At 38.6% G+C, this 72,089-nt stretch overlaps 1 long non-coding RNA gene and 1 pseudogene across 1 annotated transcript; both read right to left on the reverse strand.

The window, feature by feature from the left end:
• Positions 1 to 9,081: 9,081 nt before the first annotated feature.
• On the reverse strand, positions 9,082 to 37,327 carry Gm31114. Its single transcript, XR_379698.2, has 3 exons — positions 37,296 to 37,327; positions 12,142 to 12,263; positions 9,082 to 10,420 (listed from the first exon to the last, which is right to left on the reverse strand). It is a non-coding gene; the product is annotated as a predicted gene, 31114 (long non-coding RNA).
• Gm20561 lies at positions 11,284 to 11,581 on the reverse strand (annotated as a pseudogene).
• Positions 37,328 to 72,089: the final 34,762 nt, after the last annotated feature.

Genomic DNA, 72,089 nt, shown 5'->3' on the forward strand with positions numbered 1-72,089 from the left:
CTTGTTTCTGTTCACAGATGAAGATTATTTATGTACATAAATAAATGTACATTTAACTTTTTAGGAAATTGTAAAGTTGTATTCCAATGTACTGTGTAATTTCATAGTCTATGATTCCACGAGTATTTGCTTTGTGTGATGGGAGATATTGAATGTTGCTTTGTTGTGATTTTAATTTACATTTCTCTGAAGAACAATGGCATTGAACTCCTTTCCCTGACCATCACTATCTAGGTTTTCTTAGTGTGGCTCCGGTTGGTATATCATTATTACTTTTATACAGTTTTTTATTTATAATTAAATGTCCTTTCTTTCCCAAATACTTTCTTTTAGGCAGTGTAGGACTTATATTTTATCCCTCTTAGTATATTTTTAAAACAAATGTTCCTAGTACTCACAAATGCAACTTATTAAGGCTTGCTTTATGTCTACAAGCTCCTTAGTGCTTCATCTCAAAATTTTTACTTGATGCTATATTTTGTTCCATTTTTCTTTTCCTGGCTTTATAATTTTAGATCACATATGAAAGTCACTTGGGTTGAATTTTCCATCTAGTATGAAATACTGGTTTGAGTTAATTTTTTTTGTTTCTGAAAATTTGGTGAATCCAGTTTAATGATGAAAAATATAAATCTTTTTTTTTTTTTTTTTTACTAAGTTGTTTTTGTGCCTGGGTTGAAATTAAAATGGTGATATCTGTGTAGAGCTATCTTTCATTTGTTTCCTTCTGTTTTTATGTGTATTTGTCTAAGGATGTTGACAGGGAAACAGATTTACCATAGCCCTGAAGTTTTGAAATGCTGCTCAAATTTTGTCAGTTTTTAAAAATCTCTTATCTGTTATTATTTCCTCTTTTATATAAGAACTTTAAAATCTTGTTAAGTTCCTCTAAAACGATTGTTGGATTTTTCTCTTTCTGGAGTTGCATTAAACCTACAGTCAACACCTTTTAAAAGCTATTTCTTTGCATGTTATGTTTATGGGTGTTTTCAACTATGTGTATGTCTGTACACATACGTGCAGTGTCCATGAGACCAGAAGATAATTTTGGATCCTCTAGAACTGGAGTTTTATAAACCTGTACATAGATGGTGGAAACAAGCCATAAGTGTATGATGTGTAAATTGATCCCTTTCCCCTTTCTGAATCCAGACAATTTTTATTGATTTATTCATTTAATTTTCATGATCCTTTGCTTTAAATCCAGTTTAATAGTTTTAAAAGAAGATAAAAATTATTGTCAATAACTTTTGACTTCAGATGAAAAGCATATATCTTAGACACTGTGCCATTTCTCTCTTTTTTTAAAGTAGGTATTTTCTTCATTTACATTTCCAATGCTATCCCAAAAGTCCCCCATACTCCCCCAACTCCCCTACCCACCCACTCCCACTTCTTGGCTCTGTCGTTCCCCTGTACTGAGGCATATAAAGTTTGCAAGACCAATGGGCCTCTCTTTCCACTGATGGCCGACTAGGCCATCTTCTGCTACATATGCAGCTGGAGACACGAGCTCCGGGGTGGGGGGGGGGGGGCGGGCGGGTGGTACTGGTTAGTTCATATTGTTGTTCCACATATAAGGTTGCAGATCTCCCCCAGCTCCTTGGGTACTTTCTCTAGCTCTTCCATTGGGGGCCCTGTGATCCATCCAATAGCTGACTGTGATCATCCACTTCTGTGTTTGCTAGGCCCGGCATAGCCTCACAAGAGACAGCTATATCAGGGTCCTTTCAGCAAAATCTTGCTAGTGTATGCAATGGTATCAGTGTTTGGAGGCTGGTTATGGGATGGATCCCTGGATATGGCAGTCTCTAGATGGTCCATCCTTTTGTCTCAGCTCGAAACTTTGTCTCTGTAACTCCTTCCATGGGTGCTTTGTTCCCAATTCTAAGAAGGGGCACAGTGTCCACACTTTGGTCTTCGTTCTTCTTGAGTTTCATGTGTTTAGCAAATTGTATCTTATATCTTGGGTAGTCTAAGTTTCTGGGCTAATATCCACTTATCAGTGAGTACATATCATGTAAGTTCTTTTGTGACTGGGTTACTTCACTCAGGATGATGCCCTCCAGGTCCAACCATTTGCCTAGGAATTTCATAAATTCATTCTTTTTAATAGCTGAATAGTACTCCATTGTGTAAATCAACAACAAAAAAAAAACCCTTATTTATATTCATTTTACTTATATGGGTATTTACCTGCATGTACCTATGTGTGCAATGTGAGTACCTATTGTCCACAGGGGCTAAAAAATGGTGTAGGATTCCTTTACAACTGGAATTATAGATGTTTTATGAGCTATCATGTGGATGCTGGCAACCAAACCTGGATCCTCTATAAGAGCAGAGAATACTCCTCACTGTTGAACCAGCTCCCAGGTCCTTAGAGTCAATACTTTATTAAAAGTTAAATTTTTTGATATATGAGTAGCATATGTCTTTCTCTTCAATTGAATTTTTTCACTTCTCACAACTATTTTTAGTATTTTTTCTTAGCCTTTATGATATTAATTCCTGAGAATTATACATTCTATATTATTAAAATAGTATTATTTTAATGGTGATTTTAATATGTAGGAAAAATTATTGTCTTTTGCTTTGTAGTGCTGATCATTCAATCCAAGGACTTGAGGATGCTAAGTAAATGCCTCTGAGACTACCCTCAGCCTGACACTCAATATTTTATACTTACCACATTTTCATCTTTTAGAAAAAAAATTTACTGATCACTTTAAGTAGTTTTTATACTGTATGTTATATTGAAGTGCCTACAGAGATAACCATTGTATGATGTGTAAATGGAGCCCTTTTCCCTTTCTGAATCCAGATAATTTTTATTGATTTATTGATCCTTTGCTTTAAATCCAGCTTAATAGTTTAAAAAAAGATAAAAATTAATGTCAATAACTTTTGACTTCAGATGAAAAACATATCGCTTCACCATTAAATGTTAGGTTAACTGTACTTTTTATTTATTTTTCTTCTGGGTTGAGTTTCTTGCCATTCCTCTTTCATGTGTCTTTAATTTAAACCTATGAGGGATGCTATATGAAATTCATCTGAGCACTCATTAAAATGGGTAATATGGCTTCTTTTTTTTCTCTGTTAATACAATTGAAATGTATTGATTGGATTAGATGTTAGACCATTCCCCATTAAACTCCAATTGGTCATATAACATGCATTTTTTTGGACTTCATTTTTAAAATTCCTAATTCAAGAAGGATACTGGTAGGGTTTTTTGTTTTTTTTTTTTTTTTTTTTTTTTGCTGGTGTTTTTGTTCTTGTTGCTCTCATTGTCTGTTATTGTTTTATTTGCTTGTTTATTTTTTTAAAATTCAAAGTACCATTGACCTCAAAAAATTAGTAGAGAAACGTTTCCCCGCCCTCAGTCACGCAGAGCCACTGTGCACTGATACCGCACGTCCATTTTACCTGTCAGTCTTATTGCCAAAAATTTATTCACAGTATTCTGCTATCATTTTGACATTTTAGACTTTTAAATGGTGTTTTCACCCATTAGCTTCTATAATTTACGTCTTCTTTCATTTGTTATGATTGTTCTAGCCTGAAGCACCTTCTGGTCATATTGATTTTCTCTTTTGATTTTCTGTTACTTACTTCATTGATTTCTTTTTTGATCTATTTTATTTTAATTCATGTGCTATCTTTGGGAGCATGTTTCTTTTCTGTTTTGTATTATAAGAACTGAAGTTACTGGTTTAAGAACATTTTTTAAATTTTCAAATGAAGTATTTAGTAATATAAACTTATCTTCATTTTCATCTCATAAATTTTGATATGTTCTATTTCCATTGTTTCTCATTTCAAATATTTTCAAACTTCTTTTTGGTACAGGATTTGTTTTAAATATTTTTAATATTCATTCATTCATTCATTTTGTGTCAATATGTGCATATCTATGTTTTACATATGTATATTGTGTGTGTATACCATAGCACATGTGTGGATGTCAAAGGACAACTTGGAGAAGTCATGTCAGATGGGTTAATTCCAACTAAAAGCCTCAAGTGGATGGAAAAGCTCTTGTCAGGAAAGCTGATAACAACCATGGGAGCTTCTGATAAGGGGATCTACCCACAAATCAACTAGTATCTACCACTTCCAGACTGCAGGAGACTGACCTGCAGGTAGACTCTTCCGTCTCCAAAGCCCCCCCCCCCCCACCTTCCATCCTGTAAAATCACTGGTATAAGCTAGAAATTTAGTACAATGGAAACTCCCAAGAATCTAGGAGGGTGGCCCTAGCTAAGACTCCATCTCTTCTAACCTGGCAAGACTTCCAGTGGAGAGATTAGGGTAACAATCCAGCCACAAAACCTTCAACCCATAATTTGTCTTGCCTATAAGATGTGTTGGGGTAAGGGTGGCACAGAAATTGTGGGAATATCTAACCAATGTCTAGTCCAGATTGAGACCCATGTAATGAGTGGAAGCCCAAACCTGATACTGCCTGGAGGGCCAGGAACCAGAGGCTGGATAACCCAGAGACCTGGAATAGAACCAAATATGGCAGTAGATAGATAGATAGATAGATAGATAGATAGATAGATAGATAGATCTATCGATTGATAGGTAGATAGGTAGATAGATAGATAGATAGATAGATAGATAGATAGATAGATAGATAGATCTATCGATTGATAGGTAGGTAGGTAGGTAGATAGATAGATAGATAGATAGATAGATAGATAGATAGATAGATAGAGAGATAGAGAGATAGATAGATAAAATGAAAAATCAATGAAATGATTCCTAATGATATTCTACTACACATTAGAGCCTCGCCCAGTTGTCATCAGAGGCTTAATTCAGCAACTGATGAAAACAGATGCAGAATCCCTTAGCTGAACATTCGGTGGAGCTCAGAAAATCCTGTGGAAGAAGGGAAAGAAGGATCTAAAATTCTTGAGTCAGAGGAGTCAAGGACACCACAAGAAAACCCACAGGATCAACTAGTCAGACTGCCTGCATGGGACTGGCTAGGCCCTCTGCATACATTGTGTAGTTTTGTTAAGTGTCCTTGTGGGATTCTTAACAGTGGGAGTGGAGGGTGTCTCTGACACTTTTGCCTGTGTTTGGGACCCTTGTGCCCCTACTCACTCACCTCATCCAGACTTAATATGAGGGGAGGAGCCTAGTTTTATTACAACTTGATATGCCATGGATAGTTGATATCCCTGGGAAGCCTGTTTTTTTTCTTAAGGGAAGAGGAGTGGGCACCCACACAGGGCGGGGAAGGTTGGCAGGGGAGAACAGAGGAGAAATTGTGGTTGGGATGTAATAAATGAGAGAAGAATAAAATGAAAAACAAAACCGACCATCCACCAAATGAACAAAAAAGCATCCCACAGCACTTGGCAGTGCACGCACGGTCTCACTTCCACAGAGAGATGTCTGCCGTTCAGCTGTCTGATTAAAGAAAGAATCCGTTTCTGAAGGGGACTGCCTTCTCTCCTGTACTTCCATGTCACCTCTCTCGATCCCAACTTGACATTCCTCTCCTTCTACTATGTGGGATCTGGGACTCAAGCTCAGGTTTGACTTTCTATAACTTTGCATAGCACATTTAGGAATCTTCTAGCAGATACACAAACGTTAGATCACCACACGCCTTTGAGAAATGTATTAATTCTTTACCTAATGAATATTATTGTAATATGTAAAAATTTGAAGGAAGTATTTACCATTCTCTAATATTTTAATTTGTAAGTCTTAAGTTTATTATTGAAATGTTAAGGCATTTAAGGTAAATCATAAAATGAACATAATAAAATATTATCTTGGTAAAAATTATAATTTTTGGTCATCAGGAGAGCTGTTTTTCAGTATTCATATATTTCATTAGATTTTGAGTCACATTTTGTTCTACATGTAGTACAGTGATTTCTCTTCCAATGTATGAACATATAATAATGTTTGGAAGGCAAATATTTAATTTTTACAAGTGATAAATTATAACAAAATAAAATTTGGAAGCACCTGCATTTATTAGACTCTTATTCAGACTTTAGTTGTAATAAGAGATTCCCCATCAAAGGCTATAGCTCAGTGGTAGACTGGTTGCCGAACATGCATAAGGCCATAGGTTCAATCACTAGTACTATAAAATTTTTCTTCAGAAGTAGTTTGTATACACAGATCTCAATCACTGCCTATATTTTTGGGAATATCTGCTTTACTATCTCTTTCAACTACAATATTATTAAAAATAGTTAAAAGGACATATATGACAATATTCTCTGTTATCTAATACTGATATCTAATACTTGGGAATTTGTTAGATAAGGAAATGCATAGCAGGGCAACAACCTTATTTTAATAAGATAAAGGTGACTGAGTGGGAAAGACTTTAATTTCTTGATAAATAGATATTCTCCCAGATATTCTCCAAAGAGGCTGTTTTACAAACTAGGATCAACAGAATAAAAAGTCTATTTTACTCTCTCCACTGAGAAGACTGATATATTAGAGATATTAGACCCAAGCATGTCAAATACAAGCATTTAATGTCATTTCAGTATGATACCTGGCAGGTCCTGGATGAAAGACTGTTCCTTAAAATAATGGAAAAACTGTAGCTCAGAAAGGTGCATAGTATTATGATCTGTAAATTCTAATGGAAAACATTGCTATAATGGTTAAATCATCTCTTGCCTATGTAACTATTAATCCTTTCTCATTATCTCTATTAATACGTATATGTATATAGGTTTATACATAAACTTGTAACTTTGAGAAGGTGCAATAGTTCATTAATTATCACACAAGTATGGCATTAAGTTCAAGATGTACCTTAATAGAAAAAGACATTTATAGGTGTCTTATGTTTTATATCTTAAGAGTAAGTAGCAGTATGTAAGTAATTAAGTAAATGTTATAGTAAGTATAGCTTATACTGAAGCTTATCACTCCCCAGGGAACAGATACTTAATTTGTGGTCATGATAATAACAACCAAATGAACTTCAGGTCTTGCAGGAGAGCTTAATAAACTTCAAAGGAGACAGAATAAGAACATATGCGTGAAAGTACATCCTTAGCCTTTCATTAGGCAAAATGAGCGTGAGTCCCAGCCCAGCATGGCTTCCGAAGTTAGCATGCCTAACTACAAAGCAAATGTATGCAGAGAAACGCACAACAAAGGCAGAGCTTCTAAAGCTCCAGTTGAGTTTCCACAAATGTTGCTTACAAAAGCTGCCATTCTCTGTGTTAACAAAAAGTTGTGGATCCATTCTTCCCTAAATCCTCTTTTCTTGCCTAATCCACCTTACGCACTTTAGCTTGAGTGTGTTTTATCTGATCTAATCCTGGGGTCATTCACTCTCAGATAGAAGCAACAGGATTATTTCACACTTAAACGAGGCTCAATTTTTATGTGAACCTTGGGAGGACACCTGGCTGATGCAGAATTTAAGCTACAGATTAACCAAGTGCTCAAGGCACATAATGGTTTCAGATATAATAAGAGTGTATGATAGAGAGAATTATTCTTGACCACATCGAAACTGCATCTTAAAATGTACATATGGAGGTCTATACAACTCTATTATACAGACATTTTATGCATGTGAATTTCACTACACCTACACATAGGAATACTTGCCTCAAGAAAAGAATCTGCATCCTATTAGGCATTTTATAGTCCTAGGAAAGTGCTCAAAATTTTATTCATGTCTCTCCTATTCAGCATTTCCACAACCTGAAATAGGTTGACTAGGGCCAGGCTTTGTGGCTGAGAAAATTAGTCTGATTTTTTTTTTCTCTTAATGCACTGGGCAAGAAACATGAATAGAAAATAATCTAAGCCACCACAAAGGTAAAATCTTGGATTAGTATGAAGTAAATCTATTTGCTATTGTGGGCTCTGAAAAGACATTACAGCTTTACATCAAGTTTTAAAGACGTGTGTGTGTGTGTGTGTGTGTGTGTTTGATAATGCAATTATGTCATGTATACACTTACACTTTTTATATTGTGAATGTAAACATAAAGGTATTTTCCTGTTAGACTTAGACGACAGCTTATTTTTATTAAAGTGTCAATATTAGAGAAAAAGTTTAAATCAATTAAAAGCAATATCCATATATTTCTTACTATGAGATCTATAAAGTTATGCAATTGCTGTTTATTTTATATTTTATAAATTTTTCCCAAATATTTTAAGAAAGAGTGTCACAGACATTTAAGAAAAAAAGGACCATAATGCAACTGATACCTTCCTCACAGAGGACCTCCTGCTTTCTATATCTGCAAGAGAAATGAAATGTAAATAACACACGGGAGAGGCTAGGAATCAGGACTGTAGGGATGTCTTGCTGGATAATCTAACAATGAATTTTTAAGGAAAATTAGCTAGCCAAGACATCAAAAGGTCAATTCATATAGAAGTGATGTAGGTCAAAGTATTCGCATCACTCACCAATTCTCATTTTAAACTATGAAACCCCCTTATTTATATTCCATGTAACAATATGGAAACGTTAACTAATTGCCTTTGTATTCCAAAATTATTCTTAAGTAGAAATATTAATATATGTTGTTGAAGCCAGAATGCATTCTACATGTAACCTAAAGACACAGTTTTAGTCATTTAGAGTGAGTGTTACATAAATTCACAAGTTTCCTAGGAACAACTGAATTTTATTGAAAAGGTAAATGTTAAAATAACTCTAGGGGCTGAAGGGTAACTTAGAGGTTAAGAGCCCTTGCTGCTCTTGCAGGGGACCTGAGTTTCATTTCTAGCACCTATATGGAAGCACACAATTGTTTATCTTTAGTTCCAGAGGCTCTGACACCCTCTTCTGGCCTCTGTGGCACCAGACACACAAATGGTGCATATACATTCATGCAGACAAAATACTCATGAACAAAATAAAATAAAATAAAATAAAATAAAATAAAATAAAATAAAATAAAATAACTAAAAATACATTAACTCTAATAAATCATTGGGAGCTGGCTTTTTTGGCCATTTATCTCACAGAGACTTATTTCCACAAATCTGTAAGAGTAGATATGCTGAAATAAAGACAATGGCATCTTCAATAAAACGTTCAAATGCTACCAAACATTGAAAGCTCTATTAATGTTATATATACTTATTATTTCACTTAATTTATAATTAAATTATACTTATTTACATTTTTTCTCTAAAACAAACGGTTAAAAGCTGCTCCTCCTTATGGCATATGCAGTGGGAGCCACTATGACGAACAAGTGTGTGATGATGAGGTAAGAAAGATATAAACAGAGCAGTACCTGTGCTGTGGAGAGAGGCAGAACTGGAGATGCGAAGGCAATGACAGGTATGAGAGAAGGCTAAGGTCGACATGTTGCTATTGCCTAGTAGGGTCTATGCGGTGGTGTGCAGCTGCCTGGCGCTTAGCCAGACAGATTCAGCCACCTGACTACTGGATCACCCTGGCTCTGGGCAGCTATGGAGGCCGGTGATGAGGAACTGTTCACTTACTGGATTGGACCTCCTTGAAGGACCACCGTGGTCCTTGATGCTACTGGAGGCCTTGATGGTGCTTGTGGTCCATGCTGCTGCCCGAGGCCATTATTATGTGATTCATGTGGACTTAAGTGGTCTGTGTTGCTGACTGAATACTTGGTGATGTCCTTGGGCTGTGCTGCCTGGGCCCCATGTGCATGTGAGCATCCCGTGTAGTCACCTGAGGCCCATGGTCTATGGGCCATGAAGTCAGTGGTCCTAATAAAGCTAGGGGCTGTGTTGATACATGTGACTCATGTTACCACCAAGGATCCTTTGGTTTGTATTGTGCTGCAGCCTGAATCCATGCTGATGTTTGTGGACCACGCCGATGCTAGGCCATATGGAATGGCTTGCCTTGCCACCTGATCCCCTGTTGATGTCCATTGTCCAGGCAGCCTCCAAGGGCCATGTCTGGGTCCATGGTCCTACTACAGTTTAGGCTGTGTCCGTGCTCTGTCTGCACTGTGATCAGATACCATGTGGAAACCTATGATCTTCCTTACTATAAAGAGCAAGGCTACTTTTGTAGTGATATGGATAACTACAGGTGCACAGAAGCCTTCTGTGAAACCCCCTACCAACTCCCCCCAAAAGTAACAGCCTAGATGAGAAGCTATCCAAGAGAACTCTTAAAAAGTGTGATACGGATGGTGGAGTTGCTTTTCTTCCAGGGTGGTTGTCAACTCAGGGTGGCTGTAATTTCCAACCGACTTCATGAGTCAGATGTTCCAGGTAATCAAACTTTCCGGTAGGCTCCAACTGCACCACCTGTGGGCAGCACGGTACCGTCTGCTTTCTTGCATCATCGGGTGGAGTGGCCACATCAAATGTCTCAAGATGTTCCAGGACTGCCTGCCTTGCACTGCCATGTGGCACGCTGTGCAGACAGAAGATACAGTTCAGTCTGAAAGTGAAAGGGGGCCTTAGGAAGGTTGGTATCATCTGCTTTTACAGAAAGGCCAAGCATTTTAACTTACTTCTGTGGAAATTCCTGGTGTTACTCTCAGAACATGACCACAACCTTCTGGCCCAGCAGTACCTGTTTGGCCACAATGGCTACTCTAAGGCCCATAAGACGGCTTAGCCATGTGCCACTAGAACCTGCATCTCCTCCATCTTCAGGAGCTGCCTCAGAAAAAGATCTGCTTATTTTTTTGTTCAAATGACCTATCTACTGGAAAAAGTGGAGGGTGAAAATCACCTGTTAGTTTGTGTTAGTTTGGAATTGCATTAGTATGCCTTTTATGATATTCTGATAGGTTTCCCTTTATATATGACTTACACTTTTTCTCTTGCAGTAGTCAACATTTTTCTTTTGTATATTTAATGTTTTAACTATGATATGGCATGGAGTGTTTCCTTTCTGGTCTTGTCTAGCTGGAGTTCTGTGTGCTTCCTCTATCTGTGGGGGTATGTCTTTCCTTAGCTTAGGGGAAGGTAAAGGCTTGGTTTATGGCATTGACCTTACATTTTTATTCTTCAGCTATGGTGATAATTTGAAGATTTGTTCTTTTGATAATGCTTCATATTCCTACACATTCCTTTCTTTTTATGCTTTAAAAACTTTTTTTTGGTATGTGTTTATTTTGTCTTGATCCCCTACTGTTTCTTCACATCCTGATATTCTACTTTCTATGTCATTCCATTGTAAGACTTTTCCTTGAGTTTTCTAATTCAAATCATTAGTTTTTCTATTCCATTTCCATTTCTTTCTTTCTTTTATTTTTTTGAAACCAGATCATTTATTTTTATGAATGATTGAAATTCTCATGATGAACTGGATGCTGCAGCAGCTGCCCTCTTGGGTTTAGGTTTTGTTTCTTCATGGAATCCTTGTCTAAATCTGCGATAGACAATCTTTAGGTGCCTCATCCACCCAGTCCCAGTAGTGTTTCATTTCTTAACCTTGTTATTCCAGTTATACTTTCTCTTGTACTTGGCCAGGGGTGGGGGCACAGTTGCCATGTGTCAACTTCTGAAGGGTATAAGTCTTAGAGTCACAGCGGTGGCACCGTATGTATGTCTTATTGGGATGCTTTCCAAAGGATAACGTTTCTTTCCTCATCTTGCTTCTACCAGCAAGTCCAAAGAGACCAGAAGAGATCCATCTTCATTTCAGTTGTGTTTACATTGATGTTTCATTTTGTGAAATTCCTTCTTCAAAACTTGAAGCATCTTCCTTATTTCATAATTTCTTGGACATCACTTAAGCACTTATTGTTATCCTCTTGGACTTCAGTGATGTGCTTGTGTTTCACTTTCAGTTTCTTGAATTCTTTGATAAAGTTTGATTGTCTTGGGGCTCATCCTGATAGACTACTTATCTGTATACCTAGTGGGTTTGATGTGACATTTGCTGTTTGCGTATTCGTGTTGCTTTATTTTTTAATGATTTGATCTAGGAACGTAGTGTTTTTCCCTTTAAGTAGTATACTTAATGTAATAATCTGGCTTTTTATAGATTGGGCCAGTGAAGCTAGAAGATGAGCTATTTAATTGAACAAGATAAAGATGGCTTCCAATATGGATTAAAATTCCAATATGGGTATGAACATATGTGTATGGAGAAAGTCACAGAACAGTATAAGAGAATGAATGGAATAAGAAAGGGAAGAAGTGGCTTACCTGTCAAAGGTGGCTCACAAAGAGGAATTACAGGAACTGTAGGTCTGAAACTAGGCTTGTGGATTTTCAAAACAGAACTTCTTCTTTTGAACTCTTTTCTTTTTCTTTCCTTTTTTTCCCCCCTAGGAGAAAGTTTATTTCCTTTTATTAGATATTTTCTTTATTAACATTTCAAATGTTATCCCCTTTCCCAGTTCCTCCACCCCCAAAACTCCCTATCCCATTCTCCCTCCACCTGCTTCTATGAGAGTGAACCCCCACCAACCCACCCACTCCTGCCTCCACACCCCGAAATTCCCCTACACTGGGGCATTGGTGCTTCTCAGCCATTTGATATTCCTCAGCTGAGAATTCTTTGTTTAGCTCTGAAAAATGTAGCCCATTTTTAATAGGGTTATTCAGTTCTCTGGAGTCTAATTTCTTGAGTTCTTTGTATATATTGGATATTAGCCCTCTGTTGGATGTAGGATTGGTAAAGATCTTTTCCCAGTCTGTTGGTTGCTTTTTGTCCTCTTAACAGTGTTCTTTGCCTTACAGAAGCTTTGTAATTTTATGAGGTCCCATTTGTCAATTCTTGATCTTAAAGCATAAGCCATTGGTGTTCTGTTTAGGACATTTTCCCCTCTGCCTATGTCCTCGAGGCTCTTCCCCACTTTCTCTTGGGTTTTATAAATGGTCATGTAAGCTATGATTTTTTTTCCAGATTTAATTAGCCAACTCTCTGCAGTTTTTCAAACTATAAGTAATAAGGTAGTATTTTATAAAGAAGTAAATGTATTGCGATAATTAAGGTCATCCATGTTAGTAATTATAATCTTGAGGATTATATCATCCTTTGTATTAATTTAACATATTTTCTCTGTCATACGTGGGGGCCATTAAAATAGAAACTACATAGGAGTTTTATTTTTATTTTTTAATTAGGTATTTTCTTCATTTACATTTCCAATGCTATCCACAAGGTCCCCCATAGCCTCCCCCCACTCCCCTACCCACCCACTCCCACTTCTTGTCCCTAGCATTCCCCTGTACTGAGGCATATAAAGTTTTCAAGACCAATGGGCCTCTCTTTCCAATGATTTCATTGCATTTTAAAGAATCAGGCAGAGTGTATTTTTAAATTCATTCAGTGGTTTAATCTGAATTCTCTTCCGACATTCTTTACCAGCCCATTCCTCACTCAGCACAGAGCTGTTTAATCCTCTCCTCTCAATGCATTATGTTATATATTTTCTTTTGCTGTTGAAGTCTAGCTTTATTACTTTGCTCTAGCAGATATGACATAGAAATCATTTCACTTCTTATATTTGTTAAAATATATTTTAATGTCTACAATAACCTAAAAAATATCTTTAAAAAAACCTAACCAAAATAGTGAATGAAACAATGAACAACTTAAGACACAGAAAAAAAAAGAGAGAAAAGAACTTCCCAATTCTTAGGAATAATTCTGTAAAAATAGCCATAAGAAATCTATAGATTCAATGCCAATCCCCATGAAATTCCAATGTAAATCTTTATAGATAATGAAAGGAATTATAATCCTAACTTTTATATAGGAGTAAAAAAGACCTAGGAAAATCACAGCAGCTCTAACCAATATAAGAACTGTTGATGGTTCATTAGCACAAATTTCAAATTTTTCTACAGAATTATAGTAATAAAACCAGCATGGTCCTTGCATAAAAATATTCCTTGATCAATGAAATCGATCTGAAGATCTACATATAAGCACACATTCCTACAGACACCCTATTTTTGACGAATAGGCCAATAATACACATTAGAGAAAAGACTCAGCATCTTCATTACATAGTGCTCATCAAATTGAGTAGCTTCTTGTAGAAGGATAAACTCAATCTTTATCTTTTACCCTTCATGAAACTCAACTCCAAATTGATTGAGGACCTTATCCCAAGACATGACACACAGAAAGTTACTGATGGGAAAGTCAGAGATAGACTTGAACCTGTTAACACTAGAAAGGACTTTCTGAAGAGGACTCCCAATAGTGCAGAATTTACACTAACAATTAATAAATGGGACATCATGAAGTGAAAACGTTTCTGAATAGCCAAGTACACTATTATTTGAGTGAAGACATCCTATAGAATGGGAAAAATACCTTTCACAACTGTACTTCTGACAGAGAACTAATATCTAGAATATTCAAAGAACAAGAACACTAAACATCAAGGAATAAAATTACTTTTTTTTAAAAGAGGGGCCATAAAACTAACAGAAACATCTCAAAAGGTGAGAGATATAAGTGGCTGAGAAACATTTTAAAAAATATTTCCATCAAGGAAATGAAAGTTGATTTCATATTACCCTAGTCAGAATGGATAATATTTTCAGAACAAAACAAAACAAAACAAAACCTGACAGCGAAGAGAACATTTCTTGTGGGAGTAAACTGCTTGTGAGTGTGAGAATTTCTACTGTGGCAACCAGTATAGAGTAGTAGTTCTCAACCTGTGGGTCATGACCCCTTTGAAGAGTTGAACAACCCTTTCACAGGGGTGTCCTAGAACCATTAGAAAACACAGATATTTACATTGTGATTCATAACAGTAGCAAAATTACAGTCATGAAGTAGCAATACAGATCATTTTACAGTTGAGGGTCACCACAATATAAGGAACTGTACTAAAGGGTCACAGCATTAGGAAGGTTAAGAACCACAGGGATAGAGATTTATCAAAAGTTATAAATGTATTTACCAAATGATACAACTTTCAGGCATATACTCAAATAATTTTATATCTGACTCTGACTTTAGAGATACCTGCTCATCCACGTTCATTCCTACTATTATTCACATTAGCTAGAAAATAGAAACAATTTAGATGTCTTACAACTGATGACTGGATTATGAAAATGCAATACATTTACACATGACATATTATTCAGCTATTAAAAAACAAAAATTATGAAAGTCACAGATAAATAGATGGAGCTGAAAACACTCATTCAGAGTGAGTTAATGCAGATCCAGGAAGACGAGGTAATATGCTTCTTTCTCTTGTGGATGATACCTTTGAATCGTGAATCTTCAGATATGTTTGCTTCATTTAGAATAATACAAACATCATGGCATTAGTTGAGGGCAAAAGTGTGGAGACTTTCAAGAGAGGGGAGATAGAATGTACAAGAATGTACTAGAATGGGTTAAAGAGAACAGAAATGATTAGTTATGGTGGGGAATGGGAGGGTAGGGTGAGAGAAGGGAATACTAGTAGTGGTCAGTTATACTAAAGACCTTTCAAAAATATTGTCTGTCTGTCTGTCTCTGTCTCTGTCTCTGTCTCTGTCTGTCTCTGTCTCTGTCTCTGTCTCTCTCTGTCTCTGTCTCTCTTTCTCTCTCTCTCACACACACACACATACACACACACACACACACACACACACACACACACACACACACACACACACAGTTAAAATGGAGTTACCCTAATGGGATGACAATGTCTGTAATAGACAGCAGCAGAGGCTAACAAATAAAACCATAGTTCTTGGAATGGGTTACATATTTTGGATCTTTTGGTGGGTTAGATTCTTAGATCACTATATATTAAAGGCTATTGCCAGTGTTCCAGCTTACCTTCTGGAACATGAAAGTAAGAGAAGACATCACATGCTTAAGTCATAGACCTTGAAGGCATCAAGGTAATACTAACCTACATACTACTGGGTACCTTTCAGAATGCAGGCAACTACTATTCATACTAAGGAGGTGTAAAATACTCATCAGTCTTTCCTAGTTTTAAACCCTTTGAACTACAGTAGTGACTGGCCTGGAAGACCTGCAACTGCTACACTAATAGCAAGGACATCAATGGACACCAACCACCTTTTCTTTAGAATTAGGTCCTCTTTACAAGATAAAGCCCATATTTGGCACTATTATTTTCATGGGTCCTAAGGGAGAATATACAACTATTATTTTGCTGAAGGGACATAGTTTGACTCCTACTGATTTATTGTTTTTACTGATAGACTAATGCATTTTTCATCCCTCATCAGAGACATTCCTATTTGCAGGAAATGGTGATTAACACAGAGAAGCACAATTGGTCAAAGTTCAGGGAATAAAACAGTAGGATGCTCAGTCTACAATAGGACATATATTTCACTCCCCTTATGCCAAAGATTATGGAAGAGGAGAAAGAAGGAGTTAAGAGACAAAGGCACTTACTTGATGACTACAAAACAAAACAAATAAACCAGTATCAGTATCTTCTAGACACAACAAGATATCTGCACACATGAATTCATAGCAGTTGTGACAGTATGTGCGCATTATGTGTTAGCTCAACATGGAGTGATAAAGTGGACATAAAGTCTTACTTAACAGTTGAGCTGTTGACAAGTGATAGCCACTTGGAGAAGAGGGTCAGTTTTCTTTAAAATGCAGCCTCTGTTAAAGTCAGCCTTGTACCGCTGGAAGGTCATACATTCAAGAACACATAATAAAAACAAATCGGGCTTGAAGGTTATAAAAGTATCAGAAATACAAAGTTGGGTGGGTAGGAAAAAGGGTTAGATTTTGAAGGAAACTAGGAAGTGGACCGAATACATCAAAACACATTGTACAATACATGAGCTGCTGAGATGTATTCTGCAGTGTTTAGCTAAAGTAGTCTGCAGCTGTCTCTTAAGACCATTTGATATATAACATCATTAGAATCTGATGTTTCATTATTGTGTTTTGTGTTTGTGTGTGTGAAATAACCCACTATTATCTATTTTGTCTTTACACACAGAATTTGTATTATAAAATTTGTATACATGTTTAGAATTGTAATAGTCTCTTGGTGAATTGTTCCTTTAATAATGCAGTGACGATTTTATTTTAATCTCTTCTGACTAATTTTGGTTCAAGATTTATTTTGCCAGAAATTAGAATTGCTATGTCTGTTTGCTGTCAATTTCCATTAACTTGGATTAACTTTTCTCAGCCTTTTACCCTAAGGCTGTGTTTGTATTTACAAATGAGATGGTTTTACTTTCTCGTATGCTACAAATAGATGGGTCCTTAGGGTTGTGTTTTGTTTTATTTTTAATCTAATATGCTAGTCTGTGTCTTTTTTACTGGGGGATTGAGACAGAATTCCGGGTTATTATTGGAATGTCTATATTAATTCTTGTTATTTCGTTATTTTTGTCAGGTTTGCTATTTGCCTAATCTTCATATGCTTGTTTACTATGTTAGTGAAGTGTATTTCCTGGCCTCATGGATGTATTTATCCTTCTCTCCAGTTCATAAGATTTCTTCAAGTACCTTCTGAAGTACTGGTGTAGTGGTTATGAATCCCTTGGTTTGTGCTTATCATGAAAAATTTTTTCTTTTCCTTCAATTATTAAGGACAGCTTTATTTGGAATATCTTTCCAAGTACAAGAAATTCTTTTCCCAAACACAAGCTTATCTTTTTTATATGACAATGTTATTTTTAACTGATTGATTATTATTCTTTATTATAAATTTGGAGATTTTAAGGGCAGATTATTCTTTTGATTTGGGAATTTAGAAAAATGAAGTATTTTTGAAGAAAATGGTATTTTTTATTAGTAGTATTGAGGGAAGATTTATCACATTGAAGTCCATTAATGCTGCTTGTGTATGCATATCTGAATATTTTGCAAGTTGTTAACACACAGTGTTCATGTTCATGCCTGTTCATGATCAGGTGAAAACAAGGTATATTTTCAAGTAAAGTGCTCTGTACTTACAGACTCTAGTGCATGGGTTTCCGTAACTTCTGTGGCCTTGCTAACAGCCATCTGCTTGTTCTGTCTAGATCTGAGATAAATGAGCTCAGCTTGCCTGGATTTAGTATCTATTTATTCTTTCATCTCATAGTCTCTGCTCTATAAAAGTTGCTACTGGTATTTGGTGAATTGTAGTCTTTCTCACCATAGAGTGTCCTACTTTACATTGTTTCATTCTGGCCCGAATTTAACCTTGTTTGAGATCAAAATCATGGCCCCTGATTTCTTCTTACTTGCCCTTGCTTAGTATATTTTTGTTCATTCTTTCATCTTTTACCCTTTTCAGTTCACTTTAGATATGCCTTTTGCATAGATCATAATGTTAAATTTTGCTTTCTTAACCATCTGGATGTCTCTTTACTATGTTAGCTAAGTTTGCTAATATATATTCACAGAATTAGGCGCTTGGTCTTGATCTTATAATAAGAACACATTTCATGATATCATCCACAATTGCTGCTCTTTGCTCTGCTCTTCTGCCCCTTTATTTCTCTTATTACTTGGGCAGATGATCTCCTTATGATGGTTATTTTTGTACTAATAACTTTTTTATAATACTTAACTTTACTTTAATAGTTTTCTCTGAGTATGAGGGCTAATAAATAGCCTATTTTGCTTATTAGTAATAAGTATAATTTTAGTGTTGATATTTGTAAATTTAAATGTATTTGATCTTCAAGCTATTCATTAATCTATTTAAATATCTTTCATTTCTAACACCAGTGATTCAGTTATGAGATGTTAAATAGAAATATTTGGTTTTGGGATTCACAATTATACCCCCACTACTACTTCTCTCATCAATGTACACATACATAAATGTACATGTATGTTATGTGTACATAATTTATGTATGAATAGTTATTCAACTAGCAAGTATATCTTCTTCCCATTTTCTCTAAGCTTTTCCCTGTTTTCACATTGTTGTGTTAATTGTGCAACATCAGAGGCTATAATGTGAGAACTGAGTTTGGCCATCTTTGCCACCACCATTCAGGCATTAGATACACATAAACACATAGCTACTCCAGAAATCATAGTTTGATGAAATTCTCTCTGAGATAGTTTTCAGGAGAAGTTCGTGGACATGATTTTTTTTTCATAAGTTTAATCTTTGTAGCATTTATAACAAAAGGCTTTCACCAAGTATAAAACCCTTGATTCACATTTATTTTTTCCAGGACTTCAGCAATGTTGCTTTCGCTGTTTTACAGTTTAAAAGTTTGTTTTTGAGAATTTTGAGAAGATAACAAATCTCATTTTCTTAGTTAATTTATGTATGTGTACATTGATGAGAGAAGTAGCAGTGGGGGTATAATTCTGAATTCCAAAACCAAATATTACTATTTAATGTCTCAATATATTCTGATTCCATGACAAATGGGGTAATCTTTAAATGAAATAAATTCTATTTACTTCTTCTCAAATTGTAGTTTTAAATAATATTTTGTTTCATTGTTCAATTTGACTAACAACTATTAAATGCATAATTCATTACCTTAACTAGTTTTCTTGACAATTTTAATATTCTCCTAGAATATCATTTAAGTGTGACTAGCTTCTCTTTTGTTTTATTAGCTATTTGATCTACTCTGATGGCACTTCACTCTCAGTGTCTCTCATTTAAGTTGTATTCTTGATTTTTCTTAATTCAGTTTTGGGATTTGTTCAGTGTCAGGATAAGCATGCTTAAGACTTTATCAGACATTATTCAAAGCTGACATAGAAATGAGGAATAGAAAGTTATTCTTTCATTTTCTATGTTTTCAACTGAGGAAAACCAAAACAAATAAATAAAAATCCCAGGTAAATAACTTTCTTCTCATTAGCCTGTCAGGTGCATCTCCTCTCTGGAAGTGTGCTCTTATGCCCAGATGTTTCATAATGCCAATTACATATTCTAGGGTTATATATTGCTGTGATAAAACACTATGACCTAACCAACTTAGGGGAGAAAGGGTCACATTCAATGTCACACTCTATTACTAAAGGATGTCAGGGCAGGAACTCAAGGCAGGACCTAGAGACAGAAAGTGAAGCAGAGACTATGGAGAGATTTCTTATTAGCTTGCTCCCCATGGCTTGCTCAGCTTACTTTGTTTGAGACAAGTTATCTCTATGTCACCATGTAGTGCTACTTGACTCCTCTATGTAGATCAGGTTGAGTTCCATTTTAAAGAGATCTATTTGCCTCTTTTCTTGTACAAAAGACCTCTGTTACTATGCCCAGCCAACTTACTTTCTTATTCCAGTCAGGACCTCTTGACAAGGGGTGGTACTGTCCCCATTGAACTGGGAATATCAAATCAATCTTGTGATTGCTGTTTTCCTTTTTATAAAACTAATTTAGCTGAAAAGTGTGTTGAAGCATAAATCAACAGTTATTTGCCAGTCTTTTAAACAAGTGATTAAATTACATGGTGACATTGTATAAGGCTATGTTAGCATCTTTACAAGATTCAAGATTATCCCAGATCTGGAGAAAAACAGAAAAGTAAATAAATAAGAGTCAAAAAAGAAAAAAAACATCAAAACTGGTGAGATAGGAACACTGTCTTGTTTAGAACTAAGTTTCAAAATTAACACATTGCCAGTGAATCTGCTGCAGTATATACTTCAGTTAAAATTTTAAAAATTATATCCCAAAAGATAACTGTGAATTAGGATAGCATGTTGCCCATAATTCCAGCATTACTTTAGTCAGCAGAGATTAATTTTCCAGACCAGTGGTTGGTACACACAAGTTACCTTCATGGGTAAAGATTATTCTCCTCCTAACCTTTTTAACATAGTAAAAGAATATTGGTTCCATTGTATATGACATTAATTTTCTTCCTCTGAGGATGAGAAAGAATTGAAAGGAAACACATAAAGGGACACTTATTCTGATTCCTATGTGCCAGAGCTTTATATTTGAAAAGAAATTTCTGTTTCCATCAATATCCAGTTGTAGTAGTATAGTTCTGCTCTAGGAAATACATGGACCATATCACATGGCAGTGGAGACAAACACGGAACAGTATGAGTGTAGCCACCCATTTTAATGTACAGTACTCGAGATAAGTAAGCATGGCTACGGTGGGAGACAACAGTAGACATAGGACTTAGCAACAAGGGACTTAAAGAATATTGTTCCTAAATTAAGCAAGCTAATGCAACCAGGCACCAAAGTGAATGCACAGAAAGAAACTGTATCTAGTATATAACTTTTAGATCCCTACCAAGGGAAGGCAATGATACCTTGTTGTGGGAACTAAAGGGGGCAGGGGAAGAAGGGTGAGGAGACGATAACCAGAATTCCTCCTATGCTCTGGGCAGGCAGACGGGGAGGGCTGCCAGACACTTTCCACTCAGCCCTGGGTGGGCATCTAAGCCACTGACCCCAGTGAGGTGAACAAAGGGCAGCCCCGACTGGGGGCCCTCAGAGTAATACCCTTTAGCCCCGGGGGTTTCAAGGGAGAGGGCTGAGGGAGAGAGGTTCCCAAGCAGGCAAGAGTAAGTGCCTTGATGAACAAAGACAGTCTATGGTTTTAGAGCTTTATAAAGGCAGGGGAAAAGATAAAAAGTGGAAAGAGAGAGACTGGACATGGCCAAGAGGAGAGAAGGGGGAAAGGAGAGAGAGAGAGAGAAGAATGGCTAGAGAGTAAGAGGGAGAGAGAAGAAGAGAGTGAGGATAGGAAAGGAGAAAGTAAGAAGAGTGTAAGGGGAGTAAGAGAGTGAGGTGGGGCCAAGCAGCCCTTCTTATGGTGTGTGTTATCTTTACTGTTGCTAGGTAACTGGGGAGGAGTTTAGCCTGAAGGTCAGAAGCTTGAGACATTGTCTATGTGACTACTAACCACACTTCTTCTGTGGGGGCTGTGGGGACAGTAAGTTCCATAGGAGCCTTGAGTCCAGGAGACATGAGAGAACTTCTTCCATCCCATGTAGGTGAATTATCACCACTGAGTTCCAGGGTTCCACCTCAGTTCGACTGGAGACCAGACTGTCTTTGCATAGCCCAATGCCCCACACCTTGTATCAACAAAGATGTCAGAAATCTTAAGTCTTCAGCATTCAAAAATTTGAATGACATAAAAATATCATCTGGGGCTCATTTTCACCTCTTCTTTTCTCTTAGGTAATCAGTTTTACAAGGCAATGATAGGACAGAAGTCTATCAAAGTACTTGGATGGACAGAGAAATGTACTCAGCATGTATATGTGCTGCCGATTTGAGAGCATTTGGAGGAACTGGGTGGGAGAAATGTCAGAATCTATACCCAACATGCCTGACATATCTATACCCAATAAATCTCACCAACATGACTACCTAACCAACACCTGAACAAGAATGATAGCAATGACATACTAACATGTAACAGGGAAATCTCAAAAAGCCTCAACTCTAAACAAAGAACAAGCAGCAAAGTGATGCTGAAATCAGGAGAAATAATCTTTCCCAGGGAAAAGCACACCAATGGGTTATCCAATGCTACTTGGGCAGCCATGGAACCATATATACCAGATATACCAAGTAACATTATTCAGACTTAGCATGTGTGTTTGTGTGTGTGTGTGTGTGTTTGTGTGTGTGTGTATGGATTTGAAAGAGAACAGGAGTGGGGGGTTAATGGGAGGGCTGAGAAAGAGAAATTATATAATCATATTATAATCTCAAAAGCAAAGTTAACTTCCATGGAATGAATTTTCAGAGTATAGGTAAAACAAAGAGAGAAACTCCTGATGGCCTTCAAGAACTTGATAGTAAGACCATGTTGATGAAGATATGATATACTTCAGTCATAGAATATGGAGATGTCAAGCTCATACAGATCTAGAAGCTGCATCCCTACTCGTAGCTTTTATAAGCTTGGAAATTCTATGCATGCTGCCAGAACAGACAAGTAGTCACAAATCTTACCCAACAGTGAATCTTGAGAGCTGTGGGAAGCCATTCCAGACTCCCTGGTCAGCTGAACTGAAATCTGTGCCAGGCAGTAAACAAGCCCATATTTGGTGGATGGCTTGCCCTTAATCCCTGATTGACTGAGCAAGCCTGCCTGGTGAGGTGATGTGACCTGTGGTGATTGTTTGAGGCATGGTTGTGGCTTGAGTGCGTAAAAACTCCTGTACCCCAGGGCTCAGGGGAGTTGAGGAGAGAAGCTGCCTGAGTAAACTGCTTTAAGAAGAACCGGTGGTTGCGTTTTCCTTGCTGGTTGAGTCGGACTCAACAAATGGTGCCAAAACTCGGGAACCGACTCCCCCACTGAAGAGATTCAGAACTTTCTGCAATCAGGGTCTGTTGACAGGATGAGTACAGTAAGTAACTCACCATCCCGGGGTTGGGATTAGGCTCTCAGTAAAGAGACAATCAGGCTCTCGGTAAGAGACAATAAGGCTCTCAGTAAGAGACAATAAGGCTCTTGGTAAAGAGACAATTAGGCTCTTGGCAAGAGACAATTAGGCTCTCCGGCTCTGGAGACGAGAAAGTGAAAGTAAGTGTAGTGAAAGTAAGAGGGTTACAGGGGGGGCTGGTGAGATGGCTCAGTGGGTAAGAGCACCCGACTGCTCTTCTGAAGGTCCGAAGTTCAAATCCCAGCAACCACATGGTGGCTCACAACCATCCGTAATGAGATCTGACTCCCTCTTCTGGAGGGTCTGAAGACAGTTACAGTGTACTTACATGTAATAAATAAATAAATAAATAAATTAATTAAAAAAAAGAGGGTTATAGGGACAGTCTATGGATTACTTTCTTTTTCTAGCCATTTGGATAATTTTTCTTACTGTCTTTTGGTTTAAGGACTGGCCAAAAGGATGGCCGATTCAGGAGTCAGAACAAATATTACCAGGCCTGGGCTATGCAAAGAGCCCAGACATAAGTGCCAGGATGCTCCCTTGGAAAGATAAGGAAGGGCATGACGGGATGTTTCAACCACTTGAGCTGCCCATTAACTTATGGGGTAGGGATTTGTTGAAAATAGTGTCCTATTTAGGAGCAAGGATCGCCCCTATGGCCATTTGGCCTCAAAAGATACAGTTGAGGGTTGATTCCTTGCAAACTTTAAATGATTTTCAGAAATTGTTAGGTGATATCAATTGGATTCGGTCCTATTTGAAGATCCCAAATGTTAAATTAAAACCTCTGTTTCAAATTTTAGAAGGAGACTCCGAGTTAAGTTCCAAAAGGGAATTAACACCTGAGGCTAGAAAGGCCCTTACCCTAGTGGAAGAAGAATTGATTAAAGCTTCAGCGTTATAGAGAAGAGTTACCCATCATTTTGATAATATTACCTACTGAGATGCAACCCACAGGATTATTGTGGCAAGAAGGCCCATTGTTCCATTCCAAAATATCCGCTGGGAGGATATTAGATCATTTCCCTACAACAGTAGCTTCTTTAGCCTTGTGGAGAATTCAGCATTGTTTACAATTTTTTGGTATACAAATAGTTATTGAGGTCATTAAGGATTGTGATTTTCCTTTTAATCTAATTTCAGATTCACAATATGTAGTTAATTTAGTTTTATCCCTAGAAGTGGCTGGCCAAATAAAAGCTTGTAGTACCATCCAAGCTTTGGCCTTACAATTACAGAAGTTGCTGTGGGAAAGATGCCAACCATTATATATTGGACATGTCCGTGCCCATAGTGGGCTTCCAGGACCCTTAAGTAGGGGAAATGATATTGTGGATAATTGTACTCGTATGGAGTTCATATTTTTAGCATCCCCTATGGAGTTAGCCTCACAATTTCATTCTAAATTTCATGTTAATGCTAAAACTCTGCAGAGAAAATTTGTAATCTCTAGAGTACAAGCTCTGGATGTAGTCACAACCTGTGGACGTTGCCTTGAGTTTCAACACCCACCTTCTTATGGAGTGAATCCTAGAGGATTGCTCCCTCTACAGGTGTGGCAGATGGATGTGACACATTTTTCAGAATTTGGCAAATGAAATATGTTCCTGTATCCATTGATACATGTTCAGGAATAGTTTATGCATCTCCCATGGCAGGGGAAAAGGCCTCCCATGTTATACAGCATTGTTTGGAGGCCTGGGCAGCTTGGGGTAAACCCCAACAACTTAAAACAGATAATGGCCCTGCATAAACTGCCAAAACCCTGGTGTCTTTTTGTCAACAGATGGAAGTACAAGTTAAACACGGCCTGCCATATAATCCTCAAGGCCAAGGAATCATTGAATGAGCACATAGAACCTTAAAAGAACTATTAATAAAACAAAAAGGGGGAATAGGCTATGGCCATATCCCAAAGATAAGACTCTCCTTAGCTCTTTTTACCTTAAATTTTTTGCAATTGGATAAGGGAGGTCGCTCTGCTGCTGAACGACATGCTAATACCAGCCCCAGTAAACTGGGGTATGCTAAATGGAAGGATGTGCTTACAGGATCATGGAATGGTCTGGATCCCGTGTTGGCCTGGGTGAGAGTCTGTTTGCATGTTTCCACAGAATCGTGCAGAGCCAGTGTGGGTTCCAGCATGGCTAGTGCGACGCTGTCAAAATGAAAAAGCTGATTTTGCTGGTGATGAGCATGTGTCTGCCCCTGATGGGTGCGGAACCCAGATGGGGGATACTGTCGGTGCTTAAATTGGAGTGCAAATTTTGATGGCAAGATGAATGAGCTTCGCTCTGCGATTGTCACTGTGAATTCTACCCGAGTGGATCCTGGCTTGACATCGGAAAAGAATGGGCTGGGATAGGTGCCCTCACTGTGGCCCTTGTTTTGGCATGCATGTTGTGTGTATGGTGTATGTGTCAGTTGCGGAATGCCCAGGTCCACACTGCCGCCATGGTGGTGCAAGCTTTTGCCACAGTGGAAGCAGGGCAGTCACCTCAGACTTGGCTTGTTGCCATGAAGAATGAACAATGAAGCCATTGCTCCACGGGGTTGTAAGGCTAAGCACTGCACAGAGGTTAGTCTGGAAGCTGTTTGGCAATCTCTGGGAGGTATGTCTGATTGCATGAGGGTTGAGTGTCCTAGTGTCCTCCCCCCAGGAAAAACAGCACGGGAGCAGGTCGGGGTTGCTCTGGGTAAAAACCTGTGAGCCTAAGAGTCAATCCTGTACATGGCCCCTATTTCTGCACACTGGGGATCAGACCTCTATCCTCACCCATGGAGCTTGCTTCAAAAGAATATAAAGGGGAATTGTGGGAAGCCATTCTGGGCTCCCTGGCCAGCGGGATGGAAATCTGTGCCAGGCAGTAAAACAAGCCCATATTTGGTGGATGGCTCGCCCTTAATCCCTGATTGGCTGAGCAAGCCTACCTAGTGAGGTGATGTGACCTGTGGTGATTGGTTGAGGCGTGGTTATGACTTGAGTGCATAAAAACTCTTGTACCCTGGGGCTCGGGGGAGTTGAAGAGAGAAGCTGCCTGAGTATACTGCTTTAAGAAGAACCGGTGGTTGTGTTTTCCTTGCTGGTCGAGTTGGACACAACAGAGAGCTACTGTACCAACCACTCTGAGAATACATGCCCACTAGCATAATAGTGACATGAATGTCATAAGGATAATCAAACATTTGCTGATTGGATTTGAGGACCAGGCCACAAAATCAAACCCATATCTGGCACTATTATTAGAGCTAAGGACTTGTGACTAGATAGGCCGTAAGTCCTAGAGGAGAGCCAAACATTTCTAATCTGATCAGTCTTATTTCTGTTTTCAAGTATTTTTTTTACAACTTTGCAAAGAGTAAATCTATAGCATTTATACAGTAAAAAGTGGAAATAGGGGTTACTAAGAATTTCCGCAGCCCTAAGATGGATATTATGTAAGATCTGATTTTCCTAGCTCTAAGACTGATTTTTCTTGTGCCCATCATCATTTTGTAATCCATGGGGAGTCTGTTAAAGATTGTCTGACATTTTCAGATCTCTTCAAAAATATCTATTCAGTAGAAGCAACTTGGTCCCTTAAGAATGTTCACTCTTAGTGTTCTTTCACCCTTGCTTTGAAATACTGTTTGACTATAAAACTTCTACTACCATGCATGTACTCTTTGGTTTAGGTCATACTAGTGATCTAGCCTTGCCTAGCTCTCTCCTGAAGTTCTTTCACAGTAATACCTTATGAAGTTATAAGTATTGTTATTTTAGAGTTTAATACATACTTGTAGAGCATTAATCAACTAAGGATTCAAATAAAGAAACTGGTATTAGATTTATTTCATCACAGTAATATATTAGCTATTATGATACATTGTAATATTTCTGTCCTTCTAATTACCAAGTAGACAAACAGTTCTTCACGTTCAAGAGCAACTTCATTTAGAAGAATTTTATGCAAGCATCTCCACAGTGTAGAATATAGAAAAATCACTGGAATGGGGGAGTTACTGCTATCATCCTTTTACATAATTTTCCATCACTTCCATTTGTCTGGTTAGCTCCAAATTACTGTACAGAATGACTCAAAGACAATGATTATTCTTCAATGTCCATAACAAGCTTATCTTTTAGTGACTGGGGTAGAAGTTATTGCACACCTCAGAACACTTTCCAACCAATAACCATTGAAACAAGAACCTATTTCAATTCTTTTCTGTAAATAAAATCCTATATTGAAGTTATTATTATTTGATAATTTTATACATGTATATAATGTTTTGATCAAATTCATTCTTCATTGTTTCCCCCTCAAAATCACATTCTATTCCTCCTTTCACTTTTCCCTCTCAAAGGCATGTGTTTTATTTAAGAATCCACTGAGTCTGCATAGTGCTACTGCTAGGTGCCTGAGTGTATAATAATCTAGGAACACAAGTTGCATCTTGCGTACTATGTTCTTGAATTTTTAACTAGATAATTACATCAATTTATTTACTTTCTCAGAACTGTTATATATTGGTATCTAATCAGATAAGTTAAAATAATATGCCTTAAGTTTGGATGGACTAGTAGGAACAATGTTCAGACCTTTGTTCAAACTCCTGGAAAACTTGGCCTATTAGATATCATCATGTGTGTGTTATTTTTCCTCATACTGATTATTCCGATTTCTCCTCACTATCATCAAATTCTGTTCATTAATTATCATTTCATTTTGATATTAAACTTAAGCAGCAGACATGTTATCTGACATTTTTCCTACACTGAAGCTTACTTGCTAATGTCACCTAAATGGAGATTGAAATTATCAGCAAAAGAAAAGCAGGTGAAAAACAGACCAGATGTTGATAATTATATAAGAAGCACTAATTAACACTATCTAATTGAAGCAAGTTTGTCTTTGTTAATGTCACTTGTAAACTATCACACTCCAACCTGAAGAAATAACCTGTTCTTGGAGGTGTTTGTGTCTGTCATGAAAAGCCATTGACAGTTCTGAACATATCTGAGCAGAATTTCCTATTGAAAGACAAAAGGTACTGTACTTTCATTTCCAGTCAGACTTTTCAGTCTTACTTATATTGTTCCTTTTTCAATTATTTAAATGTGTCAGAGTGATATCTAAACAACAAATAAATAAGCAAAAGAGTTTCCACTAATTCATGTTACCTTAAAAGTCCACATAATTTTACATATTTATTATATAATATTAATGATTCAGGTAAGGTGCATGAATATATCTGCCTTTTGTTCAGAACCATCAATGGCTTTTCATGACAGACACAAACACATCCAAGAGCAGGTTATAAGACTCAGAATACACTGAGTCTTATCTTTCAGCCATAAATATTCCAGCTTTAAAAGGCAATCAGCAATGCTTAAATCTGTAGAGGAAAAAATGTCTGTTTTCTTTCTCTGCTCTTAAAAGCCTGACAAAATGAATAAAAGAACTAAAAATAGAATATGTTCCATTATTCCATCTTTTAAAAGTGGAACATGATGGTTCTCTCTCTCTCACTCTCTCTCTCTCTCTCTCTCTCTCTCTCACACACACACACACACACACACAAATCAAACCTATTAGATGATATAAAATTTTAATAAGTGGCTTTTAAATGTTCTAGCTGATAGTGAGATGGTTATGGATGGCTATACTGTAAATAAAATATAATAACAAAATATAACAATGTACAAACAACTCTTACAAAGCAGATTCTTCAGGAAAAACCTCAGCATGTCATTTTACTCCTCCCCCAAGTGAGATCATCAAAAAAATTCTAACAAATTTGATATATATAAAATAGTAAAATGTGCATTTTAAGTTTTCTATATTGTGAGTCACAGCAATTAATTTAGAAATTCTAGACAAATACGAATGCTAAAGTATTTTTTTTAAGTTTAACTTGTGGAGTAACAAGATCATACAGCCTATAAAAAACACTTACACTTTTCATATTTATGCTACCATAACATAAGCCTTCTGCAGCAATACTTAAAAGATAAATGAGCCTTGCAGTTCTTGCTACAGAAGAGCAGCTCGCACACTGTCTTGGGCTGGTAAGTTTATGGTAGCCACCTTGTCCTCACCACCTTTTACTCATGAGACTTGTGCTGCAATGCATCATGGCCAGTTGGGCTCCTCTGACCATCATTTAGCCCATTCCATTTCTATTCTCTTGGAACTAGCTTTACATAGGCAGCTTACTCACCAGTGGTCCCCTCCCTACCTATAGTTACACTCCTCTTACACTAGTCCAGCCTAAGTCAGGCTAGATTTCCAAATCACACACACAACCAAAGAAAGAAGTCCACATGTCCAGGTCACATGTCAACAAATACAAATTTTGTAAAAAGTCAAAGCACTGTGTCGACCCACAAAGCTTCTATTCTTACAGAAAGACTTCTCATTGAACCCAAGGACACAGAATTTGAAAAAGCAGTAATAAACTTTTACTAAAAGAAAAAGAACTCAATGAACTTAAAACCGGATAACAATAAATGTCCTAGTGATGTCAAAACAAACACAAATATATGGCTGACTGAAATGACAAAGATAATTTAGGGTTTGAAGTCCAAGATTAATGAAAAGATAGAAGTATTCAACAGAATTCAAGAAAACACAAAAACTCACCAATCTGAAAATTTGGAAATTTAGAACTTGGAAGAAAACCTATAACCAGCTCTTGACTAAATCAACATAATCTTTAACTAAAGTGTAAATATTTATCCTTGCCCTCCATTAAGTATAGCTCTCACCCTTCATTAAAGAGCTACAACAGATCACAGAGCTTGTACAAAAACACAGTTTGTCTAACCAGTTAAATGGAAATGAAGATAAATATGTAAGATTAGACAGATAAAAACATCCTGATTGCTGTCAAAGAGACCAAAAATACACAATGGAAAAATGACAGCAACTTCAAGAAATTGTGCTGGTCACATTGAATAACTACATGTAGAAGGATGAAACTACATCTATATTGCCTACACTGCACAAAACTCAACTACAAATTGATCAAAAACCTCAACATGAAGCCTGATACTCTGAATCTGGTAGAGGACAAAATACAGAATATTTTTGAACTCAGAGATGTGGGAAAGACCTTTTAAGCAAGACCTAGACAGGCATTAAGACCAGCAATGAATTAAAAGGACTTTGTGAAACTTAAATATTTCAGTAAAATAAAGAACATTATTAGAGTGAAGACATAGCCTATAGTAGGAATATATGACCTATATAAAAGGATAATACCTAGAATATGCCCACCCACACTCCCACAAATCAAAAATCAAACCAATGGAACTAAACTGAGTTTTCAAAAGATGAACACAAACAACAAGAAATAGTTTTAAATGTTAAACTATCTTAGCATTAAAACTACTTTGAGCCAGACAACCGGCCACCTTCCTGGTGAGAGCACAGGGGTCCGCCCGGCCCGAGAGGATTCTGCCTCGGGCCCCGGCGGGAGCCTCCTTGGCTCCGGGACTCAGCGGAGGGCAGGCTGCACGGGTGACGGTGTGGAATACAGAGGCCAGCCGTTTCTGGAACAGGCGAGAGCCACAGAGCTTCTGAGGCAGCGCCATCTTCGGCTCCAGACAACCGGCCACCTTCCTGGCCAAAGCAACACAGCTTCTGGGAAAGATCCTGTTTTGGGCCTTCATCTTCAGCCAGGAGGAGGTCCAAACACCAGATAACTGTGCACCTTCCCTGAAAGAGGAGAGCTTGCCTGCAGAGACTGCTCTGACCACTGAAACTCAGAGGAGAGAGCTAGTCTCCCACGTCTGCTGATAGAGGATAACAAAATCAACAGAGGAACAATCTCTAAACAAAGACAACTATAACAACTAACTCCAGAGATTGCCAGATGGTGAAAGGTAAACGTAAGAATCCTACTAACAGAAACCAGGACCACTCACCATCATCAGAACCCAGAACGCCCACTTCGCCCAGTCCAGGGCACCCTAACACACCTGAAAAGGTAGACCTGGATTTAAAAGCATATCTCATGATGATGGTAGAGGACATAAAGAAGGAATTTAATAATTCACTTAAAGAAATACAGGAGAACACTGCTAAAGAGTTACAAGTCCTTAAAGAAAAACAGGAAAACACAATCAAACAGGTAGAAGTCCTTACAGAAAAAGAGGAAAAAACATACAAACAGGTGATGGAAATAAACAAAACCATACTAGACCTAAAAAGGGAAGTAGACACAATAAAGAAAACCCAAAGTGAGGCAACGCTGGAGATAGAAACCCTAGGAAAGAAATCTGGAACCATAGATGCCAGCATCAGTAACAGAATACAAGAGATGGAAGAGAGAATCTCAGGTGCAGAAGGTTCCATAGAGAACATCGGCACAACAATTAAAGAAAATGGAAAATGCAAAAAGATCCTAACTCAAAACATCCAGGAAATCCAGGACACAATGAGAAGACCAAACCTACGGATAATAGGAGTGTATGAGAATGAAGATTTTCAACTCAAAGGACCAGCAAACATCTTAAACAAAATTATTGAAGTAAACTTCCCAAATATAAAGAAAGAGATGCCCATGAACATAAAAGAAGCCTACAGAACTCCAAATAGACTGGACCAGAAAAGAAATTCCTCCCGACACATAATAATCAGAACATCAAATGCACTAAATAAAGATAGAATACTAAAAGCAGTAAGGGAAAAGGGTCAAGTAACATATAAAGGCAAGCCTATCAGAATTACACCAGATTTTTCACCAGAGACTATGAAAGCCAGAAGAGTCTGGACAGATGTTATACAGACACTAAGAGAACACAAATTCCAGCCCAGGTTACTATACCCAGCCAAATTCTCAATTACCACAGATGGAGAAACCAAAGTATTCCACAACAAAACTAAATTCACCCATTATCTCTCCACGAATCCAGCCCTTCAAAGGATAATAACAGAAAAAAACCAATACAAGGACGGGAACCACGCCCTAGAAAAAACAAGAAGGTAATCCCTCAACAAAACTAAAAGAAGACAGCCACAAGAACAGAATGCCAACTTTAACAACAAAAATAACATGAAGCAACAATTACTTTTCCTTACTATCTCTTAATATCAATGGTCTCAACTCCCCAATAAAAAGACATAGACTAACAAACTGGCTACACAAACAAGACCCAACATTTTGCTGCTTACAGGAAACTCATCTCAGAGAAAAAGATAAACACTACCTCAGAATGAAAGGCTGGAAAACAATTTTCCAAGCAAATGGTCTGAAGAAACAAGCTGGAGTAGCCATCCTAATATCTGATAAGATTGACTTCCAACCCAAAGTCATCAAAAAAGACAAGGAGGGGCACTTCATACTCATCAAAGGTAAAATTCTCCAAGAGGAACTCTCAATTCTGAATATCTATGCTCCAAATAAAAGGGCAGCCACATTCATTAAAGAAACTTTAGTAAAGCTCAAAGCACACATTGCACCTCACACAATAATAGTGGGAGACTTCAACACACCACTTTCACCAATGGACAGATCATGGAAACAGAAACTAAACAGGGACACAGTGAAACTAACAGAAGTGATGAAACAAATGGACTTAACAGATATCTACAGAACATTTTATCCTAAAACAAAAGGATATACCTTCTTCTCAGCACCTCATGTTACCTTCTCTAAAATTGACCACATAATTGGTCACAAAACAAGCCTCAACATATACAAAAATATTGAAATTGTCCCATGCATCCTATCAGATCACCATGGACTAAGGCTGATCTTCAATAACAAAATAAATAATAGAAAGCCAACATTCACGTGGAAACTGAACAACACTCTTCTCAATTATACCTTGGTCAAGGAAGGACTAAAGAAAGAAATTAAGGACATTTGGAGTTTAATGAAAATGAAGCCACAACATACCCAAACTTATGGGACACAATGAAAGCATTCCTAAGAGGAAAACTCATAGCTCTGAGTGCCTCCAAAAAGAAACTAGAGAGAGCACACATTAGCAGTTTGACAACACACCTAAAAGGTCTAGAAGAAAAGGAAGCAAATTCACCCAAGAGGAGTAGAAGGCAGGAAATAATCAATCTCAGGGGGGGAAATCAACCAAGTGGAAACAATAAGAACTATTCAAAGAATTAACCAAACGAGGAGTTGGTTCTTTGAGAAAATCAACAAGATAGATAAACCCTTAGCTAGACTCACTAGAGGGCACAGGGACAAAATCCTAATTAACAAAATCAGAAATGAAAAGGGAGACATAACAACAGATCCTGAAGAAATCCAAAACACCATCAGATCCTCCTACAAAAGGCTATACTCAACAAAACTGGAAAACCTGGATGAAATGGACAAATTTCTGGACAGATACCAGGTACCAAAGTTGAATCAGGATCAAGTTGACCATCTAAACAGTCCCATATCCCCTAAAGAAATAGAAGCAGTTATTAATAGTCTCCCAGCCAAAAAAAGCCCAGGACCAGATGGGTTTAGTGCAGAGTTCTATTAAACCTTCAAAGAAGACCTAATTCCAGTTCTTCACAAACTATTCCACAAAATAGAAACGGAAGGTACTCTACCCAACTCATTCTATGAAGCCACAATTACTCTGATACCTAAACCACAAAAACACCCAACAAAGATAGAGAACTTCAGTCCAATTTCCCTTATGAATATCGATGCAAAAATCCTCAATAAAGTTCTTGCTAACTGAATCCAAGAACACATCAAAACAATCATCCATCCTGACCAAGTAGGTTTCATCCCAGGGATGCAGAGATGGTTTAATATACGGAAATCCATCAATGTAATCCAGTATATAAACAAACTCAAAGACAAAAACCACATGATCATCTAGTTAGATGCTGAAAAAGCATTTGACAAAATCCAACACCCATTCATGATAAAAGTCTTGGAAAGATCAGGAATTCAAGGCCCATACCTAAACATGATAAAAGCAATCTACAGCAAACCAATAGGCAACATCAAAGTAAATGGTGAGAAGCTGGAAGCAATCCCACTAAAATCAGGGACTAGACAAGGCTGTCCACTCTCGCCCTACCTATTCAACATTGTACTTGAAGACCTAGCCAGAGCAATTAGACAACAAAAGGAGATCAAGGGGATACAAATGGGAAAGGAAGAAGTCAAAATATCTCTTTTTGCAGATGATATGATAGTATACATAAGTGACCCTAAAAATTCCACCAGAGAACTCCTAAGCCTGATAAACAACTTCAATGAAGTAGCTGGATATAAAATTAACTCACACAAGTCAATGGCCTTTCTGTATACAAAGGATAAACAGGCTGAGAAAGAAATTAGGGAAACAACACCTTTCTCAATAGTCACAAATAATATAAAATACCTTGGCGTGACTCTAACTAAGGAAGTGAAAGATCTGTATGATAAGAACTTCAAGTCTCTAAAGAAAGAAATTAAAGAAGATCTCAGAAAATGGAAAGATCTCCCATGCTCATGGATTGGCAGTATCAACATTGTAAAAATGGCTATCTTGCCAAAAGAAATCTACAGATTCAATGCAATCCCCATCAAAATTCCAACTCAACTCTTCAATGAATTAGAAAGGGCAATCAGCAGATTCATCTGGAATAACAAAAAACCGAGGATAGCAAAAACTCTTCTCAAGGATAAAAGAACCTCTGGTGGAATTGAAAGACCCCCGAAGGGAGACCCTCACTCAGGCCCCGGGACAGCCGCGTACCCAAGAAGACACTGAGACCATACATAAAATGTAGAAGGTAAGATTTAATAAAGCAGCAACATGAAAGCACACAGACCAGAGCTCTGGGGTCGAAACTCATATACCTAGTGGTGTAGAGGACAATCGACGACCAGCCAAAATTTTTCACAGGCTTATATAGTAAAACTCAAGGGGGGGAGAGCTGGGCAGGGAAAGTACAAGTTTACGTCACTAGGGGGTTCTGCCAAGGGACAAGGGGTTCTGCCAAGGGAATTTACGTAACTAAGGGGTCATGTCCTATCATTTGGCAATGTACCCGGTTCATTTTGAGGTTGTTCCAGGAGGCCCTTATCTCAAGAATGTTCTTGGAACAGTTTTTAGTTGGGAGGGTTCGAACTCTAGGGTGAGGAGTTCAGGAATGCATTCTGGGGTGAAGAGTTTAGGAGTGTTCCGGGAACAATCTCTAGATGGGAGGGGTCGGGCTCTGGGGTGAAGAAGAGTTCAGTAAAAATTTTTATTCTTCATTCCCCACTTCTTCTTGGAGATAGCTCTAATCTTAGAGCGAGTTTTCAACCTCCTGAAGGGCCCGATATTGTTGTCTTAGTACCATAACTTGTACTGCGTTTATCCTTTCTCTAATAAAAGCTACTAACTTATTAAGGATGCATGGGCCAAAAGTAAGCAAAAGCATAAGTGTAATTAAAGGTCCTGCTATAGTGGAGAGGAGAGTGGTGAGCCAAGGGGACTTATTAAACCAGCTTTCAAACCATCCTTGTTGGCTTTCTCTTTCTCTTTTACGTATATCTAGGCATTCTCTAAGTTTAGCCATAGAATCTTTGATTACTCCTGAATGGTCAACATAAAAACAACATTTTTCTTTTAAGGCAGCACAGAGTCCTCCTTCTTTAAGGAATAATAAGTCTAATCCCCTTCTATTTTGCAGCACCACTTCGGACAGAGAGGTTAAAGATTCTTCTAATTTGGTTATAGACTGTTCTATAGTTCTAAGATCAATATCCATAGCTGCACATAGTTCTTCATAGTATTGGGGGGTTTTAATTAAGGCAGCGGTTCCTGTACCTACTCCAGCTGCTACTCCCAATCCTAATAGAACTGCCAAAGTTAAGGTAAAGGGTTCTCTTTTCCAGCGGACCCGATGTTCAAATTTATCTAAAAAAGAGCTATCATCATGATACAAGAGTCTGGGAATAAGCTGAACCAAAATGCAGAAATCTTTGGAACTATTAAAAACAGACATAGACACACAAGGAGTGAGACCGGTATTGCAAGCCCACACTGTGTCTAGGGGAGGTACCAAATACTGACCACTTTTGCTAGACTGGATGTTCTGGGTCTGATTACAGAGGTGCCCTTTATCCTGAGGTACCTGGCCCAGACAAAGCCCTCTTCCTGAAACTGCTGCTAGAGTCAGCTTTCTGTTTTCTCCCCAAAGGCATTGAGAATGATCTGAAGTAGTATTATAAGTCCTGATCTGAGCTATTCCTTCATAATAAGGGGGGCTAGAGGCATAGCATAACCAGCATGATTGAGTCATATTAGGGTTAGTTCTATTTAGAACTAAAAAAGCTCCTTGGACTAGACTGACCAGACGGTCCTCTGTTCCTAGGGGCGGTGGGGAAGCCAAGGTAGGCTTTATGAGGAGAGTATTAGTTCCTAGGGAGGGTACCACTGTGTTGGGCTGTGGAGTTGGTGGAGCTGGTACAGTCGGGACCTTTGGGGGAGCCAGTACGACTGGGGGGCCCTGTTCTATAAGGACCTTGTTGGGCCCTACGAGTGTCACTGCCGGGTCTCTCACTGTCAGTCTGATCGTGAAAATGAACCCAGGATCTCTTAGTGGAATGTATACTCGCCAACCCCACCTATTTCCTTTAAGCCAACTTAGACGGTGTTGTTTTCCGTTCTCGGTGAACCTTATACGTAGGGGGTTGCAGTATTTATCTTTGCATGGTCCTGAGGGTGCTCTGTTTTTAAAAGCGCACCCACTCTCTTGATATTTATAGGGGTTTCTTTCTCCTTCGTTTGACTTATCATAGCCACTACCTCGTTTTACCGTGATTAGGTCCCATTTAGAGGAGGGCTTCCAGTAAGCATCCCCTGTCGTTTCACATGTCCATTTACCACAAAAGTAATCTGATGCCCCCCCGCATTCTTGTTGAAGCCTCTTGCTCTGACCCTGACCAGGGCAAACATAAAAATGTGCAGCTCTAAGATTAGCTCGGTAGAACTGCCCCGAACACCCATATGTGCTCCCTATCCCATTTGGGACACACCGCTCCTCAGGGGGTGGGTTGCTAAGATCAGTATGATCTGAGAGGTCCCAATTGGGGGATCCTGCCACTAACTTACAGACGTCAGGCGTGAGATCAGGCCACCAAGTCCAGAGGGGATGGACTGCAGTGGTTGTCCATACAATGTTTCCCTTTTCATTAAGCACCTCCCAGGACTGTTGAATTGGAGCATGAGGGTTAAGGTTCCCTAGGTCTAGAGTGGCGCCTGCGACGCAGACGAAGCTTAAGAGGATTGTCAGTGGCTGCCACTGTCCAATTGTCGTCGTGGTTTTCTTCATCTTGGCTGGCGGTCCTCTTGACGTGGGAGGCGTGGATCCAGGAGGCGATTCCGTCAACTTTTACCGCAGTAGGGGTTGTCAGTAACACCAAATAGGGTCCCTTCCACCGTGGCTCAAGGCTGCAGGTTCGATGCCGCCTGACCAAGACTTTGTCTCCAACTCGGAACCCGTGGGGTACTGCGGTGGTCCCTGGGGTATAGGCTGCTTTCAGTTGGTCCCAAATCTGGGTCCTAATCACTTCTAGGGCCTTTAAATGAATAAGCAAAGAGGAGGGTAAGACAGGGTCAGAGTCGGAAACTAATGTTCCACCAGCTTCCATTAAGGGGGGAGGTCCTCCATACAGAACTTCAAAAGGAGTGAGCCCGAAACGACCAGGGGTGTTTCAGGCTCGGAAGAGCGCAAGAGGAAGGAGAGCCACCCAGTCTTTCCCGCCGGTCTCAGTGGCTAATTTAGTCAAGGTCTCTTTTAAGGTCCTATTCATCCTCTCTACCTGTCCTGAGCTTTGAGGGCAGTAAGCACAGTGTAATTTCCAATCGATGCCCAACTGAGTGGCCAAGCCCTGACTTACCTGGGCAACGAAGGCTGGTCCATTGTTGGACCCGATTACCTTAGGGATTCCAAATCTTGGCAGGATTTCTTCAAGGATCTTCTTGGCCACAATCTGGGCAGTCTCTGTTTTAGTGGGAAATGCCTCGACCCATCTTGAAAAGGTGTCTACAAATACTAACAGATACTTGTTACCATACATTCCAGGTTTAACTTCAGTAAAGTCTACCTCCCAATACACTCCAGGATGGTCTCCCCGTTGTCTCTTTCCAGGTTCTCTGTAGGCTTTAGTTGCATTAGTGAATGCACATGGTTTGCAGGAGTCTATAATCTTTTGAGCCACTGACTTCAGGTTGGGGACTTGGTATCGGGAATTTTTAATTAGTCTCATCATTTTTTTAACTCCCAGGTGGGTGAATTGGTGTAGTCCTTTCACAAATTTTATTCCTTCTTCGGGAGTTAATTCTATTTTCCCTTCAAAAAAATATGGGAAGGGATCTCTGGTCCACCATAGCTCTTTTATGTTATACCTCTCGTCCTCAGTGCTTTTGGGCGGATCACCTTTTTCAGTTAAGGTCATGGCCCCTTGAGCAACTTGTTTTGCTACTGAGTCTGCCATTCGGTTGCCCCTGGCCACCAAGTCTTCTCCTCTTTGGTGGCCGGGGCAGTGGATGATGGCTACCTTTTTAGGTGCATGTATGGCTTCCAACAGGGCCAGAATTTCTTCTTTGTTTTTAATGTCTTTACCAGCCGAGGTCAATAGCCCTCGCTGCCTGTAGATGGCCCCATGGATGTGTGCGGTAGCAAAAGCATAGCGGCTGTCAGTGTAGATGTTAACGATCTTACCTTTAGCCTCTCGGAGGGCTTGTATAAGCGCTATAAGTTCAGCCTTTTGTGCCGACGTTCCTTCAGGCAAAGCGCTTGCCCAAATTACCTTTTTCCCATCTACCACCGCAGCTCCAGCCTTTCACTTCCCCTCTATCAGGAAACTGCTGCCGTCCGTGTACCAACTGGGAGCTCCAGGCCAGGGTTGGTCAGTCAGGTCACTTCTGGTCCCAGTTTCTTCAGCGAGAATGTCCATACATTGATGTACTGGGACGGAATCATTTGTTAGAGGGAGAAGGGTAGCTGGGTTGAGGATGGCAGGGGGCGCAAAGGTTACACGCTCATTTAGCAGCAGGCTCTGATAGTGTGTCATTCGGGCATTTGTCATCCATCTGTCAGGTGGCTGCCGCATGATACTTTCTAAGGCATGAAGGGCCACAACAGTCACCTGTTGTCCCATTGTCAATTTGTCAGCATCTTTGATCAACAGGGCTACTGCTGCAATAGCTTTCAGACATGTTGGCCATCCACTAGCAACAGGATCTAATTTTTTTGACAAATAGGCTACAGGTCTCTTCCAGGGTCCCAGTGCTTGTGTCAACACTCCCCTGGCTACACCCGCTCTCTCGTCCACATATAGGACGAAAGGCTTAGTCAAGTCTGGTAATGCTAGCGCGGGGGCAGTCATTAGAGACGACTTGATAGCCTCAAAAGCTCTTTGGTGTTCTTCTTTCCACTCGAAAGGAACCCCTTCCTTAGTCAAAGGATATAGAGGTGCTGCTAGGGTTGCAAAGCCTGGAATCCAGAGTCTACAAAAGCCAGCAGTTCCCAGAAACTCACGTACCTGCCGTGGGGTAGTTGGCGATGGGATCATCATAACAGTCTTCTTCCGGGCCTCTGTGAGCCATCTTTTGCCCCCTCGGAGGGTATACCCCAGGTAGGTTACCTCAGTTTGACAGATTTGTGCCTTTTTAGCCGAAGCTCGATACCCCAAGTCACTCAGTTCTGCGAGGAGCCTCTCAGTTCCCTGGTGACACAGCTCCTTCGAGGCCGCCGCAACCAAGAGATCATCCACATACTGTAGTAGGGTAAGCTGAGGGTTTCGAGCGCGAAAAGGCGCGAGATCCCGATGGAGGGCCTCGTCAAACAGGGTGGGGGAATTTTTGAACCCCTGTGGTAGCCTAGTCCAAGTTAGTTGACCAGTCTGTCCGCCCTCTGGGTCCCTCCATTCAAAAGCAAACAGGAGCTGACTCTTAGGGTGCAAACGCAGGCAAAAGAAGGCATCTTTTAAGTCCAGAACTGTATACCATGTTCTCTCAGGCGGGAGAGAGCTTAATAAATTGTACGGGTTCGGGACTGTGGGGTGAATGTCCAGGACCCTTTTGTTAACCTCCCGGAGGTCTTGTACCGGGCGATAGTCATTGGTCCCTGGTTTTCGAACCGGCAGAAGTGGTGTATTCCAGGGGGACTGACAGGCCACTAAAACTCCTTGGCCTAGCAACCTCTGGATATGAGGCCGGATGCCTTCTCTAGCTTCCTTGCTCATGGGGTATTGTTTTACTGAAATGGGGGTGGCATCAGCTTTAAGTTCTACCACAACCGGAGGCACTTGTTTAGCCAACCCCATTCCTGCTTGTTCTGCCCAGACATTGGGGAACGCAGTTAGCCAACCTGAAGAGACTGCATTTTTGGGTTGTTCTTCATGCAACCGGTACTCTTCCTCTGTGTTGAGGACAAGGCAGGCAACAGGGGCCTTTCCCCAGCTTACTTGTGGGCCTTCTGAAGTAAATTGGACTTGAGCCTTTAGTTTGGTTAGCAGATCGCGCCCCAAGAGGGGAGCAGGGCACTCAGGTATCACCAGAAAGGAGTGGGTCACTATATTCTTGTCTATCTGAAGAGCTCGTTTGGTCGTCCAGGGGTAAAATTTACTACCAGTGGCTCCAATCACCATGGTCTTTTTGGAGCCCAGCTTGCCTAGGGGGTTAGTGAGTACTGAATGCTCTGCTCCGGTGTCTATCAGGAAGTTGACAGGGGTCCCCTCCACGGACAAAGTTACCCTAGGCTCAGGGAGGGGGTCTGAGCCCCGACTTCCCTAATCATCTTCTAGGGTCAGGACCTTGGATCGCTCCCGCTTTTTAGGGCAATCTCTAGCCCAGTGTCCTTTTTCTTTGCAATAGGCGCATTGGTCTTTTTCCAGTGGTATCTTTCTGCCACCTGGCGGTTTCACTTCCCTGTTGCCCAGGAGCCCTATTTTACCTTTTCCTGACTGTCTATCATTCACAACTGCGGCCAAAATTTTACTCAGATTTCTCTCCTGACGGCGATCCCGTCTATTTTCTCTCTCCTCTATTTCTTTCTTCTCTCTCTCCTGCCTCTCTTCTTCTGTTTCCCTCTTATGATAGACTTTCTCTGCTTCTTTTACTAAATCTTGGAGCGTATGATCTTGGAGCCCCTCCAGCCTTTGCAGCTTTTTCTTAATGTCGGGAGCGGACTGACCAATGAAGGCCATGGCTACAGCGGCTCTCTGCCCCTCTGACAAGGGGTCAAAAGGGGTGTATCTCCTATATGCCTCCATTAGACGCTCAAGGAAGACTGAGGGTGGTTCAGTCTGCCCCTGCAAGACCTCTCTTACCTTAGCCAAATTGGTGGGCCATCTAGCGGCTTCTCTGAGACCTGCCACTAGAGTCCGGCGATAGACAAGGAGGCGTCCCCTACCTTCCGCGGTGTTGTAGTCCCAGTTGGGGCGGTTCAAGGGAAAAGCCTCGTCCACGAGGTTAGGGAGGGCAGTGGGTGTGCCGTCCTCTCCCAGAACATTTTTTCTCGCCTCCATCAGGATTCTTTCTCTTTCTTCTGTGGTAAAAAGAACCTGCAAAAGCTGCTGACAATCATCCCAAGTGGGTTGATGGGAGAACATAAGTGACTCAAGGAGCCCAGTAAGTCCAGAGGGGTTCTCTGAGAAGGGAGGGTGGTTAGTTTTCCAATTGTATAAATCAGAAGAGGAAAAAGGCCAATACTGTAAAGGAATGAGATCATTAGGTCCTGGTGCTGGCCCTCCTACATGTGCTCTGAGTGGCAAGGCAACTGTTGAGTCTGGCCCCCCTTCCTCCCCCGGGCTTTGGCCTCGGCGACTCCGAGTCCCCCCCGCCGGTCCCTGAGCCCCTCTCGCTACTGGTCCCTGTGGTGGGGCAGCTGCAGGTGGCTGTTGGGGCAAGGGGTAAGGGGGAGGTTGGGAGTCCATCCAGAGGAGGTCGTCAATCTCTGGATAGATCTTGGGGGGTGCTGATGGGCCGGACTTTCCGGCTGCATCAGACTGGGCAACCGCTACCGTCAGCTTCGAAAAGTTTGGGGTCCAAGGCTTGACCCATGGAGGTGGGAATTGGACGAGATTCTGCCAGGTCACAATGTAGGGGATCTGATCAGGGTGACCCCCTTCCTCCTGAAAAACAATTCGCCTGACGGCGGCGATTAGTGACAAGTCAAAAGCACCCTCAGGTGGCCAGCCCACTCCAAACGTTGGCCACTCGGAGGCGCAAAAGGTCTGCCACGGACCCTTTCTGACCTCCACCGACTGGTTGTGGGCTCTGACCCGCACCTCCTTCCAATGCTCCAGAGTCAGAGAAAGGGGAGTGGACACAGATTGTCCCATTTCTAGAAAAACAGTAGTCACAACAAGAGCGGACACGAGACTAAGACAAAAAAGAAACCAGAAACGGCGGCGACTCTGCGTCGACCACAAGCAACTCAAAGAATCAGATGGCCTCTCTAAGGCCGGCCGATTGAGACCCTCTGCACGAGGTGGGACTCGAACCCACGATCCCGTGACCAAACGCGAGGTGGGACTCGAACCCACGGTCTCGCAACTGGGCACGAGGTGGGACTCAAACCCACGATCTCGCAACCCCAAATGTTCTCTTGGCCTCCAAAGGGGTCCACCAGGCGTCCCTGTTCCTCCCCTGTTCCTCCTGGGACGTCTCCCAGGGTGAACGGACGGTGGACACCTGGACACGTCTATCCTTATCCACCCCGCATTCCCTCTCGGAGCGTGGTCTCACTGAGCGTCCGCAAAACCGAAACTGCGATCGCACCAAATTTAGAAACAGAACACAGACATCAGACCAAAACAGAACAAAGAATCTTACCTCTAAGTGGGTCTAGGACCTCTGGGTGGTCGCGCTGATTCCCGGCCAATGCACCAAAATGAAAGACCCCCGAAGGGAGACCCTCACTCAGGCCCCGGGACAGCCGCGTACCCAAGAAGACACTGAGACCATACATAAAATGTAGAAGGTAAGATTTAATAAAGCAGCAACATGAAAGCACACAGACCAGAGCTCTGGGGTCGAAACTCATACACCTAGTGGTGTAGAGGAGAATCGACGACCAGCCAAAATTTTTCACAAGCTTATATAGTAAAACTCAAGAGGGGGAGAGCTGGGCAGGGAAAGTACAAGTTTACGTCACTAGGGGGTTCTGCCAAGGGACAAGGGGTTCTGCCAAGGGAATTTACATAACTAAGGGGTCATGTCCTATCATTTGGCAATGTACCCGGTTCGTTTTGAGGTTGTTCCAGGAGGCCCTTATCTCAAGAATGTTCTTGGAATAGTTTTTAGTTGGGAGGGTTCGAACTCTAGGGTGAGGAGTTCAGGAATGCATTCTGGGGTGAAGAGTTTAGGAGTGTTCCGGGAACAATCTCTAGATGGGAGGGGTCGGGCTCTGGAGTGAAGAAGAGTTCAGTAAAAATTTTTATTCTTCAGAATCACCATGCCGGACCTAAAACTGTACTACAGAGCAATTGTGATCAAAACTGCATGGTACTGGTATAGAGACAGACAAGTAGACCAATGGAACAGAATTGAAGACCCAGAGATGAACCCACACACCTATGGTCACTTGATCTTTGACAAGGGAGCTAAAACCATCCAGTGGAAAAAAGACAGCATTTTCAACAAATGGTGCTGGCACAACTGGCGGTTATTATGTAGAAGAATGCGAATTGATCCATTTCTATCTCCTTGTACTAAGGTCAAATCTAAGTGGATTAAGGAACTCCACATAAAACCAGGGCACTGAAACTTATAGAGGAGAAAGTTGGGAAAAGCCTCGAAGATATGGGTACAGGGGAAAAATTCCTGAATAGAACAGCAATGGCTTGTGCTGTAAGATCAAGAATCGATAAATGGGACCTCATAAAATTGCAAAGCTTCTGCAAAGAAAAAGACACAGTCAATAAGACAAAAAGGCCACCAACAGATGGGGAAAGGATCTTTACCTATCCCAAATCGGATAGGGGACTAATATCCAATATATATAAAGAACTCAAGAAGGTGGACTCCAGAAAATCAAATAACCCTATTAAAAAATGGGGCTCAGAGCTGAACAAAGAATTCTCACCTGAGGAATACCAAATGGCAGAGAAACACCTGAAAAAATGTTCAACATCCTTAATCATCAGGGAAATGCAAATCAAAACAACACTGAGATTCCACTTCACTCCAGTCAGAATGGCTAGGATCAAAAACTCAGGTGATAGCAGATGTTGGCGAGGATGTGGAGAAAGGGGAACACTCCTCCATTGTTGGTGGGATTACAAGCTTGTACAACCACTCCGGAAATCAGTTTGGCGGTTCCTCAGAAAATTGGACATAGTACTACCGGAGGATCCCGCAATACCTCTCCTGGGCATATATCCAGAAGATGTCCCAACCGGTAAGAAGAACACATGCTCCACTATGTTCATAGCAGCCGTGTTTATAATAGCCAGAAGCTGGAAAGAACCCAGATGCCCCTCAACAGAGGAATGGATACAGAAAATGTGGTACATTTACACAATGGAATACTACTCAGCTATTAAAAAAATGAATTTATGAAATTCCTAGGCAAATGGATGGACCTGGAGGTTATCATCCTGAGTGAAGTAACCCAATCACAAAGGAACTCGCACAATATGTACTCACTGATAAGTGGATAATAGCCCAGAAACTTAGGATACCCAAGATATAAGATACAACTTGCCAAACGCATGAAATTCAAGAAGAACGAAGACCAAAGTGTGGACACTTTACCCTTTCTTAGAAATGGGAACAAAACACCCATAGAAGGAGCTACAGAGACAAAATTTGGAGCTGTGACGAAAGGATGGACCATCTAGTGACTCCCATATACAGGGATCCATCCCATAATCAGCTTCCAAATGCTGACACCATTGCATACACTAGCAAGATTTCGCTGAAAGGACTCAGTTATAGCTCTCTCTTGTGAGACTATGACGGGGCCTAGCAAACACAGAAGTGGATGATCACAGTCAGCTATTGGATGGGTCACACGGCCCCTAATGGAGGAGCTAGAGAAATTACCCAAGGAGCTATAGGGAACTGCAACCCTATAGGTGGAACAACAATATGAACTAATCAGTACCCGGGAGCTCTTGTCTTTAGCTGCATATGTATCAAAAATGGCCTAGTCGGCCATCACTGCAAAGAGAGGCCCACTGGACTTGCAAACTTTATATGCCCCAGTACAGGGGAACGCCAGGGCCAAAAAGGGGGAGTGGGTGGGTATGGGAGACCTTTGGGATAGCATTGAAAATGTAAATGAGGAAAATACCTAATTAAAAAAAAAAAGAAATCTGCAACAACAACAACAAAAAAAAAAAAAAAAAAACTACTTTGATGTTCCATTTTATCCAAGTCATAATGGCCAAAATTAGGAGAAGCAAATGGCCTGGAGAGGATTTTAGAAGTTAGCAACAGTTTTTGGTGATGTGACAGCATACTGGTTCAGACACAAAGGAAACAAATATAGAGTTTCCTCAAAAATGTTAAAATTAGATCTACCCCAACATTTAGCTATACTACTCTTGGGTACACTTCCAAAGGAGAGTTAGCCTACTACAGAAAGACTTTCTCTCTTGTGCTTATTTATATGTTATTCAAAATAATGGAAACAGCCTAGATATCCATAACTGAGGAATAGATAATGAAAATGTGGTATACTTATTCAATGGATTATTATTCAGCTCTTAAAACAAATTTTGAACTGGGTGGTGGTGATGCATGCCTTTAATTCTAGCACTTGGAAGGCAGAGGCAGGTGGATTTCTGAGTTCGAGGCCAGCCTGGTCTACAGAGGGAGTTCCAGGACAGCCAGGGCTACACAGAGAAACCCTGTCTCAAAACAAACAAACAAACAAACAAACAAAAAAACCCAAAAAACCAAACCAAACCAAAACAAAAAACAAAAAAAAAAATTATGCCATTTTTAGATAAAGGGATAGAACTGGAAATAAAACCCAGGTTTAGAAAGATAAATATGGAACATTTTCTCTAATATGTAGATGTTAGCTTTTGAAGCTTTAGAGTTGAGTGGATCTTTTGTTGTGCACATAGGGGTTAAGCAACTTATAAAAGGTAGGAGGTTATTTTTCAAGGAAGTTGAAATAAGATATAATATTATAAATACATGAAAGAGAATGGAGAGTAAGGATTAAACAGTGTGAGAGATGTTAGACTAGGGTAGAGAAGAAAATGAGAAGAGAGATGACTAACAATAAAAGCCATATGGGAACCTATTGAAATATGTACATATCCATACTTTGAAATGTAAATTGAGTTACTCTATAATGGGGTAAAATAACTCAATTAGATATAATACAATATGAAATAAAAATCCCAGTACCCTGATTGGTTTACCTGCTTTTGAGTTTCTGGGCAATGGAACTTCATAGACTTCCCCCTAATCACATACCAACACTAGTGTTCTTGATTGCTCTGCAGAATTTATTAGCAAGAGTCTATTGCTTGAGATACCATATACTTGAATCATAGGACATGGAGAGATCTAGCTGGTCTTCAACTGGAAGCTTAATCTCTACCAGGTAGTTTCATAATGATGAAAGATATGGATGTTACCCAAAGAGGAAAAGTTATCAACTTTACCAAGTTCTGAGCCCCATAAGCTATTATTTAACCTGCCTTGGAAGATTTATCTGCTGGTACAGCAGTGGCATGGAATGTTATGAGAGTTAACCAATTTTTTTTTAAAAAAAGGGGGGGGGGATTGAATCTATACCTGACACTCAAAAGAGAATAATATCCTGAGGCTAGAAAGGTCATTGGCCCAAGGAAAACACCCACTGCAACCTGTGCAGCTTAGGGATTGACCTAACTGGGTAATAGACAAGGAAACAACAGAAAAACATTTAGAAGTTGCAATTTGGTGGGTTATAAGCTGTGATGGAGATGTAGCTGGAGAGGTTCAGATACTCAGTTCATTTATTATGTGCAGTATGGGATGAAGAGGAGGCAGTTAGCAAACCTCAGTAGAAAGTTTCTGTAGGGGAGCAGTCTCAGGCTTCAGTCATCCAATTGTGGAAGCTGGAGCTGGGAGTTTCTGTATTTAATGTTAATATCCAAGACCAGGAAGTTGCAGTTAATATTTTCTGCACATACATGTTTTAAAGGTCAATTATCCTCCATCATCTCTATTTAGACCCAGAGAAAGCCTGGCCATTTCTGTGGTCTAAGGCATTGGGATACTTGCCATGGCCCTGATCATATCAGCAAAGCATATTCGCTCAGAATTTCATCTGCTCCCCATAAAACCTACTACTATTATTTTGTAAATGAACATAGCTTTAAAACAACTTCTCATAACTTATTGTTGTTCCCATAGATCAGTACATCTTTCAATCCTTATCAGAAAAAGCACTAGATGGTAATTGTCTTAGTCAGGGTTTCTATTCCTGCACAAACATCATGACCAAGAAGCAAGTTGGGGAGGAAAGGGTTTATTTGGCTTACACTTCCATGTTGCTGTTCATCACCAAAGGAAGTCAGGACTGGAACTCAAGCAGGTCACAAAGCAGGAGCTGATGCAGAAGCCATGGAGGGTTGTTCCTTACTGGCTTGCTTCACCTGGCTTGCTCAGCCTGCTCTCTTATAGAACCCAAGACTACCAGCCCAGAGATGGTCCCACCCACAAGGGGCCTTTCCCTCTTGATCACTAATTGAGGAAATGCTTTACAGTTGGATCTCATGGAGGCATTTCCTCAACTGAAGCTCCTTTCTCTGTGATAACTCCAGCTGTGTCAATTTGACACAAAACTAACCAGTACAGTAATGAACACTAAGATCCACAAATCATCAACAATATGTAGAGAATAAGAGAATTCAGAGAGTGTGGTAGTTTGAATTTAAATAAACCTGATAGACTCCTATGTTTTAATGCTTGGTCCCCAGTTGGTAAAACTGTCTGGGAGGGATTAAGAGCCATGGCCTTATTGTAGGTGTACCACTTGGAGGAGGGGCTTGATGTTCAAAAGGCAGCACCAATCTCAGTTCTCTCTGTCTCTCGCTGTCTCTGTCTATGTCTCTCTCCCCTAACCCCTCTGCATGGTGGTTATATCTCAAGATATAAGGTCTCGTCTCATCTACTTCTCCAGTCTCTTGCCTTCCTGCTGCCATGCTCCTCACTATATTTGGTTACAGACTCACCCTCTGAAACTATTAGCCCCAAATAAACTTCATTCCATAAGTTGCCTTGGTCACAGTGTCTAGTCATAGCAATTGAGAAGTAACTAAGACAGAGTGCTAAACCCTTGAGTGGGCATTAACTTATCTATGCTTAAAGAGGATAGAAAAACTGTAATAACCAGAGGTGATAGACAACATAAAGAAAAAACATTGTTTTCCAGATGCAATAGACAGATGCACATATGAACTCACAGTATTTGTGATAGCATGCACAAAGCTATTAAAATATTAAGACAGAAAAAAAAATAGATCATGGAAGACAGAAGACACATAAAATCCCACCCCTAACTGAGGAGATATACTCATTTGATTAGTGCTAGGGAGAAGGAAAGTCAGTTGGTTTTTGTTGTTTGTTTTATTTTATTTTATTTTATTTTATTTTATTTTATTTTATTTTATTTTATTTTATTTTTTGGTTTTTCGAGACAGGGTTTCTCTGTATAGTCCTGGCTGTCCTGGAACTCACTTTGCAGACCAGGCTGGCCTCGAATTCAGAAATCCGCCTGCCTCTGCCTCCCCAGTGCTGGGATTAAAGGTGTGCGCCACCACACCCGGCCTTGTTTGTTTTATTTTTATGGTTTGTTGTTTGTTTTGTTTTGCTTTTTACTGCTGTGGCACCTGGTACCTAAACCACACTCCAAGTAAGGATCCAGGACCAGGAGTAGTTGGCAAACATAGACTGAACTCAGTGAAGAGACAGGAATTGGTGCAGAGAGAATTGGTAAGGAGAGGACAGGAGAGGAAAGAAGAGGGAAGGAGTAGAGAGGGGAGGGAGGGAAAAGGGCACGGAGAGTACAAGTGAAGGCTGGAGAGGGTAGGGTAGTGGAAAGGAGCAGGGAGGGGGAGGGAAGAGGAATAGAATAGGGAGGTGGAGAGAAGGGGAAGGGTAGAAGATTGAGGAAGGAAGAGGAAAGGAGTGGGGAGGGGAGAAGAGGACAGAAGGGAGAAGAGAAAGTATGGTGAGTACAAGAGAGGAGAAGAGGGGCAGGGGAGGGGAGAGAAGGGAGGAAGAGAGAGAGGAAGAATATAAAGTTGGTTGAATACAGCAGAGTTAGGAGAGTGGGGTAAATATGAACAAATTCTCAAAGAATTAGTAAAAACATTAAAAATAATATTTATCATTTATGTCTTACATTAAAATCTCAATTAATCTTGGAATAAAATAATTGTATAAAACCAAAATTTTAAAATTTAATGCTGAACAGCTTTTCAATGAAAAGATTAGACAATTTGTTTGCATAAACAATTATAATAGACAGTAAAAGCATAGAAATTATAGTGTTAAATAAGATTATGTAGAAAGAGAATTTGAATATCAAAACATCCTTTCAGATATTTAAGGACATAATATCTAGCTATGAAAATGAGTAGAAGGAAAAAATAACATTTTACTGTCAGTGTGAATATAAAGATTTTATGTTCTTGTCATTTTACATGTTAAAGTGGTGATTTCACTTTAGTATACTAACATTGGTAGCTACTCTAAGTAAGTAGTTAGATGAATGTATGAAATATATGTGTGAGATACTTTTGAAGACACACACACATATATATACACACATTCAGACATATATGCACACACACATATGCATGTATATTTAATATATACACACATACATACACACTATATATATATATATATATATATATATATATATATATATATATATCCCTCTTCTACCATTCCCCTCTCTCCCTCCTCTCTCTTGCTGTGTGTGTGTGTGTGTGTGTGTGTGTGTGTGTGCATGTTGCATATGAAAGAAGAAAGGTGCTATGGGAAGCAGGAAGAAATATTAAAGCTGATAGGAAGAGAAGAAAGGAGAAAATAATGAAATATATGTGATATGGAAGAAAAGAAGAAATTATAATCAAGGAGGAAACCATCACGAGAGGGAAGAAAAAATGTGGGGAAAGGATCAAAACAAAGTATAATTGATAATAATTGTCAGAATGACAGATGGAACCTTTATTTTCTAACGAAAAGTAAAATAAATAAATAAATTAATAATAATAATAATAATAATGTAAGCAAAGAAGTGATATTAAAGTGTGTACACCTTTGGTCCCTTTAATAAATTTGCACATGGTGTTAATCTCCCCTTATGTTTTTTTTTTCCCCAGTTCATCATGAATATTGTTATGTACTGGTTCATGTTTTAAATCCACATCATTACTTAACATAATTGTGTTAATTTCTTGCATATTGTTTTTAAGTTTTAGGACTTCATCAGGCTAAACAAAAAACTCTCAGCAGTGACGTTTGCCTCTATATCCACCTCTAGTATCTAGTGCAGTAAGAAAGGTCAAAGATGTTCTACTCCCTCACTGCTGTCTATAAATGGCTCTGAGACAACTATAAACAACTGGGTGAATAGACAGAAAACAACCACTTTTAACCATTTAGCTTTTCCAAAGTACGTCTGGACTTTTGAAACTGTACTCATAAGGATCAAGCTCAACTTAGCTCATCTTGTCTAGGACAGCCTTCTAATGAAATAGAAGTTTAGTTCAATTTCTTGTCAGCAGCTAGAGGGGATTCAATTATTGACTGATGAAACTTCCAGTTTCTCCCTGTCAATGCTTCTCTGGACTACTTTTCTGAATTTATATATATTTACCTAATATTCAAACAGGACACCAATTGAATTTGTGGTATTTCCTAAATTAAACACAATAGAAGAAACAGGTGCTGCTGCTGTTGAAATGCAAAGAGATAGGGAAAGAGTTCTAAGTCCCCCTTTCTCCTCCAAAATTCTCTTTTCCCTTCCCTTCCCTTCCCTTCCCTTCCCTTCCCTTCCCTTCCCTTCCCTTCCCTTCCCCTTCCCCTTCCCTTTCCCCTTCCCCCTTCCCCCTTCCCCCTTCCCCTTCCCCTTCCCTTCCCTTCCCTTCCCTTCCCTTCCCTTCCCTTCCCTTCCCTTCCCTTCCCTTCCCCTTCCCCTTCCCCTTCCCCTCCCCCTCCCTTCCCCTTCCCCTCCCCTTCCCTTCCCCTCCCTTTCTCTTCCCTCGCCTTCATTTCCCTTCCCTTCCCTTCGTTTCCCTTCCCTTCCCTTCGTTTTCCTTCTCTTCCCTTCATTTCCCTTTGTTTTCCTTCCATTTACCTTCCCTTCCCTTCATTTTCCTTCCCTTCCCTTCAATTTTCCTTCCCTTCCTTTACTTTCGCTTTCCATCCCTTCCCTCCCTTCCCCTTACTCCTTCCTCTACTTACTTACTTTCTTGCTCTTTTCTTCCTTTCTTTCCTTCCTTCCTTTTTTTTTTTTGCTTTTGTTCTTGGTTTTTTGTTTTGATTTTGATTGTTGGTTTGTTTTGTTTTGAGATAGATTTTTGTTATATCCCAAGTTGGCCCCAAATTCACTCTATAGTTGAAGGAGGCCTTTAACTTCTGGTCATCCCCTCTCCATTTCCTGAATGGTGGGACTAAAGATTTGTGCCACCATACCTGCCTTATGGTTTATAGGATACTGGGAATGGATCTGAGGGCATGCACTCTACCAGTTAGCTTCAGTCTTAGCCCCTAGCCCCTTAGATTTTTCTTTTTAACAAAATCCTAATGTCAATAAATCCCACTCTTGAGAGTATGTATACATTATTTCTGTGTTTTCTCTATTTTATTTGCTATTTAGACTCTACCAGTGGTCTCCATTTGGCCCCCGTCTTCTGTCCTTTCTGGAAACTTTCACTACAATAATTTCAATGGCTTTTTCGCCTGTTTGGCAAAAGTTAGAACCACTCAGTTACATGACACCTTCTCTGTAATAAGGCTTTTTCTCTTAATCTTTAGCTTTTCCATCTGCTACCCAGCTTGATATCGATACAGCTCTGCTTGTGAAAAAAAATCGTTTGTTTTGTTTTGCTTTGTTTTGTTAACTTACCCTGAGAACCAAGGTCCTTCTGATACAAATGATGGGCAATGACTTCTCTGAAGCTGCTTAATGAGGCAACATATCAGAATAACCAAGGACCTTGGAGAAGGCTTATACACAGACCTTATTCAGATAGTGCTGTGACTTAAGTACTTTCTGGGTTATTTGCTTCTAATGTTCACAGGAACAAAACACACAAAAGTTATTGCTTTATAACCCATGTTTAGAAAGTTTTATTGTTGTTGTTTAGAGTTCTTTGGATTTTGAGGTGATAAAATACCATTTTGGTTGTTCTTCTGCTTAAAGAAAAGCCTCAAAGGTAACTATGCTCCATTTGAATTTGTAGCTCTATTTGAATTTGCAATTTACTTGGGTGTAGAAAGCAGCACCTCAATTGAGCAACAGCAAAATCAACTAACTAGGTTCATGGCCTCTCACTTCATTTTTCCCTGAAGGTGTGCTTTGCACTTTCTTCCCTGAGCAGGTAAGTAGGAGAAGGAGAAGGAACAGGGAAAAGAAAGGAAGGAAGGAAGGAAGGAAGGAAGGAAGGAAGGAAGGAAGGAAGGAAGGAAAAAGGAAGGAAGAAAGGAAGGAAGGAAAAAGGAAGGAGGGAAGGAAGGAAGTCTATGGTACCCTATCCCTAGTTTCCCACCATTGAATCTGCATTTGTTACTTTCCCATTGTTATGAGTACCATCCCTGAATGAAACAACTTAATTTTACCTATATGTTGGAGGCTTCTAGTCCTTTATCATCTCTTTGTCCTGAAAACCCTTTAAACAGTTTTGTCTTTAGTATCATTAGATGGTAGTTTAAACCTTAAGTTTAAAATATATTCTCAATACTCAAGTCAAAATTTACAGCCTGTAGACTTCACAAGATCCTAGGTTCGATTTCTAAACTACACACACACACACACACACACACACACACACACACACACACACACACGCACGCATGCATGTTCACATACACATACACAAACACATGCACACATGAGAAGTATACACACAAAAGAAACAGGTATTGGAATGGAAGGGACTGAACTAGGTACAACATGAAGGGATGTTATTTTGGATAAAGAAGATCTTATAAGAGACATACATTGTGAAAGAAATACTGCATAGAAGTAACCATAAATGCATGTGAGTACCTCTCAAACAGATACATTCATAGTTGTGGACAAAGAAACATTGCTAAGTTCTTTTAATTCATTTAGTGTTTCACCAGACAACTGCATGAGTGTGTTGTGAGCACTCTGTATAAAATGTACCACATATATTTCATCCAAATGGAGAAAAAAAAGGCAAAAACATCATTAGTTACTTAAATGTTTTGCTACCAGGCTTTCATTTTCTGAAAAGCAAAAATATACATGTTTTTGTATTTGTAAGGCATAAAACTAAATATTTCAGTAGACATAAACTCATTGTATTCTCAGATTACATACATGATATATTTTATTTACAATATTATTAGTATTTTGAACTCTATATATCTATACCCTGAATGGCTATGAGAGAAATTTCTCAGGGCCAAGGAGATAGAGAACTCAGTAAAACCTCTTGCTGTGCAAGCATGATAGCCTAGGTTTGATCCCTGGATCCAAAAGAAAAAAGAAATAAAATGGAAGTGATAAGTGGTGGACTTGTATGCTTCTTGGCCCTCAAATCCACCAGTACTTTCCTATAAATTGTATTGGCCATGGTATTTTGTCACAGCAGTTAAAAAAAAAAAGTAACAAATTAATGTTCTTACTTCTTGCATTATTACAATGCTGGGCAGATATTGACCTTCTTGAAAATGCCCAGGGTTACATTAAAAGTAGTTTATGAAGTAACCTATGTAGATTGTGGCTATTTTTACTGATTTAAACATCAACTCTGTATTGTAAACTTCCACAAAGCAGAAATGTAAAAGTTTATTCATTTCTTCTTGTGGTTTCCACTTGTAAGGGCATTTGTATGAAACTTTGTTCAGCCATAATCAAAGAAGCTTCCTTCCATTGCAGATGGTAACAAATAGAGACCCAGAGTCAGACGTTACACAGAGAGTGAGAGACCTTCTAACACTCAGCCCAAAATGGGACAGCTCCAACCAATCCCTCTTCTCAGAGCTCAGAACACCCTGCAGAAAAGGAGGAAGAATAAGTGAAAGAGTCAGAGAAGATGGATGACACCAAGAAACCAAGGTCCTCGAAATCAACATGGACAAAGCTCATGTTGGGCATATGAACTCCCAGAGCCTGAAGCAGCATGCACAGGACCTGAACATGACTATACCAGATCCTCTGTGAGCATATTATGGCTTCTAGTGTAGCATTTTTTTTTATGGGATTCCTGAGTGTGAGAACTAGTGCGTCTCTGATTCTTGTGCCTCCTCTTGGGATCTCTTCCTTCCCCTGGTGTGTCTCGTCCAGCATCAATGTAATGATTTCTGTTTTATCTTATTATATTTTATTTGTTACAGTTCCAAAAATGTAAGAAAAACAGAGACACTAGAGGAAAGGTTAACAACTGAATTGTGTCTTACAATTGCTGGAATTTTGAAAGTCTCTTTTCTCTGATAGAATGACACTGGGTATATCAACCACTCCAGGGCAGATCTCAAGTTCAAGAATAGTTGAACGACATATAATGGACTCCACAGTTTTGTTGTTGTTTTGTTCATACATTTATTTGGTTACAGTTAGCCACTTTGGGGGTTGTGTGTGGTGTTGGTTTTATTTTATTTTCTTTGCTCTGTTTTATTGAGTGTTGGTTTGTTTGAAGAAAAAACTTAAAGGTAGGTAGAGAGGAGGAGACTTTTTGGAAGAACTTAGAAGAGTGGAAGAATATGATCAAAATATATTTAAATTTAAAAATTGTTTTCAATAATAAAAAAAGAAATTGAAAAAGAGTGCTATCAAGGGATGAGATAAAAGATTAATGTGTTGATTTTTTTTATTTATTACGTATTTTCCTCAATGACATTTCCAATGCTATCCCAAACGTCCCCCATACCCTCCCCCCCCCACTTCCCTACCCACCCATTCTCATATTTTTGGCCCTGGCGTTGCCCTATACTGGGGCATATAAAGTTTGTGTGTCCAATGGGCCTCTCTTTCCAGTGATGGCTCACTAGGCCATCTTTTGATACAATGTAGCTAGAGTTAAGAGCTCCCGGGTACTGGTTAGTTCATAATGTTGTTGCACCTACAGGGTTGCAGATCTCTTTAGCTCCTTGGATACTTTCTCTAGCTCCTCCATTGGGGGCCCTGTGATCCATCCAATAGCTGACTGTGAGCATCCACGTATGTGTTTGCTAGACCCCTGCCTAGTGTCACAAGAGACAGCTATATCTGGGTCCTTTCAGCAAAATCTTGAAAGTATGAACCATGAGCACTATCTCAGCTAATATGAAAGGGGGGATTGAAAGACTGTAAGAAGAACTGTAATACTCTGGAATACTGTTTTCTGCTCATGACATGGTCATTCTCAGCTCCAAGCACCTGTAATTGCCTCTGTAAAACCTGTACAAGATTGGGCCAATGACTTTCTGTTATGGAAGTAATCACCAGGTCCTAGCTTTTTCTGAGGACGACTAAGATTTTAATTCTTGTTGGATGGAGGGAAGAGAATAATGTAGACACTGGTAGGTTACTCATTCTCTAGCAAATTACCCCTCTACAGTGGTCCTATAATTGACTCTAATTAAACTGACACACACACACACACACACACACACACACACACACACACACACACACAGAGTCAGAGACACAGAGAGATAAGGGAAGAGAAACAGAGACAAAGACAGAGACAGAGAGACACAGAAAATGTGATGAATATGTACTACTTTTAAAAAGAAACACAAAAGCCTAAAGATTCATAGAAAAAAATTTCTACACAACGTTGAAGTTACTCTCCACCCCAAATAAGCCCTGGCAATGAAAACATGACTCAACTCATATGAATACATGCTGTGCACCTAGATTGGGCAGATCTACCACTACACTACCATCTTCCACACCTATGAGACCCCTTAGAGCTTGTGGTTTCTCCAAGCCATGTGCTTCTGTTAAGCTTTTCTTCTTCCTCCTCCTCTGTGTCCTCTCTCTCTTCCATTTTCTCCTTCTTCTGTCTCCCACCCTCTGCTTCACCTTCCCTTTTATCTGCTCAATCTTCAGCTCTCCTTTATTTTACAAATTAAGGTAGGAAGCAGGTTTACAGGAAATCACCTTAGTGTTGAGTCATTCCTTGTTAGCCACTCTTAGGAGAACGGAATTAACATCAAATATAATTAGCCCCAGGGCTATCCACAACAACACAATCCTTCCTAAGTTATAGTTAACAGATTTACCTATTGTGGGGAAACAAAATGCATAGTTATTTTTCTACTGCTGTCGACACTGTCACTCCATAAAATACATATACACACATCTTCTTTATCTAGGCCCATACCTCTCCCATTTGTTTCTTTTTGTTTGTTTTGTTTTTTGTTTTGTTTTTGTTTTATTAGATATTTTCTTTATTTACATTTCAAATGTTGTCCCCTTTCCTATTTTCCATTCCAAAAATCCACTATCCTCTCCCTCCTCTCCCTGCTCCCTAACTCACCCACTCCCACTTCCTGGCCCAGGCACTCCACTCCCATTTGTTTCTATTCACTGATCATACATAACTATGAGTGTTTATGCACCTTTTGGAAATGTATTGTTCAATTTTGCTTGTATGATTTTTATTCCATTACAAAATTACTAGCTACTAGAATTGTCTTTTGTGCAGGAGACATATAGCTATTTATTTGAGCAAAGAAAATACTGTTGTGGTGGGTGTAAAGTAAGACGTAAGAGCTACATTTAGAATTTGCCTGAATCTGGTGATACTTTGTGGAGGAATACAGATGAGAGAAGCCTGTGTAGATGTTAATTGTATAGCACAGTCAGCACCAATGTTAAGGTATATATATGAATCCAGGCTTTCAGCTCCCAAACATAAAACTCCATTTCTTCCTCCTCCTCAGCATAAAATTATCTTGACAGAACAGGAAGAAAAGTCTCAAGGATATGCAGAACAAGTACAAGAATAACAGGTCCAGCATCAGGAAGACTGAAAACCATAGGAGTCAAACTTGAATTTCACAGTCTTGAATTTTCTTTAGTCTTCGTTTCAATAGCTTTTCTATTTTTGCTAAATATAACTGAGGAGACGGAAGGCTTTATTACAGGCTTGTTGACTAGCTGCTGTTTCTGCAGAGCCTCAAATGAAGTAGTGGAATCTGTAACTGTCTTCTGCTTATGGAATGGAAAACAGTCTCAGTGAGTAGTCTCTCAAATGTTCACCAACATATTTTAACGAGGTATATTTATCTCCTCTATCCATATTGTTAGTCTTTCCATAGAAACAATATAGAATGTCAGCTTATATACATATATTTTTAATTCAAGAATATAGGAGATGAAGCAGTTGTGCGCAAATTTTGTGAGAACAATTTAATCTCTACATTGATTTGATGACTAAATTTGGCTGTACAAAAAAAACGTTAATGACACTTTCCGTAGCCCTTTCTGGAAGTTATTACTCTGAATTTAACCTTCATTTTTCCTTCAAGATGAATATGCACAAAAAATGTTTAAAAGTCTCAAAAGCACTTAGACTTACAGCTTTGGCAGACATAACTAGAAGAAGCTGGAAAACATTCTCAGAATAACAGAGGTAAAAGCTAAATTATCTTATGCAATGGAATACAATTTCTCCAATTTTTTTTTAGAGTCATTATAAAAATAATGAGCCTGAAACACACACACAAACACACCATACACACACACACACACACACACACACACACACACACACACACACACAGGAGGAGAACAGGAGGGATGTATATTTGACACCATAGAGATAAGAAGATAATTGTCAGCAGCTGTCTTTCTCTAGTGTGTTCCCAGAACTGGAGTCAGGGTATTGCACAAGTGTATCTATAAGCTGAGCCATTCTACCACTCCTCTATTTTTACTCTTTATTTTTAGAAATTATGCTCATTGAAAACAAATAAGGAATTATTTTTTCCAGTATAAAGAACTATGTATTTAAATAATAATAATAATAATAATAATAATAATAATAATAATAGTAGTAGTAGTAGTAGTAGTAGTAGTAATGATGATGAAGAAAGAAGGACGAGGAAGGAGAAATTACAGGGAAGGCAAGAAATAATACATACAAATCAGTTTAACTATAAACATGCTATTGAGTGATTGATTTGACTTCAAAGCCAGTATTGAATGATACATTAATTTTCTTACATGACTAAATTGATTACTTAAAATATCATCAGTAGATTTTTAACTACTTTATTTCAGCTGTCCTGTTCATTTTAAAATGTTTTGACTCATTTTTGGTCCTTACCTTTTAGAGGGTAATGGAAGACTTCAACCATGCTGCATTTCTGACACCAAAGTAACTCCAGATATTGGTAACAACCCCATGAGGATACACTAGCATATATTATTGCAGCAGGCTTACTGTGACATTATGAATAATGTTCGATTTCTATGTTATCAATAAGTACATAATACTAAAAGGTGGTTGGGTAATTGTACAGTGGTATCCAGTGACCAAATGTCAAACTATTTACAACTAGAACACTAGATACCTATAAATTGAAAAGCCCTGTGTCTCTCTGCAGTGTAGCTGGTACCATTGTCATTAATGTTGCAGATGATAGGATCATTCCATACTGAGTACATAAGGCTGGCTCTGCTTCCCCAAACATGCGAGAAAGCTGTAATGAGGAAAATGTCCTTATCATCTGGAGTCACATTCCTGCCTATGGTTTTCAACCTTATACTCCATTTTGAAACTTCTGAAGAATCTCAAGTAGTGCTCAATTGTTCTGCAACGTCATGGTTTAAGAAAAGTTGATACTTTTATTACTCCTAGACATTTTAAAGATAATTTATTGTGGAACAGAATGTAATAAGTACCAAAATGTAATAATCTCCCAAAGAACACTCCATGACACCAAACTTAGTATATACTGATGTACTGTTCTCTTTAATAGTCTTTGAACTTTGGATATGCATGCTTCAATATCTCTACATTTTAGAAGTATTAGAAAGCAGCTAGAGCTTCCTTTAGTTATGCAATTATCTAATTAGAATTCACAAATCTCATAAAATTTGTGTCTTATTTATGCATACACATTTATCTTTAGAACTTGAAATATCATCTTTAACCCAGCATTTTCCAAACTTTTCTGTACATTGGAATCCCCTGAGGTTTTTTTTTTCTTTTTGAAGACTGCGGTATAACCCAGAACTATTAAATTATAACCTCGAAAATTGATGCACTTATTGTTTCCTCATGAGGCACCTTCCAGATAATTCCATCAAGCAGACATTTTAAAGCTACTGCTTTACGCAGTTCTTGAGAGGGATCATATAGCCCTATGCCTAATAGGTATAGATTACTAATTCTCCACTTAAGATGCACATTAGAGTTTCCTGGTTGCTTTGGGGATTCTTAAACATCCCAAGTACATTAAGGAACTGTTGCATGGAAGAGGAGCTGGGCACTGGTGGTTCTGAAAGTTTCACAAGTGATTTTCCTTTCAACCAAGATTCACACCTATCAGATTCAAATGAAAGGCTCAATAAAAACAAACTGTTGGGTTCTTTTTATAGTAAGTTTATGTTGGGCCTTAGGGATTTTCATTTTTCACAAATAAGATAGAACAGAATAAATTTGAAGTAATAAAAGTAATTGCACAAGTGAATGGTTAAGCAACTTGAGTGGTCCCTACTTGAGACCATTCTCTGACACTATTAATGATACTCTATTATGCTTGTGGACAGAAGTCTAACAAAACTATTCTCTGAAAGGCTCCACCTAGCAGCTGGCTGAAACAGATGCAGAGACCCACAGTCAAACATAAGACAGAGATGGAGGAGTCTTGTGAAAAAGTTGTGGGAAGAACTGAGGGACCTGGAGGGGATAGGGACTCCAGAGGAAGTCGAACAGTCACCTAACCTTGACACTTGAGAACTCCCCAAGAGACTGAACCACCAACCAAAGAGCACACATAGGCTGGACCTAAGCCTCCTGCACATATGTAAGCTGATGTGCAGCTTGGTCTTCATGAGGGTCTCCCAGCAACTGGAGCAGATGCTGTCTCTGACTCTGTTGCCTGTCTAAGGATTCCATTTCCCTAACTGAATTGATTTGTCTGGCCTCATTGGGAGGGGTTGTGCCTAATTCTGCAGTGACTTGATGTGCCAATAGGTATAGGATTGATCCCTATTGGGGGGCCTCCTCCTTCTCAGAGAATAGGAGAAGACTGCATGAAAGGGCTGTGTGAGGGGGGACCGTGGGAAGGGGTGTTGCAATTTGGATATAAAGTGAATGAATAAAAATAAATAAGTAAATAAATGGTTGCGCAATAGTTTAATTAGCTGCAGTTTATTCTTTCTTAGTGGCACCTAAAATGAGAACTTAGATAAGACAAAGTATAGGCAATGAAATGGCTTGGCAGGTAAATGTACTTGTGCAGACCTGAGAACCTGACTAAGAAATCCATAAGACATTGCGCAAGAAAAAAACCTAGCTGCATATGTATCAAAAGATGGCCTAGTCGGCCATCACTGGAAAGAGAGGCCCATTGGACAAGCAAACTTTGTATGCCCCAGTACAGGGGAACGCCAGGGCCAAAAAGGGGGAGTGGGTGGGTAGGGGAGTGGGGGTGGGTGGGTATGGGGGACTTTTGGTATAGCATTGGAAATGTAAATGAGCTAAATACCTAGTAAAAAATGGAAGCAACATAAGGGGCTATTATAATAAAATATAAATGTCATAAAATAATCTGCATTTCTAATAAGTCCTGGAAGGTACTCATGCCCCAGGTTCAGCGGCCACTGAGAGTGGACTACTGCCGTAGGAGCCTCTGCTTACAGTGAAAATAAATCTTAACAGGCCTTAATTTTAAAGTTTTCAATTTTCCAGTTTGGCTCATTGAACTCAATTGTTGAAATGTTCTAATACAGTGGTTCTTAACTTTCCTAATGCTTCGACCCTTTAGTACAATTACTCATGCCGTTGTGACACCTCACCATAAAATTATTTTCGTTACTACTTCATAACAGCAATTCTGCTACTGTTTTGAATTGTAATGTGAATATCTGTGTTTTCTGATGGCCTTAGGAGACCCCTGTGAAAGGGTTGTTGAAATTCTTAGGGGTCACAACTAACAGGTTGAGAAACATTGCTTTAATGGCTAATATCTAAAGTCTTTGTGAAGCTACCAATTATGCCTATTTTTTAATTTATGGGGTTTTTTTTGTTTGTTTTGGTTTTTGGTTTTTCAAGACAGGGTTTCTCTGTATAGCCCTGTCTGTCCTGGAACTCACTTTGTAGACCAGGCTGGCCTTGAACTCAGAAATCTGCCTGCCTCTGCCCCCCGAGTGCTGGGTCAATTTATGTTTTTAACATTAATTTTATTTCATTTAGATTAGGCTTTCCCCCATTCTTGAACAGTGTTATTCATTTTATTTTCCTTCTTTGGATTTATATTTTCCATTTCCATTTTATTTTATTATTTTCAGTAATTATTTTATTTATTTACATTCCAAATTATGTACTTGTTCTTGGTCCTCATTCAATGAATCTTCAGCCCACCCCCTTCCCCTTTGCTTTTGAGAGGATTAGATGTAGAATAATGAAATAATGACCCAAAGGAGTGAACCTTTGAGCTTTACAGGAACAGTGTCCAGTGCTTGCATGCTGCCTATAGAAGTTGTTGCTGAACAGAACAGGGAGAGTACAGTAGGGCAGGTCAACCTTGCTCTCAAGTGTCTAGATTGCTTGCCTGCTAAGATCCAGGGCCATTTTACACTTCAGCACATCACTGACTTCTCTGGCATCAGAACTTATTGTGGGAATCTAGAGGTCCAAACTCCTATTCCAGAAAATTAAAGTTAAAGCCTTAGCCAAATGGTGAACATGACAGTGAACCAGTCATAAAGCTTTGAATACAAGGTTTGATAGTCTACAGCTAAAACATTTTCTTATTTCTGTAACAGTCTACATAAATAGAATCCTCTTCCATATAATACATAGTGTGCTATGAACAAAGAACTGTAGGAAGTCAAAAAATATTACAAACATAACTATGATAATGATTTGTTACCAGACTCGAACCAGCTGATACAAGGAAATAGGGTTCTTGAAAAGCCATATGTATGTGTGTGTGTATGCATTTGTAAATGCAGAAATTTACAAAACACTTTACCCAACAACCACAGAGTACACATTCCTCTGAAGTGTACATGTAATATTTTTCTAGACGAGACCACATGATACAGACTAACCATCATGATCAATGTAGTAAGATTTAAGTATTACAAAATATTTTTCTGATTGTCATTGAGGCTTGGGAGCATAAAAACAAGGGAACTTAAAAAATTAGTAAATGTGTGGAAATTGAAAAAACATAGTTTTAAACAACCAATGGGTCAAAGAGGAAATCATTAGGGAATGTATTAACTATCTAGAGACAAATAAAAATAAAAATGAAGCATATGAAAACTTACGAGGTTCAATAATACTTCTGCTGAGTGAAAGTTATGAACACATAGATATTTAAATGGCACAATGAATATAAATTGACAGTCTAAATTTATATATTAAAGAATTAACAAAGAATAGATAAACTATAGGAAGTAAACTCAAAGTCACAAGCATAAATACAAGAGATTAGAGATAAACAAAGCAAATATAAAATCAATAGAGAAAAATAAAAGATCTGAGAGTTATCATTGAGAAAATATAAGGATTCACACTACCATAAGGATTAAGATGGAGGGAGAAGAAGGACAGGTAAGTTAGAAATGGAAAGGGGCCTTTAGAAGTGATTCTATAGAAACAAAAATGCTTATAAGATAGTACGACAATCTTCAACAAATCTTATAAGCTGGGAGACATAAGGCCAAGAAACAACACACCAAGATTGAATCTTAGAGAAAATTAGAAATCTGAAAAGATTTATGTCTAGAAGGGTGATTATTAATCCAACTTTACCCGAAACCAAATACCCAGAATGGGACAGTTTCACCTCAAGATCTGTAACTGTTATAGTGTGTCATGATCTCTGCTATTTCCACTCTATAGCACCTGCCTCGGATTTCTACCTGTCACTTTGTCAGTGTCCAATGTCTCTCCAACTCTCACTTCAAATTCCTGTCACTTCAATTTCCTGTGTATGCTTTACCCCCTGGGCATACAGTTCTTTGTCTATCCACAGAATGGGCTCAATGGTATCGACAGATGAGCACCTCTCACCCAAGACCCCCATGACAGGAAGATAGTAAGGTTAAAAGTTTATAGGCAAAATGAGAAGATCTGAGGGAAATTTTACCAAATTACTACCAGAAGGGAGTTTTATGGTGTTTATTTCTGCAGAAACATTGAATTGAAGTAAACAAGCCTTAACTCAATGTAACACTTTGCTATTGATAATGGCAATTAAACCTAAAGGAAAAAAGGGTAAATGGTGGGTAATGTCTGTGAACGATTTCAGCACAAACTGAGTGTTTGAAAATATACCTTTAAGAGTTAGTTGTTCAGTTTATTACTTCAGTTTCTAGGAGTGGGAATTCTTAGTCCAGTCTAATATGTTCCTTGATAAGAGTTTTCCAAGGCTTAGAGGGTTAAGGTGCTGGCTGAAGATATGTGTGAACTATTTTCATTGTCAACTTTACTATAGTTTGAATCATCCAGGAGATAGTGTGTGTGTGTGTGTGTGTGTGTGTGTATGTGTGTGCTTATGTATGCCTGTAAGGGTGTTTTTATAGAGGCTTAACTGAGGAAGGAAGATCCACCCTGAATGTGGAACGAAATTGGAAACAGGGAAAGGGTGAAAGCCTGATGAGCATCAGTATTAGTCCCTATTTTCTGACTGTGGATGCAAAATATCACAACAATCTGCTCTTTGCTTATGTGGTGTAATAATGTTGGATTAGTTTCCTCCCCACTATCCATCCCTCTATGTACTAATTACTGATGCATTTACAATGAAATTTTCTCCAGTCTCTTTAGCAGAGAATTTTTTCTTTTAGCTTCAAAGACATCAATCGAGTTATGTTGTATTTTCTTTTCCCTAAGGGAAAATCCCTTTCTTATATAATAAACAGTGTTGTTTCTTCATTAATCTCAGAATGTAGCCATTTATTATATTTTAACTCCATTTTGTTTTTTCTTCATCTAAAAAACACTATGTGGTATTGACCACAGTTTGACTTGTATTAATATTCCGTGTTTCATACTTGCCTGGCGATGGAATGTCAGCATCTAGAAAACATGGGACAACTCTTCAGAAGAGAATATGAGAATTTTATATGAAATATTAAATATATGCAATAAATGTCTATAAAATGTGATTTAATATTATAGTTGGCTACAATGTATCATGCATGCTATGCAAGGAGAGTAACCACACTGTGTAGTTTTTCTTAGTAACTATTAAAGCAGTAATGTGGAATTATGATTGTATAACTTTCACAAATCATAAATACCCAAACTATAATGTTTTTATTATCCATTTACATCAAAGAAATCTGGTCATCTTTCTCGTGTTAGATTGTCCCTTTAATAAGCTATATCGTGTTACAGGCATAAAATACGTGTAAGCATTTTAAGTTGGCAAAGTCATGCCGCTCCATCACATGTGTTTTCTGTTATTTCAATATGAGTTTATTTATACAAAATTGGAATTGCCTTCCTTTTCTCCATGACAGGTTTGGTTTATTGCCAGGAAACTTAGTGAAGTCTATCAAACACTATTCTATTGTGTGCAATGACATCATTAAAAAATAATTACAAGGCCACTAACATATATCACACAGTAATACAACAGGTTAGACCAAAGGCTAAGGTCTCATGGGTGACTTGAGTTTCCTTTTGAAAAAAAATGTTTTAACATTTACTGCAAGTAATTCACATGCCATCTTAACTGTTTTCATATTTTCTCTTTTATTCTAACACATAGATATGTTATACTTAAATAACTAAAGTGGGTCAAATGTTACTGTTAAAAATGTTTGACATTGTATTATAATTATTCGCATATAGAAAACCTATTCATTGAGTTGAGAAATGAGATTTCAGTGACTTTCTTGCATTTTCCCAATGCTACCTGTTAAGCATTTATTTTTTTATCAGCACTTGGTGATATGCGGCATCCTTACGATCCCACTGAGCAGGAAGTATTTTCCACCCAGCATTGGCAGTATGTGACCAATGTAGTGAGACAATGGAGACAAAGGAATTAACCAAAGGTGTCTTTTCAAATACTGAGAGAGTGAAGCAACCCCAGAAGGGAGAATCAAGCCTTCAATCTAAATACTATTAACTTGGTGAACAACACAGGATTTAAGTACTACCTTTTGAACATGATCAATACTTGGAATGAGTACACCATCACTGGAAATAGAAACTTACCTCCTGATCTCTGAGTAGTTCATAACGATCTATGTTTACATTGTTTTACAGCTGGGTAGATGTGCACTACTCTGAGGACTACAGCTTCCTGCCCCCTATATTTTTCTTTGTAGTCTAATTTATACTTGATTTTTCTGGCTTTCAACCATTGATGAAACTCTCAGTTCTATACCAAATACTATGACATTCTAGTTTTAAATGATAAACTGTGTGCATGTATGAATTTCAGTTCACTTTCAAATAGCCACCATCCTCAGACCTGGTTTCTATTACTGGCACTAGATTGCCCAATCTTTTAGAACAGAAACTGTGACTGTAATTAAAAAATATACATAACAGTACTGGGTCCTATCATGTACTATTCAGGCTAGTAAATATTCACGATGTATCAGTGAATAATTACAATAATGATTTAACACACTTGAGTAATTCATAGATGTATCCCAGGAGATAAGAGCTAATTTTAAAATAGAACTATGCTAGTTACAGAATAATGATAACACTGCCTTATCAGCTTTACGGTTAGGGGAGCCAGCAGGATGCAATTATGGTAGAGAGACTGAAGAATGAACACTAGTATGACCCATAGCTAGAATGAACAGTGTTTTTGTACGTATTACCTGGCAGGAATTTATAATGAAATCTAAAATCTAAACTTCACTTATGATCATGCAAAGGTGTGTGGAACTTTTATCTAATAATTAGATAACCAGACAGAAAATTGAGTTTTATGCGAAGTTATTACATGTATTATTTTAAAATTGACCTAAAGCATTACTGAAAAGAATTATTGACAGGCTAGAATAACTGTTTTGACTGAATTTAAAATTACGAGCCTTCCTTTTTTATTTCCCCTTTCATTGTCTATACTCTTGATATAGTTGGCAACTTAAGAGTCAACCTCACTGAGGACTGGAGAGATGGCTCAGCAGTTAAGAGCACCAACTGTTCCTCCAGAGAACCCAGATTCAATTCCCAGCCTCTAAATGGTGGCTCACTACTGTCTCTAACTCCAAGATTTGACACCCTTAAATGGACACCAGTACACATAAAAGTAAATAATTTTTTAAAACATCTACATCACAAAACTTTATAATTAAATGACAAGTCTCTAGTGATGGTATTTGCTGCCATTAAAAATTCAAAAGACATATGTATGCATATTTCCAAAATTCTTTACTGATCTAGCATTAAGAAGCACAAAACAAAAGTTAAAATACAGTCAGAGATATTGCTCTCAATGCTATAAAAACATAAAAAAGCCAAATGTCTCATGTATTTATTAAAATGCCTCAATAATGAAAGTCTTTTTTAACCCCATAAAGAAAGTAGAGGGAGAATTTTAAGATACAAAGTGATAGGATGCATTTCCCTTCATTACATTATCATAAGCTCCAAACTTCTTCTTCTACCAACTCTATTTATTCTTCTTTTAAAGCTTGATTTAAAAAAAATAATAATTGTAACCTATTAGAACAATATATACCAGATTTTCACTATTCTTTTATAAACTTGACATACACACCAAAAAAAAAAATGTTTCAGCCTTAGAAATGTGTTTTTAAAAATGTTAAAATCCTGGGAATTTGGAATTGGAGAGTCTCAATTTCAGTTTTTTTTTCAGTTCTTTTTAAAAATGTCCATGTAGAAAAAAAGCTTAAAAGTAAATTTGTAGAAATTGAATAAAGAGGAGATTTAGTGTCAAAAACAAGTTAACCAGCTAAATAATGCCACAGCCTCTCGGGGCAGGAAAGCTTGAAGGCAGTTGTGTTATTTTGGAGGCAGGCAAAGAAGCCCACATGGAAAGGCAGAGATGGTATACACATAGCACCTGCCCCCCCTGTGCCTGTCCTCTCAGTTCTGCCCAGAGGAGCCTCATGATTCAAGCTGACAAGAGCCTTGCTCCCTCCTTCACCCACAAAGAAAGAGGCCCGTCAAGTTGAATATCCTGCATGCTTCACATGAGCAAGTTACTGGGAACAATGGGGAGAACGCAATGTGTGCTGTCCATCATCAGCAAGAAACCTGGAACTGCAATGGAAGTTCAACACTAGAGGAAATGTCAGTTCTATTTTACTTTTTGTTAATACTTAAATTTTTTTGATAATTTTTTTTTAGTTTTTGATACTTCTTTGTTGCCTCCTGGACTTTTGAAAATAGGTAAAATAACACATATACATATAAAATTTTTGCCAGTGAAAAATTCAAACCAAGAAATGAATATATATATACATATACGTGCACACACACACACACACACACACACACACACAAACACACATATATATTCATTTCTTGGTTTGAATTTTTCTCTGGCAAAATTTTTATATGTATATGTGCATATGTATAGATATGTGTGTGTGTATATATATGTATATGTGCAAATGTGTTTGTGTTTGTGTGTGTGTTTGTTTCTATTTTCATGACAAGCCAAGTACAATAGCTATTCACAGTATTGATATAAGGGTATGTATACATAATCTTGGCCTGGTACAGACAAGTATAGTCCATGCTCAGAAATACTGTAAATGACAAAAACATCAAATTTGTAGGTCAGTGGTCTTTGGAACTGTTATTTTCTCCCACTTCCTTTATTATGATCATTGGACAATAATTTCAATTCCCTGAAATTGCACTTAAATGGAGCTATGAATTATGAACTTTCAGGAAAATAGTTATAATTACATCCAAGAGCATATAAAGAACGCATTTTGAGTGTGAGATGGTGTACTTGTACATCAGTAGTGGCTCTAGAGGCCACTGAACTTGGTTTTCACCTAACACTACTATCTGTTCTCTCTATCCTTCCAGGAACAAGGTTCCTCCAAAAGCTCTTCTGACTGTTTTATAAAAAAAAATGGCTAATTTTACTAATTGTGAGAAAGTATAAAAAATAATTCTTAAAAGTATCAGATCAAATCTATTTGGGTTCATATCAACTTCACCAATATTAGATGGTTGCTATTATGTTCATTCTTGTTTGGTTATTCTGTATTTTTTCCCTTGATCTGCTTGCCTGATTTTGTGCCAGTACCATGATGATTTTATTGTTAAGACTTTGTCCTATAGTGTAAAATCTGGCATTGTAATAACCCCCAGCAATAATTTTGGTGCCAGATTATTTTTCTGTGCTTGGCTGGGGACCTTTGTGGTCTATATACTTTATACTTCAGAATAATATTTTATATTTCTATGGACAATGCTTGGACATCTTCATTGGACTGCATTGAATTTGAAAATTTGGGATAATAGTCATTTTCACAATATGATTCTTATCATGTGTGTGCTTGGAAAGTCTTTTCATCCACGGGCATCTTCCTTTGTCTTTTCTTTGAGATATTCAGTTTTCATTGTAGAAGTCTTCCACTTTCTTCATTATATTCATTCCTAGACATTTTATTTATCAAAAGCTATTGTGAATGAGAGTGTTTCTATAATTTCTTTATCAGAATGTTTGTAACTGATATGTAAAAAGGCTACTAACTTTTTTTTTAGTTTATTTCAACAGTCATGTTGGTGACATTGTTTGTTTGCCTATGTCTATAGCTTTTCTGATGGAATTCCTTTGGTTTGCAATGCATAGTATCATATCATCTACAAAGAGGACTACTTTGACATTTTTCTCTATTTGTATCCTTTTAATTCTTTTTTACTCTTAACTTAATTCTCTGGATCAGTGTTTCTCAGTCTGTGAGTTGCAAGTCCTTTGGGATCCAATGACCCTTTCACAGGGGTCACATAAGACCATCAGAAAACACAGATATTTATAGTTATGAAGTAGCAAAAAATAATTATATTGTTGGAGGTCACCACAACATGAGAACTAAGTGTTTTAAAGGATCACAATATTAGGAAAATTGAGAACCCCTTTTCTAGATAGCATTCAAAGTACCATATTAAAAAGAAGTGGAGATATAGAACAACCCTGTCTCAGCTCTGATCGTAATGCAATTGTAGGCAGTGCCCTAGAACACAAAGGTACAGGAGGACTTTCTAACCCAATGAGCTCAGGAATTAAGACAAACAATTGACAAATAGGAACACACATATGCACACAGATTTACAAATGCATAAACACACACTTACACACACACACACAGATTTACAAATGCATAAACACACACTTACACACACACACACAGATTTACAAATGCATAAACACACACACATCTTTTATTTAGCAAAGGAAACAATTGAGTAAAGAAAGAGGAAACTCACAGAGTAAGAGGGAATCTTTACTACGCATCTGACAAAGGATTAGTATACAGAATATACAGATAACAACAAAAACAACAACAGCAAAAACAAAAAATAATAAAGAAAGACCATCCAATTGTATTCATATATATATATATATATATCTGATAGACAATTCTTAAATTAAAAACAACTAAGAAATATTTTAAAGTGTGTTCATCTTCTTATCAATCCAAGGAGTGCAGATTAAAATTACTTTAGTATTCCTACTCCAGTAGGAATGTCTAAGATCAAAGGTTACAGCAGACAACAAATACTGGTTAGGATCTGGGAAAAGAGAAACCTTCATTCATTACAAGTGGGCTTGCAAACTGTTGAGTCTTCTCTGAAATCCAGTGTGGAAAATTGTCTGAAAGCTACAAATCGATGTACCATATAACACAGTTATACCACCCTTGGCAAAATGCTCATAGAACTTGACATTGTATCCCACACATACTTGTTTGGCCATGTTCATTCACAGTAACTAGGAAACACACAACTAGCCTGAGAACTAGCTGCTATAGCGTCTAAATAAAGATGTCATACAAGGACAATACAACAACAGACCTACAAATCTGTAAAGTTTATGAGCGACAATAACCAGGTAAGGCATCTTGGGTAGTACAATGGTGGCACTTATACTTTAAGGGTAACTCACAGCTGTTCATTTGGACTTAAAGCCTGACTTTGTTGCTTGACTATGTAATTCTAGGCAAGTACCCATGACTGGTGAGGTAATGGACTGTAGATGAAAGTCTGAAAGTCTACTTCTGCCACTTTCTTAAACTAGTATAATTTGTAACTTCATTGTAGGTACTTATTACTCCCACAGAAAAGTATAGTCCTTGCTTCCCATTAAGGAAGCTCTTCTTTTCTTCTTCTGCAAACTGGGCCATTACAGATATCTACAATTGGTCAGTATACAAAGAACAAGTGACTGTTTAGTACACAACCCTAGTTGATATATCCAACTCCTATGTAAGGGAACATTGCAGAAGTGAGAGTAGAAAAATTGTAAGAACCAGATAACCATTATGTCTGCTGTGAGATAGTATTGTCTTTACATAACAGACATGCTTCACCTACTAAAATGTCAAAGGTAAAGCTGCTCAAACAAGACTTGCATGGTGATAATACCAGTCGACATGCTTATGTACATGAGATTTTATAAGATCCTGATTCTATCTCTAAATGTAAACTATAGGTAATTAATGGCTGTGGAGAGAGGGAACATCAGTCTTTTCTAGATATGGCCTCCTCATAGGTTAACCAGTCCCAAGCAGTCGGCTCTAAACACATACACATACATGCAAAACTAGATGAATTCACGGTATTGTAATTATAAATATAGATATATGTAAGTATATGCAACAACAAAGAAGAGGTTATAAATTTCAGTAGGAGTAGAGGAGATACAGGAGACGCTGGAGCAGGAAAAGGGAGGTGTGCAAATGGTATATATACAGTAGTATATACAATATATATATATACATATATACAGTAGTATATATGCAAGAAGTTCTAACTAAATTAAAATTTAAAATATGTACTTTCCATCAGAAGTGATTATTTTTCTTCTTTTTTTAGTGAAGATATCTTTGAAAGGAGCATGGCTTCAATGAAGATAAATTTTCTATAGTGAAAAGACAGTTAAAGAAAAAGAATGGTAAGACCAGCCTACATGCATTGCATGTAGATAATACAGGTCAATGTTAAATACTGATATTTGCAAAGAGAAGGCCATATCTGGGGTACAATTGGTCAGAATTATTCAGAATATGTATTAAAAGCTACTGAAGTAGTATATTTTTAGATACCAGAACCTGGAACTCTTCTTCAAAAACCACAAACTGAGAAACAGATTCAATCAACTTTTTCATGTAGGTATTAAGTAATGTGTATTAATATCAGTTATTATCTTCACAGTTTACCCAGTATCTGTGATTCATTTTTAGACTAAGAAAATATTCAACACTAACTTTTAAAGTAGTATCAGCTACATGAAATATTATTTTGCAAAATAGATGTTTTAATTTATGTGTATTTTATAGTCAAATTACAGTTTTAATCAAGAGTAAAAACCAATCTCTCATATTTGTGA

This window comes from Mus musculus, chromosome 9, assembly GCF_000001635.26.
Source record: "Mus musculus strain C57BL/6J chromosome 9, GRCm38.p6 C57BL/6J".
Classification (NCBI taxonomy): domain Eukaryota; kingdom Metazoa; phylum Chordata; class Mammalia; order Rodentia; family Muridae; genus Mus; species Mus musculus.